Below are 72,089 nucleotides of genomic sequence, written 5' to 3' on the forward strand. Positions count from 1 at the left end.
CCATCTATATGATCCCATAGTTCTTTGCCGGTGACAAACAATTGAAACTAAAACTCCCAAGAAGAATATTGTTTCCCGTGAAACAAACACTAAAGGATTCAAAGTGATGTGAATTAATGCTTTTGAATAGCTACGAAAACTACAAAGACTCAAGAAAGCAACTAGAATGACCAGGAAAAAAATTCCCAGGTGCTAGGACTAATTGTCGATGAACAGTCAACCAAAAATCATGATTTTTGAAAAACATTTTCATAAGGAAGCACAAATGACTCTATGAAACAAGATAGTGAAGAGAAGTCTCTAATACCCTGTCAAGTTTTTGTCGAATGCCTATCAAAGTGAGAGAGTCTTTCCATTATATAGAGAAAATAAAGATTACACATCCCTAAAGTTCCATCATTCCTATCCATAAATATGAAGTATTTTATCTCTACAAATTTGTTATTGAATCCCTCTTGCTATTCCTCCAAATCAACTATACTATCACAATATTTATTCCTTCGATTCTACAACAAATAGATATGATCATGTTAATTTATATCACTATATAATTATATTAATATATAAAATCATTTTGTTGTCCATCATGCTAACATCAAAAACATACTGATAATACTTGGTTTATTGATATGGATGCTCGAATCATATGAGTGGCATAAGGTCTTTATTTAGAGACCTTGATGAGTCCCAAAAGAGTGAGGTTTGATGTGGTGATGACAAAAAGTATGATTTGAAGGCAAAGGAACCATATCCATCAAGACAATGCAGGGTAAAGTAAAACTCCTTTGTGATGTGCAACTAGTTCCTGGTTGGCACATAATTTGTTGAGTGTTGGACAATTGGTACCTAGTGGTTACTCTATTTTCTTTAAAAATAACTCATGAGTAGTGGGTGATTTTTAGTCTGGTCAGACTATAGAAGTTGTGCCTATGACCCAAAATAACATGTTTCCACTTAATGTTTCAAGTGTGGAAAATAACGCCTTAATTGCTAAAGGTGTTAATGAAACTTAACTATTGCATCTTCGCTATGGCCATTTGAACATTAATGGGATGAAATCATTGACTAGGAAGAATATGGTTGTTGGGTTACCCGAAATTGGTTATCTTGATTTATGTGAAGATTGTATATTCGGGAAACAATGTGGAAAATCGTTTCCTGTAGGAAAATCATGGAGAGTTTCCCCTTGTGAGCTTATACATACCAACCTCTGTGGACCAATGAAGAATGATTAACTTGGTGGGAGTCAGTATTTTCTTATATTTATTGATGATTATAGCCATATGAGTTGGGCTTATTTTCTGAATAAAATTTAGAGGCATTTGAGAATTTCAAGATATTCAAGGCACTCATGGAGAAGCAAACAGACTGCAACATTAAGGCTTTTCACACAGACCGTGGTGGTGAATTTTATATCTAATAATTCTACTTTATTTTGTGAAGAGAATGAATTCTTAGGGATCTGACAATACCGTACACGCCACAACAAAATGGAGTCGCCGAACGGAAGAATCGTACGGTGGTTGATATGGGTAGAAGCTTACTTAATGCAAGAGGACCTCTTGTTTATTTTTGGGGAGAAGAAGTGGCAGGAGTTGTGTACCTCTTAAATATCTCCCCCAAAAAATTCGTTTTGAATCTAATTACATCTGAAGCATGGACGGGATAGAACCACGAGTGAACCACTTGAAAGTCTTTAATTAATTTACATTCTAAGCTACATGAAAAATCAGAGAAGTGCATTTTCATTGGTTATAGTTCTCAATCCAAAGCATATATACTAGATAATACTTCTAGTGGCAAAGTAATTATCAACAGGAATGTTGTATTTAATGAAGAAGCATCCTGAGAGTTGAACGGTAAGGAAAAAGATTCAGTCATCCACAATCCAGTTCACGCAGAAGTAGAGCATACAAAGATACTTGAAACAACAAGTTTTGATCTTTTCTCAACTGGTAGAATCAGTACTGCTCATGGAAGTAGCAACAATTCTACTCCATCAAACTCATACTCCACCTTCGGCGTCATCCAGTAAGACACCACCAACAAATTTTCGGTCACTGCAAGATTTTTATGCATCTTGTAGCTTTGCCTTGTTAGCTTCTGAACCATATGTTATGAAGAAGCTGGAAAGCAACCATAGTGGCAGGATGCGATGATTGAAGAGATTCAAGCAATAGAAAAAAATCAATCTTGTGAGCCAATTGATTTGCCAGAAGGGGTGAATTTTATCGGGCTAAAATGGATTTCTAAAACAAAGTACAATTTGATGGAAGTGTCAAAAGTCATAAAGCTCCACTTATTGCAAAGGGATACTTTCAACAACAAGGGATCGAGTTTGATGAGAAGTTCTCACCAGTATCTCGCTTTGAAACGGTTAGAACTACATAGCCTTGGCTGCTTAACTTGGTTGGCCTATGTACCAATTTGATGTTAAGTCTGCTTTCCTAAATTGCAACTTACAAGAAGAAGTTTATGTTTGCCAACCTGAAGGGTTCATTTCTAGTGAAGGGAAGAGAAAATTATAGAGATTGAAGAAGGCGTTGTACAGTTAAAGCAAGCACCATGGGCATGGTATAGCAAAATTGACTCCTTTTTTTCCGAGAGCAACAGTTCAGAAAAGTGGCAATGAACCTACACTTTATTTGAAGAAGCGAGGTAATAGTGATTTTCTGGTTGTTTGTCTATATATCGATGATATTATATATATTGGCTCTTGTGAATCTATTGTTTCTGAATTAAAGAGTTGCATGATGAGTAAATTTGAGATGTCCGACTTGGGTATGTTGCATTCTTTTCTTGGACTTGAGGTGAGACAATGTTCAGATGGAATATTTATTTCACAAAGGAAATATGCTACAAATCTTTTAAATAGGCTCAACATGATGAATTGTAATCCATCTCCCACGCCCATGAATATGAATTAGAAGTTGGTACTCGATGATGGTACAGGTGTAGTAAATGCTTCTTATTATAGAAGTTAGGTTGGTGGTCCAAACTACTTATTGCCCACAAGGGCTGATATAACATTCTTTTTCAGTTTGATTTTGAGGTTTATGAGTAGTCCTTCAAAGCAATAGCTAGGTGAAGCCAAGATGATCTTGCGATATGTTGCTGGCACAACAAGTCAGAGAATTTGCTACTCAAAAGTATTAGGTTTCAGATTAATTGGCTTTATTGATAATGATTGGGAAGGTACCTTGGATGATCGCAGGAGCACATCTGGGAATGTTTTCAGTCTTGACTCTTGAGCAGCCTCATGGAGTTCATAGAAACAAGATACAATAGCTTTGTCATCTTCAGAAGAAAAATACATGGCCGCAACTTTAGCATGTTGTCAAGCTGTTTGGGTAAGGGAATTTTTAGCAGATCTTCAACAAGAGAAGATTGGTCCAACGGAAATATTGTGTGACAACAAGGTGAATATTTCTATGACAAAAAAAGCTATTTTTCACAGTAGAACAAAGCACATTAACACTCCCTATCAGTTTATTTGCGATTTCGTGGATGGTGGAATAATCTCACTGGAAATTTGTGGTACAAATAAACAGACTGTTGATGTTCTTAGTAAGTTGCTACCCCGCAACAAGCATGACTTCTTCAAACGGCAAACGGGAGTTTGTGATTTTGAAGAAAGGGGGAGTGTTGACTAATTCTTCAAAATAGTTAGTTTGCAGAAATCAGTTTGTGGGTCTATTTTCTAGGATTAATGGGTTTATGTTTCACTTAGTAAATGAAATTATCTTCTTATTATAGTGGACCATGTTTACCACTTTTTTAATGGTTTCCATTATTTGTGTGTTGCGTTCTTTTAACTTTAATAGTTAATTGTAGGCCTATAAAAGGTCAATAGGAGTTTTGGTTTTTAAGTAAAAAAGTTCCGCAGTAAAAGAAACCTTCTGTCTCTCAAACTCTTTCATTTATTTTTGCCTTTTCATCCAATGGTATTATCATAGATTGACTTGCCTATTTAGTGTAAATTATATCACATATAATATGGATCATAGATTTAGTGCCTTTGAGATAAGACTTAATTGATTTTTAACATACATTTATATATTGGTATTCAGTAAACGTAAATACACAACTTCAACCATTCATTTTCTCCTCTAGAATTCCATATTCAAAAGATGCATAATGAATATAAAGAATATAGTCATAATCAATGGTCCTCGTCAATGTTAGACAATATTAGTTTTCTTAAACCATTCATTTTCTCCTCTAGAATCTGCACTCTCTATTTCTTAAGTCAACCTAGCCTAAACTTGAGACAAAAACAATACTAAGATCAACTTCTTGACATTGATTTTTTGGTAACAAATGTAAAAATTTGTCACAATCCGAGTCTACACCCTAGACATGATTAGCATTCAAGAACCATTGTTGTTCACCAAGCGAACCCTCATCCTGGCTGACTACAAGCAGAAGACTAACTTAAGCATGCAAAAGATTAAAAATAAATAAAAATCGATCTTTCAAATATAAAGTCTTAACTTTAAAGAAAACTCCAAATAATTATATATTCAACTCGCATAAAATAGGCAACTTAAGTCTTTAAAACAGTTAATAAAATAAATAAATAATACAGACTTCTCAACTATATTGACTTTCTATCAAGCCTTTAACTGACAAAGATGGAAGTCGAGACAAGACCCGTCACATCCTAAAACTGACAAAATTTGAAAGGTAAATAAAATCCTCTAGAAGCAAGGAGGCTCACCATAGCCAACTCGAACTCTCGTATGTATCAACTAAGCTCCTGATGAAGATCCTGGACACCTGTGTCTGCATCATGATAAGGTACTGGCCAAATGGCTTAGTACGTGGAATGTACGAGCATGTAAGGGGATTCTAAAATATAAGATAAGCCTGAACTTGATAAAAATGGACATACTTATCTCTTTTCAAAATTACTCAACTCAAGGAGTACTCGAAATTACTCAACTTACTCTACTCAGAAGTACTCAAGGATAAGATATTCAACTTAAAAATTACATACTCAACTCAAAAATACGATACTCAACTTCAAAGAAATGATACTCAGCTCAATGAAAGATTATTCAACTCAATATACCAACTTAAGATACTCAACTTGAAATACTCAACTCCTGATACTTAACTGAACTCATTTCGATGTAAAGCAGCTTAAAACAAGTGCAATATAAAGAAAAGTTGTTTAAAAGCTTGATATCAAATCTGAGTATATAACAAGGATACAACATAACTCTGAAATGTATATGAAAATACAATTAACTGATGCATATAAAAATACAATAACTTCTGTGGGAGTTTATCTAACTGACAACAATCACATAAGAGCTATAGCGATGATACAACGATTTACCTCACACTGCCAGCGCATCCTATACCCGGAAAAAGTATAGCACCTCAACTACTAATGGATCCACTAGTCTATGTAAAGAATGGTTCATTTAAAAAGTACGAGTCTTCTCTACTCATGATGGCCACATGGTTTATGGGGTTTTTGAGTTGTATGGAACTTTTCCCATATCAGTACTCAATACTGCTCCCAAAATATAGTAGCTCTTATATTTTAAAAACATACTTCTTTTGTGACATGTAATTTCAAATTAGTGCTCAAAAACATTGCTCAAATGCTATCTTGGAAATCTTAGTTCCCCTGCTTGTTTCATTTAGAAAGCAATTACTCTTCTAAAAACTAGCTCGAAGGCTGTTTGAAAATCTCAGCATCCATCTTTATTTAAATTTATAAAACATTTGAGTACTTCCTTGGGAATACTTAGTTTCCATATACTTATTTGAAGAGAAGACTTCACTTTACTCGACAATAAACTCAAACTCAAGTCTTAAAGATTTATGAAATTTGAAATGAATTTCTTCTTCTCATCTTTACCTTTACTCAATTGAGTGCTCAAGTCTTTAAAACAAGTTATAAACAATATGTAAAAAGACTTCTTAAAAGAGTGTTCATGCGAAATTATTGACATGAATGAGTCAATTCATGTTTTTCAATAACCATGCATAGAACTCAATACTTGGAACTCATAAACTGCAGAACTGAAGGAGTCAATGTTACTACTCATCTCAAGAATGCTCGACTCAGAGGGTTCATGCGGAATTGTAGCATGAACAACTCAACTCAAATACTCAAAGTTACTTTTTCATTTAAATATTGTTGGACTTAGGTTCGTGCGTAATTATAAGCACGAACTAATAACCTAAGACTTCATGGGTAGAATGTAATAGTCCCATGACTATGAAGATAAACTCAAAAGGGATTAGGAACTATATACTCAAGACTTAAAACTTGGAGATACTACTCCTCTAAATGATACTCAATTTATGGAGTTCATGCGCTAGTTATGGGCATGAACAACTCGAATCAAGGTCTACAAAACTACATGGAACTCATGTATACAACTCTTCTCATTGGCTTACTTCCTCAAATCTTAGCTTAAATCAATAATTGATCTCAGAGGATTCACAATTGAACTCAAATGTTTTCTTGAACTCTACTCTTTAATTCTTTCTTGATTCTGCATTATAAATTCAAGAGTTTGTTTCATGACATGGACAATATCATGATGAACAGGTAGACTCATGGATACATTATATTCACTCTCATATTTATTTTCTCTAGTCTTGAAACAGACTATTAAAAATTGTAGAAGACTCCTCAAAAAGACTCAAAGAAATTTTCTCAAAATAATCGGAAGGACTATCAAAGTAATATGATTATAATAAATACGAACTATAATGAGTAATATTATCACAAATGTACATCACCTCTAATGATGAACCTCCTAGTTCAAGTTCTCCGGGAAGGCATGAAATGGAAGAACTTTGTAAGAATAGAACATAAAGTTAACATATCCATCAAAATCCTATTTAGACATACAACAAAGTTTCTAAGCACAGGGACATTCTTGAAGCTAATAGACTTCAACGTTCCAAGAAAGTCGAAGCATTTAAGATTATGGGCATCGATTTCAAGAACATCAAATGTGGTGCACCTAGTCAACATAAAACTTTCAAGGAATGGGAATTTGGTTACGAGATTCCTAATATTGTTGGATCAAAAATGAAATGTCGAATATTAATACTAATAAGCTATGCAAACCATTTGAAATTAGGTGGAGGGTGGAAGTAGCATATCTGAAGTTCCAGATGTCGTAGTTGGTAAAATGTTAAAAGATAAGAAAGTAAATGATATTTGTTCCCTGTGAATATTTGAAGGGTGCATTCCTGGACATTTTTCTTTGACAAGAAGAGCATCAAATTATCAATATCACGTTCACATGTAAAATTAGGACGTTGGAGAGCAAACTTATGTTTTGGTCCTTGATGTAGTCGTAGGACTTCGTAAAATGAATTTCTTGGCTTCTTGGTTGTCATTGAAATATGTGAAAAAATCACAACAAAAATCAAGTATTGCACGCGTTACCTATTTGTACCTCCATTCTTTTGACAACATACTAGTTTTTGCTGTATCTTTCGAAAGGCAAGCTCCCAAGAATTTTATCCAGGACATTACAGGGAAAATTGCTAATTGTAGAACTCTTCATGTTTAAATACACATGATTGTACACAAGTCGAAAAAATCAGATATGAATTAATGAGAATATCAAAATTCTCATAAATACACATTTCAACAATGTATGCATAGTCTTATGTAACTACTAGTTTTAAATTTGCACTCACATAGAATTTTATTTTTTCAATATCGGAGGGAACAAATAAAGATGAATGAGAGAGTACCAGAAAAATGTTTATTGGAGACAACAGTGGTGAAAACCTGAATTTAAAAGGATACTTTACCTAAATACCGTACATTTTTTTGGCAAGGTTGAACAAGCAAGCTACTTTCATTTACAGAAACAATTTTCGTAAAAAGCTATTCTTGCAATCGGCAAAACCTATACTAGAGCAATTAGCTCATGCTCTATCTTTGTAATGTCAGACATCTATTTCCATTTCAAAAAAATGATTTTATTGAAACTAGCTTTTGAACACGTGTTTTGCACGTGTGTTCCATTTGAATTTTTATAGATACGTTAGAATGACTAAAATGCTATGAAAACATATATGTACACAATAGGTAGTGAAAAATATAATACAAAAATAATAAATAAATCTTTAATACTCTAACCAAAAAACACCAAATGAAGGGCATATTTTGATGTTTCAAATTAATTCTTTTTAAGCAACCTACTATAACTTTTGAACTTTGGTTAATAGTTAGAAAACTTTCAATAAAGTCACAAATGGTTAATTTGATCTCAAATAAGTATTTAGACTTACGACAATAAAGTATTCATAGAAAGCTCAATGAAGAAGTCTAATAGAGAGAGGAAAAAAAACACAAAATGTAGAGAAGGAGAAAAATACAAGGTATACATGCTTCATAAGACTTTGACCAATAATAATATAAATGGAAAAATAAATACAATAATTAGTACATAATATTCTGAGTTCTTATCTACTCTTTCTCCAATATCCTATCTAAATTCAAGAGTCTTCTTCATCTACTTAAACTATAGAATAAAATTGATAAAGTTATTAGAGGGTTTTGGAATGAAAAGGTTGAATTTATATAGTAAGAAATGAAGGAATACCAAAAGATATCTTAAAGTGTTAGAATAAATATTTAGAGGTTATAAATATGAAAAGATGAGAGTTATGAATATCAAGAATATAAAAATCGAATAGGTAATTAGATATGAGTTACGAATAGGAATATTTAAAGCAAATAATGCGTGTCTCTCCAATTTGCAGGTTTTCACCCTTTTAAATTATAAAATTTCTTTATTTATCATAAAAATAATACTTTATCAACATAAATTATATTATTTATAAGATGAGTTACGGAAAAAGTTATGAGCGGAAGAAAAGTTGACTAATCATGTAGTGATTTGTTTTTTTTTAAAAAAATAATTATTATCATTATTATTATTATTAGCTACTAAACATGTCCACGCTTCGCGCGGTTTGAAAAAAAAATAATTAGATTCATGATCTTTAAAAATAATATTTTGATTTCAATCTTCAAATAAATTAGAGACTAATTTTAACACTTTTTAATAGTCTTATAGTATACACTTTATGAAATACAAATAAAATAAATGTTTATGACATGTAATTTTTTATGCAAATGCAATTAGTGATATTGCTGAAGAAAAATATAAAAAAACATTTTTTTAAAAAATACACAATATTAGTCTAAGAACCTCTTTAGTGAAACTATTAGAGAAACTACTACTACTACTACTACTAATTTTAGGTACTTTGGGGACTGAATCCATCCTACAAATCAAAATAAAATAAACACATAATTTCCAAACTCACTATGTCAAACATAGGCTTGGATCCGTCTATCATTATCACGTTGCACAAAACATTCTCGTAGATCGTTTGGTCGTGAAACCCGTCGACACAAGGGTAGACTTCTTAAATGTGGTATCAATACCCAAGATCGATCCACCTAAGGTATATGCATGCATGACTTAAATTGAGGGGTGATGTAGCTCTACATTATGTTTTCTCTGATTTGACTTAATAGACACAAGGTTCCGAGTGGACAACTCAAGTGAGGAGGCTGTGTTTCTGCGCATATGCAAGGTCTCATAACTTTTGGATTTTTGAATGAAATTTGCGGGCTCGCAAAACATACCTCACGTGTACGTGTGATTGTGTGAATTTTCCAGAATTGGAGAAAGTATGAACGGAATGACACTTCGTATAGCAGTAACAAATACATAACTTATAAAAAGCAGTAAAAAATAAACATTTTAGATAAACAATAAAAAAATAAGCACTTTATATCACATAAGCATGAAAATAAAGCATTAGGCATGTAAAATAAAGCAATCAAGTAAGCATATGCTAAAAATCTTAATAATTAACTTAAGTCTGTTATGGTTAGAACCTATTATTTCCCCAGCAGAGTCTTCATTTTTGATATGCTTTAATTTTATTATCGTTAGAAAACAACTTTTTGGAATGCTCCAAGTATAAAACAATTTAAGAAACATACTTAGAAAAGAGTTCAACTTAATTTTTTGACGAAATTATTATAACTTAATTTAAAAAGACTCTAACAGATTAAGTCTTTAAAAATTAGAGAAAATGAGTAAGAGGTTCTTATTACTACTTTAAAATGTATGAGCACTTAATTACCCGTTAACACGCGGTTATCTTGCGACTTAGGTTAAATATTTGACTAACTTTTAGAAAAAATAATTAGGTGTACACAAGAAGGTTTTTTTTTTGGGTTTTTTTAGGAAAATGAAACTAATTTATTTATTTGAAAGTGATCAAAACTTCTTTAAAAAAAGAGGTTAATATTAGCACAAGAAAATGACCTTAAGATTAAAATTTAAAGACGAGATAAAAATTAAAACATTTTTTAAAAAAATATATTATGTAAGAATTTATTTGAATCATTTTACAGATGAAAGTTTAAATTAATTTTGTTAAGTAAATCATGATAAATTATTTTAAATTAATTGATGAATAAATAAGAGTTTTGACTAAAGATTATCAAATAAAGTATAAGAAATAAAAAAAATATGTTCAAATGAACTAACATAAAGAATCTAGCTCATCTTTTTGGGAGTTTAATTTAATTAAACCAAATCAAATAAAGGGTTAAGTTAAACCAATAAATCACATAACCAATAAGTATAAGTGAAATAACTAAGGAAATAATTGACTTAGACCTAAGTCTACTTGCTGTAAATGACTTGGGTTTCAGCCCAAATTAAACCTCAAGAACTGCTGCAATTGGGCCTTCTTGCTCAATTCCCGTTTTTGTATACATCTGATATATACTAGTGTATGTTGGATGTATTTATGTCTTCTAAACCTTTTTAGGGCAGGAACTGGGACAACAATCTTAACCACGAAGAACTACCACCACTATGAGCCAATTTCGATAAGCTCCAAAAAAATAAAACAACTTCGAAATCAAATTGAAAAACTCTCTATTTCTATTTCTATTTTTATTTTTCAACCTTAAGACCATTCAAATTCTCCAAACTTATCTTAATACTATCTTTTTTCATATATGTTTCTATACCTATTTTTTTCTTTTCTCTGTCTCTATTTTTTTTGTATGTAATGGTAGAAATTTCTCCTCTTGTCCCTCTTCCAGTATATTTCTAAATGCCATCAATACCATGCATTTATATCAAAACAAAGGCTTGAATTCAAAAATCATTTTAGCGGGAGATGAAAGATTGATTGAAAAATAATGGAGGAGAAAATGAGTGAGAGAAAAACATACCCCTAATATCTTCCGATTCAGATTAGATTATGATGAGATTTATCTAACCTTAAGTCAACAATTTGGGCTAGTGATTTGTAATCTTTGACTATGGAGGGGGGATTGTCAATGGTGGTGGGTAGTGTAGTTGAATGAATAAATTATGGTTATTTGTTGTTGAATTTGGGTTTTGGAGGAAGAAAAGTGAGAGAAGAAGCACACGTGAAGGCTGGAAATTTAGCCACTTTTATTATTGTTCTAATCAAATTAAAGATTATTATTTCAAATTGTTTGAAATTGAAGAAGCTCAATAGTTAACTCAAATTGCATAGGGTCAAAATTGGGTGTTAACAATTGCCCCCTTCTCTGGTTAGGGTTGATGAAAGAGAACCTGCACAAAGAAGATTGTCAAATCCATTTTTGACCAACTCATTTCATCTCTTTTAGAAAAGAAGCTATATGAGAATTTAGGCCACTTGTAGTTTGATCCGCTCGATTTGACGCATAATTGTGAAAGAATTTAAAATCTATTTTGATATCAAATTATGAAGATATTGGAATGACTGAGAAAAAGATTTTAGAGAGGATGTGGAACTACAACCGAGCTTTCAACATTGTGTCTGCCTACATATCTTTAAGCCTTAGGAATAAGGTTGTTTATTGTTCCACTCGATCGATTGAAAAGGAAATCTAGTATTTATGATAACCTTCGGGTTGGAAAGAGTGACAAATGAATCGAGTATGAAAAGAAACTTGCAACCTCTTATCTATGAATGTGGTGCATTTCACACCCATAATCAATAACTTACACAGACATAATTTCTAATGATCTTGGCGCACTGTCACTCAAATTGAAAAGTTGCTTCCGATAAGAGAGAGAAATTTTTGGATGCAAAATTGAACCTGATAAAATAACAAAAAAACCACATGTCTTTGATAGGAGTGTGGTTTGATTGAGGTGGAAGTTGTGCCTCAGCTCGCGTCTTAAGAGTTTAATACTCCCCTTTGGACTATGTCCCAGTTTGCTTCTACGAAAAAGTTCCACGTTGTACTACATCCTTTTTTATGTCTCGTCTGCATCTGTGGTTTGATTTGAGAATTCATTCTCTTGGATGATCTCGACAAAGATTGAGATAAAACTCATTAGTGTAAAAATGTAATTCAAATGGAGAGATAGCGTACTTTACCCTGTTAGCACTTAATTTCTCTCCTTGAGCGTTTGACGTCAACTTTTTTAGTTTGACGTAAGGCAAATAAAGTTTATGACTCATTTTTATGACATGATTCTTTACAGTACTCTTTTTTTAATATCTAAGCAGTAGAATAAACTAATGCAATATGTTGATGGTTCTCTTGATACTTTTAAAATAGTCTCTCTCAGCATTTTGAAGATGTAATGCCTCTCTTGGCAGTTTGAATATGCAATGGCTCTCTCTCTGGTTTGGATATGATGGCCTTCTCGACGGTTTGAATATGCAATGGCCTTCTCGGTAGTTTGAAGATGATGGCCCCTTTGCGTTTGTAGATAAGCCTTCTCGGCAATTTGAAGATGATGGCCCCCTTTGCGTTTGTAGATAATGGCCTTCTCGACAATGGAATAAGTAATGGCCCTCTTGGAATTTAAGGATGCAACGGCCCTCTTGACATTTGTAGATGATGGCCTTCTTGGCGATGGAATATGTAATTACTCTCTTGGCATTTGTAGATGATATTCTTCTTGGTGATGGAATATGTAATGCCCTCTTGGCATTTGAATATGCATTGACCTTCTTGGAATTTTGAATATATAATGTACCTCTTGGCATTTGAAGATGCAATGGCCCTCTTGACATTTTGAATATATAATGGACCTCTCGGCATTTGTAGATGATGGCCCTCTCGGTAATGACATTACCATCTTTGATATGATATTACCACATTTGTTAATATAATGTTGGTGACCCTCTCGACAATGATATTACCACCTTTGATAATATAATTTTGATGGACCTCTCGACAATGATATTATCACCTCTGATAATATAATATGGATGGCCTTCTCGGCAATGATATTATCACCTTTGATAATATAATATGGATGACCTTTCGGCAATGCACATCACCACATCTGGTATCGATGTAACTTACGAATATCCTTCAACGTTGGCCTCTTCCGACAATAACGTAATAATGTATATTTTGGCAAGTTGCACTTCAAATTCTCTTTGATATTTGATGTGTCTTCTTTATGCCCTTCAGACGTTTTTGATGCAGGAAAATGCAATATGACGTTATTATAGTCATTTCTACATCTTAAAGTGTCATCCTCTTGATGCTTTCACCTACTTTTCTTGACCACTTGTATATTCTTTGTGGCTACCTTTTTTTTTTTTGAGAAATATGAACAAGAAAGTATTAATCAAAATGCTAAGTTAACTACTTTCTATTGCAGGGATATCAATGTCTTTTCCTGCATAAAGAAAACTTCAGTCTCGATTACTTTTTCTCTTCGAACCTTTCCATATATGTTGAATATGATGATCTCTTGATATCCTTGCAAACCTGTATCCACAGAAAATTTGTTAGTTTTAAATGAACTACTATGCGTTGACCTCTTTGATTGTTCGCTCTTCTTTTTGCTATGCTTGGTTGATTTCTTCTAGCTCCCCGCTTCTTGGTAGACATAATATAGATCATTATTTTATACAAAATATTTGATATATGTCTAAATTTTTAAGAAAAATAAATTTTTAAAAAGTAATTTGAAGAGGGTCACTGCCAAGTGTCATGTCACATTAAAGCTTAAGTGAACACTTAAGTTCAACTTTCGACATATCCATAAAGTCCGTTTAAATTGGGAAACATGAAGTTCGACTTTGAATTTCTGAGATATCGGGGTTCATTCACTCTGATTTTCTGACAGTTTTTAATAGAATTTTTGAGATTTTCTAAAAAAAATTCCCTAGTGAAATGTCTTGGCATTTCTCAAGTTTTTGGTAGGAAGACTTGCGGAATTTTTGAGACCTTCTCAAAAATTCTGCCAGTGAAATGTCTTGTCATTTCTCAATCCTTTGGCAAGAAAACTTGAGGAATTTTATAGATCATCCCAAAAATTCTGCCCCGTGCCTTTTCCCAATGCATGTCCAATCTTGTCTTGCTGACAAAGGATCTTTAGAATTTTTGAGCTCCTCTAAAAAACTCTGCCCTAATTTCCATTATAAAGGTAAATTGAAATTTAATGGGGTGTATGATCGATCCATTGTGGTGCCTACGTATCCCATTGAGGCAGGAATTAAGTAAAAGGTAGTTCCCCTTTTAGGAATAAAAGAATAGGAAATTTAAATAAGAAATAACCGATACCGACATAGGCAGCCTACGTATCTCATTTTTGTAAATTCATGTTAGACTTAGTTCAATACGATATAAAATATTTACATAATAAATTACAAGCAAATAATACGATTAAAAGGAAAGTGATGAGAAAAACGGATCTTCAGACGTAATATCTCTTGACACTATCTGAGTTGATTGGTTTTGCCCACTACTGGCCATCCATCTCTGATAGAATCAAGGCATCTCAAGATAACACTTTACGAACCATGTACAGTCCTTGCCAATTTGGTGAAAATTTCCTCTTATACTCTTCTTGATGGGGGGAAGATGCGTTCGGGACCAATTGTCCTTTTTTAAATGTTCGAGATCTCACCTTTTTGTTGAAAGCACGAATCATTCTCTGTTGATGTAATTGTCCATGACAAATAGTAGTCATCCTCTTTTCATCAATTAAGGCTAAATTTTCAATTCGATTCAAACCCAATCAACATTGCTCAGTTCGGCTTCTTGAATGATCCTCAGTGAAGGTATTTCAACTTCAACATGTACCACTGCTTCTGTCCTATACACTAGCAAGTACGGATTTGCTCCGATTGATGTTCTAACGGTTATTCTGTATCCCAACAAAGCATATGGTAACATATCATGCAAACCTTTGTGATTATCAATAATCTTTCTTAAATATTTTTTATGTTCTTATTGGAAACTTCTACGGCTCCATTCATTTGAGGATGATAAGAAGTCGAGTTTCGATGAGTAATCTTGAATTGATCACATATCTCCCTCATCAACTAAATATTGAGGTTTTCACCATTGTTGGCAATAATGGAATAAGATAGTCCAAATCGACATATCTAGTTGTTAAGAACGAAATCGACCACTACCTTCTTCGTCACAGATTTATAAGAATTTACTTTCACCCACTAGGTGAAGTAATCAATGACAACCAAAATAAATCTATGTCAATTAGATGCGGCTGGCTCAATTGGGCCAATGACATCCATTCCCCATTGCCACGAATGACCAAGGTGATCCCACAAGATTAAGTTTGTGAGGAGGTACTCAAATTAAATCACCATGTATTTGACATTTATGCCACTTTTGCACAAATCTACAACAATTGTGCTCCATAGTCATCAAAAAATAATTAGCTTGAAGAATTATTTTGCCAAGGTAAGCCCATTCATATGAGGTCCAAAACTCCAGCATGTACTTCCTCAAGAAGTCTTGTAGATTCCATGGAATCTACGTGTTAAATCTGGACTCCTACAAAGGATTTCCCCACTCGGAAATAAATTGTTGGATAATCAATGTATTGCCTTCTTTTGATTGGATGTTGTGTCTTCTAGATAAATTCCAGTCTCTAGGTACTTCTTTATATCATAATATCAAGTCTTTCCATCATGTTTCGCTTCGACATGAGAGCAATGAGCAGGTTGTTCCTTTAAATCTATGTCTAAAGGATTAATGTAATTTGATGTAGATGATTGATCATAGAAGAAATTGTGGCAAGAGAGTTGGCAAATTCATTTTGCAACCTTTGAGTGTGCATTATATTTATCTTTTGAAATTTTTTGCTCAATATTTGCACCAGTTGTACATATGGTACAATCTTTGGATTCTTCACGGCCCATTCCCCTTGAACTTGGTGAATTAATAAGTCTGAATCTACGATTATCATCAACTCTTAGACATTCATGTCAATAGCTAATATTAGGCCAAGAATGCAAGCCTAATACTCTGCCATATTATTGGTGCAATAAAATCGAAGTTTAGCCGCCACGAGGTAATATTGACCGGATTCCGATATCAGAACCACTCCAATTCCAGCTTCATTATAATTCATTGCTCTATCAAAGAGTACTCTCCAGCCAGGGTATGACTTAGAAATTCTTTCTCCTATGAGAAACACATCTTCATTGGGGAAGTATGTTTTGAGCGGTTCGTATTCTTCATCGATTGGATTTTATGCAAGACGATCCACCAATGCTTGCTCTTTTACCGCTTTTTGAGTAACATACACAATGTAAAACTCGCTCAGAAGCATTTACCATTTTGCCATTTTTCTAGTAGGCATAGGTTTATGGAAAATATACTTAAATGGATCCATCTTGGACATAAGATATGTAGTTTACCAAGACAAATAATGCCTCAACTTTTGGGCGGTCCAAGTCGAAGCACAACATGTTCTTTCCAATAGAGTGTATCGAGTCTCATATGGAGTAAACTTCTTGCTAAAATAGTAGATGTGTTTTCCTTCTTCCCAGATTCATTATGTTGTCTTAATAAACACATGAATGCATTCGATGAGACGCATAAGTATAGTAACAATGAACTTCATTCTCATGGATGTACCGATACTGGTGGATTTGTTAAATAATCTTTGATACTATCAAAAGATTTTTGACATTCTTCGTTCTACACCATCAGTGCATCTTTTTTTCTACAACTTAAAGATAGGCTCGCAAATCGCCATGGATTGAGCTGTGGATCGACTGATGTTGTTCAATCTTCAAAGGAAAGTCATAAGTTCTTTCTTAGTGTTCGGAGGAGGTAAATCCTGAATCACCTTAACTTTGGTAGGATCAACATCAATTCCTCTTCTATTGAATATAAAGCCCAATAATTTACCAACTGCTACTCCAAAAGCAAATTTACCGGGATTCAACTTCAAATTGTGTTGGCGCAATCGTTCAAAGAACTTTTTCAAATGGGTAAAATGATCTAAAATCTCGCGAGACTTGATAATTACGTCATCCACATACACTTCAATCTCCTTATAAATCATGTCGTGAAAGATAGTTGTCATGGCTCTCATGTATGTACGCTCAACATTTTAAATACCAAATGGCATTACTCGGTAATGATAAACACCCCAAGGTGTAATGAAAGCTGTCTTTTCAGCATCTTTTCCATCCATCAAAATCTAATGATAACCCGCAAAGCAATCTACAAATGATTGCATTTCATGCTTAGCACAGTTGTCGACGAGAATGTGGATATTTGACAATGGAAAGTTGTCTTTTGGACTTGCTTTATTGAGATCTCTATAATCAACACATATGCTAATTTTACCATCTTTCTTAGGCACTGGAACAATATTGGCTAACTAAGTTGGATCTTAGTAACCTCCACAACTTTGGCTTGAATCTGTTTGGTGACTTCTTTTTTAATTCTCAAACTCAATTCTGGCTTGAACTTTTGAGTTTTAGTATTTTATCGGATTGAAATCTGGATTGATCGGCAACTTGTGAGAAACAATATATGTGCTCAATACAGGAATATCATCATAGGACCAAGAAAATACGTCGATGTACTGCTTAAGCAAACTAACGAGACCTTCTTTTTTAAGTTTCCTTGAGGTGGAAACTAATCCTAGTTTCTTTAATAATTTTTTTGTCTCCCAGGTTCACGGTCTTAGTCTCCTCTATGTTTGGCTTCTCTTGATTCTCAAACTATTTCAATTCTCCGCGAGGTGTTTCGAAACCATGGTCTCTTCATCATATTCCTGCAACTCATTCTCTTCTACTCAGCTTATGACAGGACATGATATTGGCAGATTTTAAATTATTTTTAGTGAAATCATAAATAAGCCATGTCAGATAAAAATAATTTTGAAAAATAGAAAAGAAAAATTAGTAAGTTGTGAATAAACAAAGTTTAGCAATATAGGACGCGTTCATTTATATTAAAAGAAAGTACAAACTTTGGTCATGACCATATGTCAAGCTGCCTTTTGAAACATCACGAAGGAAATTAAAACTTAAAGAGGTAAAACAACATAAGGGTGGGTATCAAGCCTCAATCAAACTACCACCAATTTCAGAAATAAGCAAAATAGATATGTCTTTACCTATCTAGACGAGTGAGGAACCAGGAGCTTTGTGGATGTCCAATTGTGCACTCGTTCCTCTGGTTTGGCATCTAGAATGCCAGATGTCTCGATCATCACCTCAAGTAAAGCATTAGATTCTTCATAAAGATTCCCGATTCCCTGCCGGAGACCGACATCATTGTCATATTCTTGTACAGGAAAAGATTGGTACAAGAGAGGTGCGAGTTTTGCTAATTCTCAATCAACCATCTTTTTTCCCAAAGCTTCTATCTTATCATCTGCTATTGGGATGTATCCCAAGCCAAACCTTGAACCTTTTTGTGAAAATTTGAATAGGATCAGTGATACCTTACATCCTAAAACAAGGTTCAAATCCACTTCTTAACATCAATGTGGCTATCATATTGTAACCGGATGGTATAGAAGGATGCAAAGTTAATTCATCACCGGTAGCATTCACTATCTCTACTGTATAAAAGTCCGAACCTCCAGTCAAATTGCCGGCTATCGGGGCATAGTCATTCAAATGTCTTCTTTCACCATGAATCACCATGATCGTCCCACAAAAACTTCATCAATTGGTGGAGGGTAGAGGGCACGACCCTAGCCATATGTTTCCAAGGTCTTCTAAGTAAAAGATTGTAGATAGTGGTAATGTGCATGACCTGGAAATTGATTGTGAAATCTGCAAGTCCTCCTTTATTAACCAAACTAACAACGCCTAGTGTTTCTCTTTGACCCCCGTCTAAAGGTCTCACATTGACTTGGTTCTGACGAATCTTCCCAAGATTAAAATTCAGTTTCTTGAGAGTTGACAAGGGGCAAATATTAAGTCTAGATCCTTCATCTATTAGAACATGATTCAAAATCTTGTACCGGCATTTGATTGTGATGTTCAAGGCTTTGTTATGCATCACTCCTTCATAAGGCAACTGTTCATAGTTAAAACTAACACGATGGCTTCGGATGACTTTGCTTACCATGGCTGCGAGATTATCACTATTTATCCCTACCTCTACATGAGTCTCATTCAAAGACTTTAACAAAGCATGCCTATGTTGCTATGAACTCATCACTAATGCCCACACAGAAATTTGAGCAGGCGTCTTCTCCAAATGTTTCCCAATAGGATACTCATTAGATTGTATTCTTTGCCAAAATTCCTCCGCTTTAGCTTCACTAATTGGCCTTTTCTGGTAATCTTTCTAGTTGCCTCCTTGAGGCGATTCCTCTGGTGTGTAACATCTACGAGGCCTAGTAACACCATGGGCGGTAGCAATCTCGATCACAAACTCTTTCTTGGTAAGGCCTTCCTTTGTCATTAAGCTTGATGAGGTGCCATTATCACAAATTCTTGTTTAGTAAGGCCCTTCTTTTGTCCCAAAACAAAATCTTGATGGGTGTTATTATCACTCACTCGGGCTTCTTGCTTATGCTTAGCGAGTCTACAACCTTCTTAAGATTGTCAAGATTTGATGGGACAATCATCTTAGATGCACCCCAATCATCTTTTATTTCAATCATATTAATAGTATCTCCCCCATGATCTGGTAGAGGATTACTTTGCATATTAGGAGTAAGCAGCCTTAAGGGTGACCACCTAGTGATCAATTAAGCCTTGAATCTTATGATTCAGGTTGATGCAATCTCAATGGTATGTCCAACTCTATTGGAGTGGTAAGTACATATCTGATGAGCTCTAAAGAATTTAGAGTTTGTGTTTATGGGTTTAGGTTCAATGAGATAAATCATGCTAGCAGGTTTCAATCTTTCGGACAACTTGATTCGACTTTCAATGAGAGGAGTGAATATTCTAGGAGGTTTCCTTTCAAAGTATGGACGAGGAAGGTCATAGTTATTTTGTTGAGGTGGAGGTACTTGGCGGTAATTGAAAAGATTTTGGCGGGGAGGTTTGGGTGTTTGGAATTTTGGTTGTGGTTGAGTATTAAAATTTGATTGTGGAGTTTGGTAGATTGGATGGGTATTTTGGTAATGTGGAGCTTAAAGATTAGAAGGATGAGTTTGATAATCTGGTTGGACATAGAATATTAGGTAGGGATTCTGTAGAGCTAGGGTATAGACTTTGGAGGGTGAAGATTTTCTAAAGCTAAATCCGAACGATATTTTTGTCCTTTTATCATACGGATGAGAAATAAAGGACACATCCTCTTTTTCCTTCCTCAATAGTCCCAAAAATCCAACTTGGGATGCCACACAGGCAATATTTCCGGTCCTAAGACCATCTTCGATAGTCTCATCTACTTTCACTATCTTAGCAAATTTTGCTCCAATGAGCAACATCATTCTATAATATTATTTTCGCTCTTGGATACGCAAAAAATACTTTAGTGATCTCCTTTTCAGGCATGGGAGGTTGAACTGTGGCAGCCTCTTTTCTCCACTTGTATGCATATTCACGGTATCTTTTCCAAAGATTATCAATCTGGAACAATCTCCACATTATAAGAAAATGTTTCGATAAAATCTTTAGCTAAAGGATTCCAACTAGACCATTGTTTTGCGTCTTGGGAGGCGAACCATTCCAAGGCCTCCACATTCAAACTTCTGATAAAAACCGCACAATAATGATTCATTTTTCCCAACTCCAATGAGCTGGTAACAATAATCCCTTAAGTTATCTAAGGGGTTCACAATTCCTCCAAAAGTGTCAAACTTTGGTACCTTAAACCCCTTGGGAAGGTCCATGTTTGGGTGGATACACAAGTCTTCTTACTTCCATAACATCTGGGGTATAATGAAGTTCTTTCATAGCTTTCATAATTTCTTCCTTCATACTCTTCTTAGTCATCTCCTCTTTGACCCTCCACTTATTTTCCTTCTCCTCATAATGATCGGTTTTGTGATATGTCGTGTATGGAAGTTTAGGTATTGTAAGGATTGAAATATGGAAAGTGGCTTTTGGAGATAGGGGTTGAATAGTTGGTGGGTTTGAAGTTTTTTGAGGAGGATTTTTGTACATGGAAGGAAATGCTTGAGATTTGTTAGAATTTAGGCTTTGAGAAGGATGAGAAATTCGGTAGGAAGAGCTAGCATGATATTGGTTAGTTGTGTTTAATTCGATGGTTTGAAGCTATTGGTTTGGAACAATAGGTGGATTGTGTGGGAAATGCTCGGGTGTTGGATTAGGAGTATGGAAATGGAGTGGAGGTATTTTGTTGTTTGGAGGAGGAGTGTTTACAGTGATAGCCAAATTTGCTAATTCCCGAGTTTTATGTATCTCGACCCTCATTTAAGAAATTTGTTGAGCTAGTTGAGCAATCAACTCATTCTTCTCAGCAATGATAGAGTTTGTTATTGTGATCTCATTCAAACCAATATCCTCACAATTTGTAGTCATCTTTTATTTTCCTTTCAATAGATTTTGGCCCAGGAAGGAATTTTTAGAGACTTTAGATCTGTGAAGTACGAATGCTCAGCCAGTTTCTCAACACAAATTAGTTCTCGTTACCTGATAAATAAAAAACAACTCAAAGGTAGCTATCTTAGTTATTTTTTATAATGAGAAATACAAATAATTTGATACAAGAATAAACATTTAAGTGTCATTTTACTTTAAGCAGAATAATCCACGAATGTATTTTTGGTGGAAGGAAGGACTGAAACGGAAATTTGTTTTAGTTAGTTCATTTAAATGAATCAGGAAAGTCAACTTGTATAGAGTTTTGTTAATTTCTTCCACTTGTATCTTTTGTAAGTGAGATCTTCAAAATCCTTCATTAATAAGGGAGAATAAAAATATAAAAACTAGGGACCGAGCCTTAAATAGATTGCGATGTATCCTTTCAGGGAATTAAAACCCAATGAAGTTTGACTTCTAGCAAATCAATCTTTATGAGACGGACAAATAAAAATTTAGAGTAGAGGATTTATTTATTTCTGAGAAACTTAGGAAACACATAGACAGTTTATATCGTACCCTAGATTCATGACCTTTTTATACAAGAGGTAGTCCTGAACGTCAAACATTATGATAGATTGATCTAACCCAATAATTTGTGACAACTCGAGTTTAGAAAATATAGACCCCAAGTTTTATTAAATACTAACAAAAGAGTACAACAAAGAGAGAATAACAAAACTAAGGCTTTGCCAAAATGTTTGTTGTTATCAATCATGCTGGTGGAAGAAGTGAAGAAGAAGCTCATACGTGCTAGGCCATGTTCCCGTATTTTCCAAATATTGCATTATTTTTTCTATTTGAGTCCAAATTTTAGGAGTGACCACTTTGGTTCCAAGATGAGAATGTCTTAACCATATCATCGTCCCAATATCATCAAAACCATGTTCACCTCCTAGACTCATGTTGTATTGCGGTCTTTTCGAAGCCATACTTGATATTCTAGAATCTCTCTTTTTGGTCCATTTCCTATATCTATCGTGAGAATCTTTTTCCATTCATGAAGAATCTCTCCAGATTTAAGGACTTCAAAGTTTAGTCTGAAGGAAATTTCAGAAATCCTTATGTTTGCTCGAAGAGGAATTTACTTGTGCTTGACCAAACTGTTGAATCACACGCACCAGAGCATATGACTTGAGACTTTTCAACCCAATAATCTCAATATAGTAAAACCTCCTGCATCTTATATAGGTGGGGGAATGCGAGAGTAATGAATATTTCCATTGAATTTGGTTACTGATGAGGGAGGCTAGATATTCATACCTGTCATCAGTACCAACTGCAGACACAAACCTTCTCATCCTGTCGTAAAAATTATCAATATGATTTGCATTACAAAAACATATGTCATCCATATTTTTACGCTAGTGGAATTGTTCCATTGCCCACGTTTGTAACAGAAAACTGCAATCTTGAAAAAAGTTTTATTGCCCTCTCTTACATTTCCCAAGAGCTCAAAATATTTCTGCTAAAATCATGGGAACCAGAGTGAGTTCTTTGCTATTAACACCTTTAAAAACTACTCGAGCCACAGAACATATGCAGGTGCTAATATGATCATGTTCTCGTGGGTAAACTAAAGTCCCTAGTAAAGCCATAGAAAATACGATAGGGTATCTAGCTTGCCGATGAGCATAAGTGCAAGAGAATTATTTCCTGAACACTTTGTAACTATTCAAGCATCCATACTTTTCATATAAGTAATCCAAAGAAACCCAATTATGTTTGAAGCATCGAAGTTTCTTTTAATTTTTCAATCCTAAGTAGCGAAGAAATTTCTTCCCTGATTGACTGTGGGAATAATTTATCTTTCTCGATACTTCAAAATGGTGAAACAGATTTCCTCCAATGTAGGCGTCATTTCAAAGTGTTTGATTGCGAACACAACATGATCTGGATCCCAATACTGAATTAATGCTCTAATTACATGTTTGTCCAGGTTAACCTTGAATAGCGTAGGGAGGCATCTCAACATTCTTGCAATACCTAGTTTTTCACTTGGATTAAAATTTTCCCACCATGCCCTCATTTTGTGTGGAAAACCCTCGATCGTCCTAATTTTAGTCACTTTGGGGACTCAATCCATCCTACAAATCAAAATAAAATAAACACATAATTTCTAAGCTTACTATGTCAAAATTAGGCTTGGATCCGTCTATCATTATCATGTTGCACAAAACATGCTCGTTGGTCGTTAGGTTGTGAAACCCGTCGACACAGGAGTGGACTTCTAAAATGTGGTATCGATACCAAGGATCGATCCACCTAAGGTATATGCATGCATGACTTAAATTGAGGGGTGGTTTAGCTCTATCTTATGTTTTCTATGATTTGACTTACTAGACACAAGGTTCCCGAGTGGAAAACTCGAGTGAGGAGGCTACGCGGTCACAAAAAAAATGATCCGGACACCCCGCGCATATGTCAACTCTCCTAACTTTTGAAATTTTGAAAGAAATTTGCAGGTGCGCAAAACACACATCACGTGTACATGTGATTGTGTGAATTTTCCAGAATTGGAGGAAGTATGAACGGAATGACAGTTTATAAAGCAGTAACAAATACATAATTTACAAAAAGCTGTAACAAATAAAAAAATTTAGATAAAAAATAACAAATAAACATTTTGTATCATATAAGCATAAAAAATAGAGCAGTGTGCATGTAAAATAAAGCAAGCAAAGTAAGCATATGCTAAAAATCTTAAATATTAATCTAAGTTTGTTATGGTTAAAATCTATTATTTTTCCAGCAGAGTCTCCTTTTTTGTTATGCCGCAATTTTACTATCTTTTGAAAATCACTTTTTGGAATGCTCCAAGTATAAAACAATTTTAGAAAAATACTTAGAAACAGTCATCACTTAATTTTTTTAAAGAAATTATTAAAACTTAATTTAGAAAAGTCTCTAGCACATTTAATCTTTACAAAATTAGATAAAATGGGTAAGAGGTTATTATCACTAGCACTTAAAGTAGTCGTTAACACGCGGTTATCCTAGGACTTAGGTTAAATATTTGACTAACTTTGAGATGGAAATAAATAAATGTACACAAGAAGATTTTTTTTGAGTTTTTTAGGAAAAGGAAACTAAGTTAATTATTTGAAAGTGATCAAAACTTCTAAAAAACGATTTAGATTAGCACTAAAAAAATACCTTAAGATTAACATTTAAAGACGTGATAAAAATTAAAACATTTTTAATATATATATATATATATATATTATGAAAGAATTTATTTGAATCATTTTACAGATGAAAGTTTAAATTAATTTGGTTAGTTAAATCAGGATAAATTATTTTAAATAAATTGATGAATAAATAAAAGTTTGGGTAAATCACATAAATGTACCATTATAAAAAAATATTTACGATTTATGTCAATATAATTTTACAAAATAAATATACCAATTTAAAGAATTAAAAAATTATACAGTTGATCTTCCTTCGCTGAGTCACTCTTTCTCTGTCCTTTTTCTCTTCCTCCTCTTTTTTTTTCTTTCTGTGTCAATCTCTTCCTTCTCTCTTTTTTATTCTTTTTTTTTTGAAACTTTCATCTAAATGAATATTTTTAAATAATTTTTTTTTTCATATTTCACTAGTTTTATTAAAAAAAACAGGACAACGAAGGGAATAGAAAAAATAGAAAATTGTACAATATCATGCTCTCAAATAGAAATTTCAAAATTTTAAAATTATAGAAACAAGACTTCATCATCGATGGTAATTATAAAGATTCAATTTTATAAATTTGTGATTAATTTGGATAGGTTGTACCTACAAATAAGTGAAATTTCGTTTGTAGTTTATATCCCTAATTTAAGAGGGTTTGGTTAAGTTTATAACTAATTTTAGGAAAAAAATTAAGATTCAAAAACTCGAAAAAGGTGAAGTTTATGGAACGATATCGCAATCGTATTAAAGTTGTATTAGATATGTTTCATAATTTTATTAATATTATATTCAAATCACGAACAATACATTTATAATACATACTACAAATTTCACTCCTTTTTTAGTGATCTTAACCAAAATAAATTAAGTAACACACTTGTAATAACTTTGTAATGTATATAGAAAACATCACGCATGTTCTTAGTGATACAAACTAAATAATTTGTAAGACACATATACATGTTTTATTCATAAATAATACAAGTTTAGTTCAATCTATAGATTATTATATTATTTTCTTTAGTTACGTTTTCCATTTAATATTATTTTCCTCTTGTAATTCAATTTTAATATTATGTAATATACTTTTAATGCATATTTAATTCATTTTGTAGTATATTATTTGTTATTGTTAGATTATTTATTTAATTCATTATTGGTATAAGTTTAATTCACTCTAAAAATCATTGTCTGGTGTTTCATTAGTTACATATTTTTATATATACTTAACTCAACTTTAATATTTGTGTATGGACTTTAATTACAAGTTAATTCATTTTGCAGTTTATCGATTGATTTGTTATGATTGAACTACGTCTTTAATTCATTATTGATACAAGTTTTATTCAATTTAGAAATCACATAATGCTCTTTCTTTTGCTACATTTTGCATTCATATCCAATTCACTTCCAATTCAATTTTGATATTTGTGTAACACATTTTTTTATTCAAATTTAAATCATTTGACAGTTTATTGTGTTTCTTCATTTGTTACAATTAGATTACTTATTTAATTAATTGATTATCTTAGTGATAAAAGCAAAGATAATCTATAAGATACATATGATATAAATTTTATTCATGGATACTATGAGTTTAATTCAGTTTATAGATCGTTGTCTTGTCTTTTGTTAGTTACATTTTCATCCATTCTAAATTCTCTTCTAATTCAACTTTAATATTGTGTAATACAATTTAAATAAATTAAATTTATTTTGCAATCTTTTTATTTATTTATTACTATTGGATTACTTGTCTAATTCATTATTAAGACAAGTTTAATTTAATCTATAGATCATTGCGTGTAATACATTTTAATTCAACTTTAATATGTGTGTAATATATTTTTATTTCAAGATTAATTCATTTTGTAATTTAAGATGTCTCTTCATTTGTTACGATTAATTTATTTATGTAATTAGTTAATTATTGATAAAAAAATTTATTCATTCTACGAATCATTGAAACTCTATGAAAGAAAGTAAAGAGAGAAATAAAAGAGAAAAAAAAATAACAGAAAGAGAGAGAGAGAGAGTGCAGCAAAAAGAAAGCAAAATAGAAAAAAAAAGTAAGAGGAAGATCCACAAAAAGAAAAGAGCGAAAAAGAGAGAAGAATTAAAAAGCTGACAAAGAAAAAAGAGAAAGAAGCCAGAGAGAAAAACTAATAATAAAATATTATTTTATATTGTTAGAAATGGTAATAATTAAAGAGTATATCTAAAATAAGTAATTATTTTTAAAAAAGGATTCACTTAATTAATTAATCCTAAAAGTTTTGACTAAAGATTATCAGATAAAGTATAAGAAATAAAAAAAATAAAATTGTATTAATGAACTAACATGAAAAATCAAACACATCTTTAGGGAAATTTAATTTAATTAAATCAAACCAAATAAAGGGTAAGAGCTAAACAAACAAATCACAAATAAGCAATAAGTATAAGTCAAATAACTAAGGAAATAATTGACTTACACCCAAGTCTAGTTTTTGTAAATGACTTGGAATTCAGCCCAAATTAAACCTCAAGAACTGGAGTACTTGGGCCTCTCTGCTCAATTCCCGTTTTTGTATACATCTGATGTATACCAATGTATATTGGATGTATACAGGATCGTATTTGTTTTTTCCAAACCTTTTTTAAGGAAGGAACTGGGAGAGCTATCTTAACCACGAAGAACTGCGACCACTATGAGCCTATTTCGATGAGCTCCGAAAAAATAAAATAACTTCGAATTCAAATCGAAAAACACTCTGTTTTTATTTTAATTTTAATTTTTCACCTTTAAGACCTTTCGAATTCTTCAAACTTATCTTTATCCTATCTTTTTTGTCCGTCTTTTTTTTTATTTTATGTTTCTATACCTATTTTTTCTTTTCTTTGTCTCTATTTTGTTGTATCTAATGGTAGAAATCTCTCCTTGTGTCCCTCTTGCAGTATATTTATTAATGGCATCAATAACATGTATTTATAGAAAAAACAAAGGCTTGAATTTAAAAATCATTTCAGCGGGAGATGAAAGATTGATTGAAATATAATGGAGGAGAAACTGAGTGAGAGGAAAATATACTCCTAATAATCAGGATTCGATGTAATATCTTCCGATTCGGATTAGATTATGATGAGATTTATCTAACCTTAAGTCAACAATTTGTGCTAGTGATTTGTAATCTTTGACTATGGAGGGAGGGATTTTCAATGGTGGTGGGTAGTGTAGTTGGATGAAGAACTTATGGTTCTTTGTGTTGTTTTTGGGTTTCGGAGGAAGAAAAGTGAGAGATGAAGCACACGTTTAGGCTGGAAATTTGGCCACTTTTATTATTGTTGTAATCAAATTAAACTTAAATATAGCAAAATTGAGTCCAATAATTAAATTGGCTAAAAAATATAAAAAAAATAAGATGAATACTTATCCATTAATTGTTTGAGCTTCTTAATTTAAACAATACAAAATAATTATGAAGACATAAATTCATTAATTAAAATACAAAATTATAAAATTCAGTTATTTAAAGGAAATCAATACGTCTTAATACTAAATATTTATGTTTTAGCTATTTATTAAAAAATTATATAAAAGATGAAAATTATACAAGACAACATATATATATATATATATATATATATATATATATATATATTATTTTTAGGGTTTTCATAGATTATTATTTCAAACTGTTCGAAATTGAAGAAACTCGATAGTTAACTCGAATTGCATAGGGTCAAAATTGGGTGTCAACAATTACAATTGCCATAAATATTTTAATACTCTATCTTTATATGAAATATATATTTTGAAAAAACTATTACTCAACTAATATTTGAGTAAGTCTATCATAGAGAGATACTTTTACAAAAAAAAAAATGTACTTCTATAGTGAATGTCAACACAGTTATAAATAGAATTTTGTAGAGACAAAAAATATAACCTCGAAAATTAGTTCTAAAGAAAATTAGGAGATTGTAGAAAAATGTTGTTATAACAAATTATATTCAAATAGAGGTTTGAATGTATGTCAAATATTTAGTTTGACAAATTCTTTGTTTTAGTAGCATAATTTAATTTTGATATATGAACAACATAACCTATTGTGAAAATATTACATATCTTTACGTTTCTACCTTATCTTTGCAAAATTGTAGTCTTCTTATTTTTTGTATCACATGCATATCATATAGGTTTTGTCTAATGAAGTATGAAGTATCTTAATTATTAATATTGTACGGTTATAAAAAAATAATAAAAAATTTTCAATAAAAAACATATTAATAAACTTTTAAGTATTATTTATAGAATTTCTAATTTGATTTAAGATAATTTTATGACCAACCACATTTTTCTAATTTATTTTTATATGGCTAGCAAGGAGTGTATTGTAGGACATTCCATTTTCTCAAATTTTAAATGAACAAAAAATATAACAGGAAATGCATGCATAAAAAAATTCATACTTAATATAAATACAAAAAAGAACAAATATATTAAATAATTCATAGCCCAAGAAAAAGGAAGACGAAAATATATGTTCATCCTATGTTCACTCTAGTGATTCATTTTTGAAATCTCAATAATTTGCTTTCTCTGTTCATTTATACTTACATTTCTATCAAGAAAATAATTATTATCATGGCTATATTATCATATTACAATTAAAAGTTAAACTCTATTTTAGAAATAGTGGACTAAACAATAAAATTATAATTCAATGGACTACGTTGATGCACGTTACGTTGTTTTAGCTAAATTAGGAAGAAATTCCTTCATATGAGGGTGGAATCATAAAAAAAATACATATGAAATGTCTTACCACAATCATGTGCCCTTTTTGAATTTTTTACTACTATTTTCTCTCCGCAAATTGATCAATTACTTTTTTAGGAAAAATAATCCACGGTGTATGTATTCGTCAATTTTCACTGATTATGTGAACACAAATTATAAAGTTCTCTCTCGAATGAAAACAAAAAAGAAATTAAATAAAGAACCAAAAGAATAAAATTAAACGTAAATCCCCTTGCACTATTAAGAAAAATTTTCTATGTAAAGCACATTTCATAGTTAATTGCACATTTCTGAGTTCTCTTCTTCTCTTCTCAAATGGAAAGCCAATACCCAAATTCCCATGAAAAGAGCATCAACGAATGTTGCCAATTTCTGTTAGAAAAAACCAGAATTACTGATTCTAATAAATTTTGCAGAAACACGAAGTAACCAAAATTTACTGAATCAGTAAGAAAGAGAACAAAAATTTAATTCACAAAAACCTAAAATCTGTAAAACAAGTACCTGAATCTGAAGAAAATTTAACAGGAAAAAGATCATGTCACTGAACTCATAGTGTCCCCTTAAGAAAATTATTTCCCTTTAGTATCCGAGGTTTGATTTGTAATATGACCTCCCAGGGTAAAATGATCTCAATCACCAGAGTTATAGATACCAAAAACTCTGGTGTTAGTGAACCACTCAACAACAGTAAAATACACGAAGTAATTGTTGTGCAGAAGAAGAAGAAGAGATCAGAAAAATTCGTAAGGAAAAATTCTGAAGAGTGAATGACATTTATAGGCAAGAGGAACAGGTTTCAAAATGTTGCAACCCTTACAGAATCCACACGACCATTAATGAAAGTTTGCAACCTTTCAAATGGTAATGACTTTTCTTGAAAGTTGCAACCTTTCAGAACAGTAATTTACAAAACGGCAGGAAATTTAAATAAAATGGGAATTTTTTTAAAATCAGATGGATCGCGCGCGTATTCAAGTTGAGTCTGGTTAATCAACTAAAAGTTAAAACATTTCGGTTAATTTGAACTAAATAACTGGAAACGTTACTGTTATAAACTAATTAATTGAAAATGTTTAATTTAATTAATTAAATAATTAAAATAAACTCTGTCCAAAAAATAATCTCTCAATCGATCCGAAGCCAAAGTCGAAGATGAAGCTGAGGTCGAGACGAGCGAGTGATGATGATGACGGCGCAATGGGGGTCCCTCTTTCCAACCCTTTTAACAATTAATAGGAGTGTTTCTACATTTAAACTCTCTTATTTTTGTTTCAACCACCGATGAGGGACAGATGACTTTTTCATTAAAAAATAAAAGGAATTTTCAAGTTTCAAACTTTTCAAGTTCCTCTAATTACCTCAATTTCCCATCAATTTTTGCTATATACTCAACAATTCCCCACATTGATGGGGAATGATTATAACATAGGAATTCACAGACAAGTGTGTACTTGACAGGCAAGGATTGCTTGCATCTGGATAAGTAGGTTTCTCCTTGGACTTTCCGTAGTGAACATATGTCAGATATACTCGGTTAATGGGTAGATGTGATATCTTTGCACCGTCGAGCTTTCATGTATACCTAGACAACCATATGTCACACAATCAACCGTTTACTATTTATGGTTCTTCAGTTGTATTTGTTTCAGCCATGAAAACCTCCTCGTTTCATGAGTGTATAGAGAATAGGCATTCAACATAAAACTCTCTTTGAAGTGGCTTCTACTTCACACTCACACGTAGATACATTATTTGGTCAAATCTGTCAAACATAAAAAAATCATTAAAAACTTTAAGCTTTATTACCTCATTATCAAGCCTTAAAGCCTTAACCTTATTCCTGAACATTGTATTCATCATGAGAATGGATTGATTTAATTGAGAATGTCAAACCGTCAGCCACAACCTTGTTTTTTTCCTTGAATCTAGCTCTTGGGATCTCTTATCTTCTAGATAGAGTTACTGTCATGCTGACTTGTCCTAAGCCGTAAACTTATTCTCTTATATGATCTTCAACTACCTCTCTCACTAGGCCTTTCTTTAGTAGATCTGACACATTATCGCTTGACTTTACATAGTCAACTGTGCTAATTCCATTAGAGAGAAGTTGTCGTACGGTGTTATGTATCCGTCGTATATAACGAGACTTCCCTTTGTACATGACGCTCCCTGCCCTACCTATTGTTGCTTGACTATCGAAATGTATGCAAATAGGTCCAACAGGTTTGGGCCAGAACGGAATATCCTCTAAGAAATTTTGGAGCCATTCAGCTTATTCACCATCCTTATCCAAAGCAATAAATTCAGATTCCATTGTGGAGTAAGAAATACATGTCTATTTGGACGATTTCCAAGAGACTGCTCCTCCACAAACTATGAACACATAAACACTTGCAGATTTTACATCATTTGTCCCGGTGATCCGATTTGTTTAACTATATCTTTCAAGCGCAACATGATATTTATTATAATGCAAAGTGTGTTGTGTCTATTTCGTATATCCCAACACACATTTCATTGCCATCCAGTGAGATTGATTAAGATTACTAGTGAACCGACTCAGTTTGTTAATAGCACATATTATATCTGGTCGCATACAATTCATAATATACATCAAACTTCCTAATACACTAACATATTCCAATTGAGAGTCACTTTGACCTTCATTATTTTGAAATGTACATATTAGATCAATTGGAGTTTTGAAAATATTGAAATTCTAGTACTTGAACTTATCGAATACTCTGTCAATATAATGAGATTGAGATAATGCTAGTCCCCGAGGAGTATAGATGATCCTGAACCCAAAGATCAAATCTATAACTCCTAAGTCCTTCATATCAAACATGATGGACAACATGCACTTACTAGCATTTATATCGTCAATGTCTTTACGAATTATTAACATGTCATAAACATACAAACAAACAATGACTTCATGATTCCTAATGTTTTTTATGTGAAAACATTTATCATATTCGTTAATCTTGAATCCATTTGCCAACATTGTTTGGTCAAATTTAGCATGCCATTGTTTGGCTGCTTGCTTGAGTCCATAAAGTTACTTCACAAGTCTGCACACTTTATTTCTTTACCAAGAACTATAAACCCTTTAGGTTGTTCCATGTAAATTACTTCCTCCAACTCTCCATTTAAGAAGGCCGTCTTTATATCCATTTGGTGGATTTTCAGATCATGTACTGCTGCTAGTGTTATTAACATCCTAATTGATGTTATCTTTGTTACTGGAGAGTATGTGTCAAAGTGGTCCAGACCTTCCTTTTGTCTGTATTCTTTGACTACAAGTCTAGCCTTATATTTGTCAATAGTCTCATCGGGTTTCACTCTCCTTTTAAAGATCCATTTTTATCCTAAAGGTTTATTTCCTGGAGGAAGATCAACCAATTTCTAAGTATGATTACTTAAAATTGATTCGATCTAACTATTGACTGCTTCTTTCCAATAAGTTGAGTCAGACGAAGATTGCTGCTTTGAATGTTTGAGGCTCATTTTCAAGCAATAGTACCACAAATTTGTCCAAAAGAAGCAGTACTACGCCCAAGATCCTCACTAGTTAGTGTATTTTCCGTTCATTCTTCTTGTGGTCGTTTAGGTCTTTCACTTGTCGAATCACATTATGTTTTATACGGATAAATATTTTCAAAAACTTTGTTTTATCTGACTCAATTATCGTATTAACATGAATCTCAGGATTATAAGATTTGTGAATTAAAAATCGGCAGGCCTTACGGCCTTACTGTTCACAACATATTCAATAAATACACAGTCTACTGTTTGGGGTCAAATTTTAACCCTCTTCGGTAAAGGAACATCTACCTTGGCAAAACACACCCACATTTTGAATTATTTCAAGTTGGGTTTCCTTCCTTACCACAACTCATATGGAATGATTGTGTTTTTCGATGGGGTACCCTATTGAGTATCTTATTAGCCATAAGGGTTGCTTCCCTCCCAAAGGTTTCGTGGTGAACCATAATTGATCATCAAGGCATTCATCATTTCCTTTTAATGTTCTGTTCTTCCGTTCCGCCAAACCATTTAACAATGGTGTATAATGTGCAGTAGTTTGATGAATAATACCATATTCCAAACATATCTCTGCAAAAAGAGATTCATATTCTCCACCCCTATCACTATGAATCATTTTTATCTTTAGATTCAATTGGTTTTCCACTTCATTTTTTTATTGCTTAAATGCATCAATTGCTTCATCCTTACTTTTAAACAAATATACATAAAAAATCGAGTGCAGTCGTCAATAAATGTTATAAAATACTTTTTTCCACCACAAGATGGTGTCGACTTGATATCGCATATATCTGTGTGAATTAAGTCTAAACTTTTGGAATTTATTTCAACAGAATTCTAAGGGTGTTTAATTACGTTCCACACAAATTTCGCGTTGTGATTTATCGCATTTAAAATCAGACAATATTTCTAGAGTAACCAATTTTCACAAGACTTTTTAATTTACATGTCCCAAACGGGCATGCCATAAATTATTTGACTCAATTAAGTAGATAGAAACAAAATTCTTATTAATACTGTCAACAACCATTATATTTAGTTTGAAGAGACCCTCATTGAGGTAGCCCTTTCCTATGAACATTTTGTTCTTACTTATTACAACTTTATAACTAACTAGGGCACACTTAAAACCCGTTCTTAATAAGTAGTGCAGCAGAATCTAAATTTTTCTTAATAGTAGGGACATGCAAAACACTGTTCAAAGTCAACACCTTGCCGGTTTCATTTTCAACATTAGTTTCCAGTTCCTGCAATCCTTGTTGTTGCTGTGTTTCCCATGAACAAATCTTCATCGTACTCAGCAGGAGTGTATGTTGCAAAGGCTTCTTTCACAGAGAAAATTTGTCAAGTGGAACCTGAGTCGTGAAACAACTCCTTGAAATTTCCAACTAAGTTGTACTTTGAGATCATTGCACACAAGTCATCTGCATCTTCCATCATTTCCACGATGTTTGTTTGAATTTTGCTATTGCCTTTCTCTTTGTCCTTTCTTGGAACATGACAATAAGAAGACCTATGAGCAGGCTTGCCAGAGTTGTAACAATTTCCTTTGAATTTCTTCTTGGCCTGTTCTAACTTCTGCCCGTTGGACTTCTTTCTCTTTTTGCCTTTGGTAGGAGCTTATTAAACAATATTAACTCCAATGATTGTTGAGCTCTTACGAGACTTATTTTCGGCGTTTTTGTTATATCCCTCAATCTTGAGCCGAATAAGAAGATCTTCAAGCTTCATTTCTTTATGCTTGTGCTTTAGATAATTTTTGAAATCTTTTCACGAAGGAGACAACTTCTCGATCATTACAGCCACTTGAAAAGATTCAATTACTACCATATCTTTAACAATCAGATCATGGAGAATAAGTTGAAGTTCGTGCTCTTGAGATCCAACTGTTTTACTATCTACCATTTTATAGTCTAAAAACTTTGCGACCACAAACTTTTTCAAGCATGCATCTTCTATCTTATATTTTTTCTCAAGTGCATCCCGCAACTCTTTTGAAGTTGTTATTGCACTATAGAAATTATATAAGTCATCCTCTAAAGAACTCAAAATGTAGCCTTTATACAGAAAGTCTGCTTGTTTCCATGCTTCAATAATCATGATTTTTTCTCTGCCTAGCATATCATCAGTAGACACTGGAGTTCCTTTACTGGTAAATTTATGCAGACCATGAGTGGTAAGCCAGAAAAATATCCGTTGCTGCCAACCTTTGAAATTCAAACCAGTGAATTTACCCGATTTCTCTGCTTGTAGTACAACAGTTCAGTTTGGTGCAGCAACAACCACTGTAACACCATTGTTTGCTATTTTTGATAAACAAAAGTAGATAAAGTCTTAGTAAGTAATAAATTATAATTGCAGACTTCAAGGAGTATAAAATCACGAAGATTTTTGTCTCTACCAGAAATACAGTTAATAATAATAAAATAATTTCCTTCAGATTGTTGCCAATCTGTGTTAGAAAAAACTAGAATTACTGATTCTAATAAATTTTGCAGAAACACGAATTAATAAAAATTTACTGAATCACTAAGAACGAAGAAGAGAAATTTAATTCACAAAAAACAAAAATCTGTAAAACATGTACCAGAATTTTTAAAAAGTTTAACAGGAAAAAGATCAAGTCAACTGAACTCACAGTTTCTCCTTAAAGAAATTGTTCTCCTCTAGTATCCGAGGTTTGATTTTGAATATGACCTCTCAAGGTAAAATGATATCAATCACCAGAGTATAGATACCAAAAACTCCGGTGTCAGTGAACAACTCACCTACAGTAAATTACACAAAGTAATTGTTGTACAGAAGAAGAAGAAGAGATTAGAAAAATTCGTAAGGAAAAATTTGGAAGAATAATGAATGGTATTTATAGGCAAAAGGAACAGGTTCCGAAAGGTTGTAACCCTTTCATCATCCACACGACCATTAATGTTTGCAACCTTTCAAATGGTACTGACTGTTTCTGAAAGTTGCAACCTTTTAGAACAGTCATTTCTGAAATGGCGGGAAATTTAAATAAAATGGGAAAGTTTTTAAATCAGACGTGTCGTGTGCGGAATCGAATCGGGTTAATCAACTAAAAAGTTGAAACGTTTCGGTTAATTTCAACTAAATAACTAAAATATTTCTGTTATAAAGTAATTAATTGAAAAAATTTAATTTAATTAATTAATTAAATAAGCAAATAAACAAATAAATAATTAAACAAATTTAGTCCAAAAAATAATCTGTTGATCGACCATTTCCCAAAGCCAAAGCGGGAGTCGTAGCCGAGACGAGCGAGCGACGATGATGGCACCAGGGGGGGTCCCTCTTTCCAACCCTTTTAACAATTAATAGAAGTGTCTCTATTTAATCTCTCCTATTTTTCTTTCAATCACCGATGAGGGACAAATGTCTTTTTCATTAAAGAATATGAGGACTTTTCAAGTTCTCAACTCTTCAAGTTCTCAACATTTCAAGTTCCCTCTTTTCCTCTATTTCCCATCAATTCCTGCTACATACCCAACAATGAAAACATATTACTGGATTAGGGATGAATCATTTATGAAATTGTTAAGTGATTTCAGATACTCACAAAAAAGACATCCCCAAGAATTTATAAGGAGTGGATGATTGCGATTTATGATCGAAGAAAGATGATGGTTAAAATTGTTGTGACTATTCGTAGGAAATATGTTTTCTTTAACAAATAAAATAGGGAAAATGCACAACTACCCCCTCAACCTATGCCCGAAATTCCAGAGACACACTTATACTATACTAAGGTCCTATTACCCCCCTAAACTTATTTTATAAGTAACTTTCTATCCCTTTTGAGCTTACGTGACACTAGTTTGAAAAAAAGAGAGTCAACCATCGTTGGGCCCACAAGATAGTGCCACGTAGGCTAAAAAGGGGTAAAAAATTATTAATAAAATAAGTTCAGGGGGGGGGGGGTAATAAGATCTTAGTATAGTATAAGTGTGTCTCTGAGATTTCGGACATAGGTTGAGGGGGTACTTGGGCATTATCCCAATAAAATATGTAGGTTAATTAAAGTGAATTTAATTTCTAAAATGATACAAATAATATTGAAGTATGTGCATGATGATAATCGTAAGAACAAAATACAAGTATGAATTGATGAATAAGTTGCTACAATTTATTCACTTATTCTTTCTTATATAGTACCTCGAGTTTGGTTGAATTTCGAACTTTATCAATTGTTGCAAACAACACTTGGGATATTTTAAGAAGAAGAAATGTAGAAAACTTGAAAACTATAGTATAAAAATGGGAAGAAACACTTCTACTTATAGCTAATAAACAGTGTTATGAATATGTGCTAATTGTGTCTTATCATAAAAGTTATAACCTTTCGAAAAAGGCATTGCTCATCAGAAAAGTCACAACACTTTGAAAAAGTTACAACTTATCAAAAAAGACACAATGCTTTGGAAAAGTCACAACCCTTTGAAAAAATCACAACCCTTCTGAAAAGTCACTACTCATCGAAAATGTCACAACCCGTCAAAAAAGTTTCAACTCTTCAAAAAATTCACAATATATAACAAAATTCACAATCGTTTAATGCAAAAAGAATCTATATCTAACATAATATAAGTAATTAAACTAAAAATAAATTAATTCTGTATTTTTAATTGGGGGTATTATAGTAATTCAACATTCATTTTTGGGATACATTATATGTGATACAACAGGCACAAGTTAAGTTATCTTTTAAAAAAGAAAGGAATATAAAATTGAATGTGAGTTCCTCAAATCATGATAATCTAGTTGATTCAAATCTCTCCATTATCATAACAGCTTAAATAAAATCAAAATCAATTTTTCTTCTCTCAATTCACTTCCAAAACCGCGCAGCTTCAATTTAAAATTTAAATTTTCTTCTCTCGATTATATTTTAAATCCATCCAACTTCAAACAATTCAAATTTTCTTCTCTCTTGCATCACTCAAATCGTAATAGATTGAAAAAATAGAAAACAATAGCTGATACATGATGAATACATTCAAAAATATATGAAAGCGAGGTGAGTTATAAACGATACATAAGTAATGATTTCAAATTTCTTCTCCCTGTTCGTCAAAGATCCTTTCAATATAGATTCAAAATTATCAAAAATATTTGAAACTATACATCATGAATATTTTGATTTTGATGAGAGATTGAAGAATCTGAAGAAAAAAAATTAAATGTGTCATTTAGGAATCCTGATAAAACATAAGCCTAGATATGATATGTATAAAATAGAACAGAGCTTTAATTTCATAGTAAAATAGTTCCGACAGTAAAAGGTGTGTAGTTACATATATTATGTTGTTAATTTTTTTTATTTTTGTTTTCGAGCTGACTATATTAATCATGATACATTAGTATATATGTATATTGTAAAAATTGATAAGTATATATTTTTATGAATTAGATACATTAAATAAGTAAATTTTGCACGTAAAGTGATTTCTTAGATATCGAAAATCACGACCCAACCCTCCGGACCGTGCGTGCACCTAGTTTAACACCTACATAGGAGAACCTTCATAAGCCAACAACTAGAAAACATGCGTAGCGGAGGTAAGCCTATCTTTCAACTCCTGGAAGCCTCTTTCACAGGCCTCCGACAACTCAAACCTCACGTTCTTTTGAGTCAATGTTTTCAAAAGGAGATGCAATAGTCGCAAAACCATCGGAAAAAAATCTATAGTACCCGGCTAGACACAAGAAACTTCTTATATCGATTGGAGCCAAAGGTCAAGGCCAGTTCTTAATTGCTTCTTCTTTCTCGTATCGACCTCTAGACCCTCACAAGTGATGATATGACCAAGAAACGCAATGAATCTCAACCAAATTCGCACTTGTTATGCTTAGCAAAGAGTTGGTGTTCCTTAAGGACTTGCAATACCACCCTCAAATGGACCATATGCTCATCCTAACTCTTAGAATATACCAAGATGTCATCAATAAAGACAATCACAAAGGCATCAAGGTATTTCAGAACACTCTATTCATTAAGTCCATGAAAGTCCCCGAGGCATTGGTTAACCCAAATGACATGACTAGGAACTCCTAGTAAACATACCTAGTTTGGAAAGACGTTTTGGGAATATCTTCACATCTCACCCTAAGTTGGTGATATTCCAACCTCAAATCAATTTTAGAAAAGTAGCTTTCCCCTTGGAGTTGATAAAATAGGTCATCGATCCTAGGGAGAGGATACATGTTCTTTATGGTGGCCTTATTGAGTTTATGGTAATCAATGCACATCCTAAGGGACCCATCTTTCTTCTTCAAAAACAAACCAGAGCACCACAAGGAGAAATACTAGGTTGAATGAAGCCTTTATCTGGTAAATATTTGAGTTGAGCCTTCAACTCTTTCAATTCAGCCGGAGACATCCGTTAAGGAGGAAAGGAAATAGGATTTGTATCCGGTAAATACCAAAATCAATTTCCAGTTCAAGAGGAATTCTGGGCAAGTCATCGAGAAAGACTTCCGAAAAGTCCTTCACTACGAGGACCGACTCTAGAGGAGGAGTTTCGGAGTCTAGATCCTTAACTCTTACAATATGGTATAGATACCATTTAGAGATTATGTACAAGCTTTTAAAAAGAAATGATATGACCTCTAGGAATAGAATTTCCTCCCTTCCAATCTAGGACAGGTTCATTAGGAAAATGGTACTTGACTATCCTTGTTCTACAATCTATGGACGCAAAACAAATATGCAACCAATCCATTCCCAAAATGACATCAAAATTTACCATATCAAGTTCTACCAGGTCCACCTTAGTAACTCTATTGCGCAACATTCTAGGACAACTCATATAGGCTCTTTTGCAATAATGGAGTCACCCACCGGGGTAGTAACCAAAAATGGTTCAATTAAGATATTGGGCGATATTTACAACTTTATAGATACCAAAGGAGTAACAAACGACAAGGTAGAACCAGGATCAAGTAAAGCATAAACATTAATAGAGAAGACTTATAACATAATGGGCACCATATCGGGAGAAAACTTTTGTTCACCCTTAGAACGGAGAGCATAAAAGTGATTCTTCCTTGGAACGTCGGAGTTAGTTACACTTGCTTGAGCTTGAGAACTCCCTTTCTCTTGAACCCTTATATTTGGACAATCCCTAATTTTGTGGCCATTCTTACCACAACCAAAGCAATTACCCGTTTCAACTAAGCATTCACCTACATGTTTCTTAATGCACTTGCTACAAGTAGGTTTTTTCACGTGGTGAGCTTCCACTTCTTCTCTTTTGAGACTTAGGGTTAGACACCCTATCATCACGAGCCTTGGGAAACTTAGAAGGAACTTGATTAGAAAATTTCTTCTTAAATCTAGGCCTGTCTTGGATATCCAACTTATCATTAGAAGAACTAGCTTCAAAGACTTGGCCCTCTTAGCATCCTTAACCTTCCTCTTAATCCTAGTCGCTTGCACTTGTTGAGAATTCACCATCAATCGACAAATATCCATGTTGTCATGGAGCATCGCCAAATGAATTCTTCAACCAAATCATTGTACACTCTCGTAAGAAAGCGACTCATTTTATCCCTTGGGTTAGACACCAAGGAAGGGGCATACTTAGGCAATTTAATGAACTTTAAAGAGTATTGTAGAACACTCTTACCTCCTTGACGAAGGTTGATGATTTCTTTAATTTTAGTTTCCGTCTTCGCCCTTGGGAAGAACCTATCAAAAAAATCCCTCTTAAAGATCCCCTAAGTTACGGGACCACCTCCCAAAGGCCTATTGTCTCTCCATTGGGTATACCAAGTTTGAGCCACATCCTTGACTTAATAAAAGGATAGATCAACCTTTTCAATTGAAGTCAACCCTGTAGCATACAAGATCTTGTAGATCTCATCAATCAAGTCATGGGGATCTTAATCTACCTTTGACCCAAAGAATATTAGGGTTCATCCTAGTGAAGACCCTCAAGCGAGAAGCCATGATACTAGCATTTTGTTGAATGGGGTCCAACTTCCCGGTTTGCTTGAGATGTCATGGCTTGAACTTGAGTAGTCATAGCTTGAGCCAAGGTCATAAAATACGACCTTGTATCTCCATCCGTCATAGGCGGAGGAGTGACTGGATCTTGGCCTCCCTAAGGAACTTTATTGTCTTCTGGAAGAGCTTGGTTATCTTGGGGAGGAGCTCCCGCATTAGCAATCTCTTCTTCGACTCTTCTTGCGACTGCCCTTCTAGTAGTCATAGGCTATAACCACAAAACATTGTTAGAAGATAAGGACACATAGAGTTATCACTCTTTGGATATGACTTTTAAAATTACAAAAAAGGTGAGAATTGCTAAGCTTCACATAGCCTATCTTTCACAAGTTCGGCGCACTTCACACCCATGATAAAGACTCTACGTAAACGTGGTTTAGTGAGACATCAATCCAAAGATTACTTTAACCTAATCCTATGATACCAAGTTTTTCACGACCGGGACACAACTGGTGTTGTTGTCCTCGAAGAGGACTTAGCTAGCCTTGAGCATTCGTCATTATATGTCATAGGCCAAAAACACGGAAAATTTAAAACTTTTACGTAGTGAGGTATACATAGACCTCTCACATATCATATATGGATTTTACTTAGACTCCTCGCATATGAAAATTACTTAGGATTATCTCTAAGACAACATAATCAATACATAGAAATTTTGTCTAATACTTTGTCTCGCATAAACCATAAAAACGAATTAAACATCTGGGCATAGCCCTTACAAATTCATAATTGTATTATAGGCTTACAATAATATCTTTCAACAATAGGAAAAAATGAATTTCTTTAGACAATAGCAATACTACTAAGATAGAATACGTGGAACCATCCTCGAACTAGAGGACCAACCAAAACTTGGAGGAACTAGTCCGAGCCTTCTTGCTTTTAGCCTCAAAGTACTTCAATGAGCCAAACCTACATTGTTTAGGAAAAGGGAAAGAATATGGGTTAGTATAACCACTTGTACTAAGTATGGATATATGCACATAAAATCACTTTAAGACATGCATAAAAAGGAGCATTTCTTTAGAAACATGCAAAGTCATTTAAAATGTCTTTATGCACACATAAGATGGCATATACAAGACAATAAACATAAGACATGTTCATAAACAAGGACAACATCATCATAAAGTCATATTAGAATTTCATGTTCATTAGTTAATGTTATCAACATACAAAACCCTTATCAACAATAAAATTCCAAGCCTACAAGTGCATTGCTCATGTGAATCCCCTTAACCCCATGCAATCAAGTAAACAAGAAAAGGGATCATACATAATGCCTTTCTTCATATACATTCCATCATGTGTCGTCGTCATCATATATAGTAATTTAGACCAATTTCATGTTCATCAATGTAACCAACCTCATGTAAGAACATCATATAGGAACAACATATATACATTTCATAATATCATAAGAGCATAATAACATAAGAACAGCCTCCTAGGACTTCGCTCAAGGTCAACTTGTGCAATGTATAGGTAAAGTCACATACCCCTACCCACACTAAGAAGAACCTCTTAAGTTACCCTAGTTAGTATTCTACTTCATTCATTCATTTTACTTTCGGGAACAATTGCCTTAACCGACATAGACCATGTGAGCTAAACATGGAATCACGTGTGATGAACCCTACACGAAAAGAAAGTGCTCTACTTGCAAAGGTAGAACTAAACATGAACATAACTTTCTAGGTGGATCCACTATCTAGTATTCCTATGGAGGCAACATAGATAAGGAACTAGGAGATGTGTCTTGGACCCTCTATATGCCCATTAGCATTGTAGTCCTCATCTCATGAGACCATTCGTGAATCTCCCTTCTATTATGGAGTCAACACTCTCATTGTCAACTTCACTCGGTGCTAAGCTAAAGTCCCTTCTTTGAAATACATTTAAGCCTTTCTTAATCATTATATCATAGTCTAGGCCATAGGATACTAGCCCTTTGTATGCTCGTAGTCATTAGCTCATTAGGTATTGCATGAGAATATCCTTTCATAACAACCCTTCATTTGTGAGATAAACATATCATAGTCATATCATGGTAAGGCACAGAAGTGATTCATATTCAACATTGTATTTTCATTCCCTTAACATGACCTCACAATTCACATAGTTAAGACATTTTATCATATTGAACACATCATCATCATCATCTTTATCTAATCACACATAATAATTCAATTGAACATCATCTTCAAGCATAAGCCATCATCATTGAAGTAAAGGACTCAAGATCATAAAGTCTTACCATATAGCCTTCATAAGCCTTCTTCAAGATTTTACCATCAATCCAACCATATTCATACATAATTTTATTAACAACATTATACAATAGCAATCTATACAAGAACTTAGTCAATTGTATCATCACTAATCATGTCAACCTCAAGTCATAACCTAAGGTTAATTGAAAAGGGTTTATCATGAATTATTCAAGAACTACATCCAATCCTAATAATACATAACCCTAAGAAGTCCATGAATGAATTATATAGTGGAAACAAGGCTAACGAACAAGACATTCATCAATTCCCATCAATTTATAAGGAAGATCCAAGATTTGGGGAAATTAGGTAAAGGACACGAATCACATGAAATTACAATTAATAAACATAAATTACTCAACAATATACACTTAGTTAGCCTTAGATAGCCATAATACTTCATAATCAATCATCAATTTTAACTTTAGAAGAAAACTCATTTGTAGAGACAAACCCTTGATTTTTGGTTATTTTGAAATCAACTTTGAATGGACCTCTTGGGAAAAGGAATACCAAGTGTGAAAGAATCCATAACTTTGGGATCTTTATCCAAAAAATTTGATTAATAACCTTTGATACTTTGTCTTCTTCCTCAAGCTTCTTAGATTCTTCAATGGAGGATGAGATACAGAGAGAATGTAGAGAGAAGTGGGAGAAAAATGGGTTTTATATTTGGCTTTGAGTTTAGAAGTGGGAAATGGGTGTTAATTGACCTAAAATCAATATATATTCCACCCCAAAATACCCAAACTACCCCTAATTACGTTGGACTTCCAAAAGTGAAGTCCAACTTAACTTTAACTTCGAGGCCCCTTCCACCTTCACACCCTCGTTTCTTAATGTTTTGTCTCTAACACTTCCTAGTTTGTTTTGATACATTGATTTAGGCCTCGAAACATTTTTTTAAGGCTTGTTTCATAATGTGAGGCTCTAGACTAAGTCATGAACTTTCGAAGTGTTACGCACATATCCTTCTCAGTTTCCCAAGTAGCTTCCTCAACTGGATGATGCTTCTATTAGACCTTCACGGACATAATCTCTTTGGTTCTCAACTTATGCACATCACAATCAATAATTGCAATCGGATCCTCATCATATTAGAGGTCCTTATCTAAAATAGTTGAGTCTAACTTAATGATATAATCCTCCTTGCCATGATACCTCTTCAACATGGATACATGGAATACCGGATGACACTCGATATATTAGAAGGCAAAGGTATTTATACACTACTGGTCTTAAACATTCAAGGATCTCTAATGGACCAATATATATAGGATTTAGCTTACCTTTCTTATGAAATCTCATCACCCATTTCACAGGGGATACATTAAGAAGAACATTTTCACCGGATAAGTTCTCACCTTATCTTGAGAATCTTTCACTAAATCAACCCCCAACGGTTCACATCGCCAGCCTCAAAGCATCCTATGGGTGATCTACATCCCCTCCCATGGAGTGCCCGGATGGTGCTATATCTATGCTGGAGTGATAATTATTATTATAAGAAAATTCACACAAAGGTGAGAACATATCCCAATGCCTTCCAAATCAATCACATATGTCCTCAACTTGTCTTTTAATAATTGAATGGTCCTTTCTGATTGCCCATACGTCTGTGGATGAAATGTTATACTCAAATGGAGTTGTATGCCCAATTAATTATGTAATTTCCTCCAAAACTTGGGTCCAAATTGCGTACCACGATCTGAGAGGATAGAAAGGGGCACCCCATGCAACCTCACTATCTCTTTTACATAAAAATTTAAAAATTGTTCAAAATTATAATTTTTTCTTACAGGCATAAAATGGGATGACTTAGTCAATCTATCTACCACTACCCAAATTGAATCAAAACTTCTACAACGTCTTGGGAAGGCCAACCACAAAATCCATGGCTATAATTTCCCACTTCCATTTTGGAATTCGCTTTCTTTAAGGCAAACTTGAAGACCTTTGGTGTTCATATTTTACTTGTTGGCAATTTTGACACTTAGCCACAAACTTAGCCATCTTCATGCCTAGCCACCGATAAGTTCTCTTCAAATCTCCATACATCTTTATCACACACAGATAATATAATATCGCAAACCATGAGTCTCCTACACCTTCCGCATCAAGAGTGGTCTATTATGTTTTACCAAGAATGGTCTTCTTTCTAAGATGCTCCAAATTTTTATCTTCAAATTGTTTGTACTTGATCTCATCAATGAATGTGGCCCTCACTTTATTGCTAGATAACACCCCACCTCATTTTGTGATACCCAAATGCATGAACTTAAATTCTAAGGTCTAAATTTCCTTAGCAAAGGGTTATTTAAGCGAGCTAAACTACCCATACTCATTGCCTTTCGATTGAAAGCGTCTTCGACTACATTATCCTTGCACAGATGGTATTAAATGGTCACATCATAATCTTTAAGTACCTACATCCACCTTCGCTGTCTTAAATTCAGATTATTTTGAGTATATATATGATTCAAACTACGGTGATCAATGAAGACCTCACACTTAACACTATAGAGGTAATAATGCAAAATCATAAAAGCAAACACTACCGCTGCCATCTTTAAATCATATGTTGGATAATTCCTCTCATGCATACCTTCATTTGACGCGAAACATAATCTGTAACATTCTTATCCTACATCAACAGAGCACTCATGCCAGAATGTGAAACATCACAATAAATAACGAAATCTTTACCTTCCACCGGTGATGTTATAATGGGTGCGGTGATCAAAAGCTTTTCTCACATTTTTTAGTCCATTCAAATGGTATCTCTTTTTTGATAAAATTGGTTAAATGAGTGGCAATATAAGCAAAATTCTCAACAAATAGACAATAGTATCTAGCGAGCCCCATAAAACTACTAACTCCAATCACAAAGCTAGGCCGAAACAAATTCTTAACCGCCTCAATCTTGTGAGGATCTACCATTACACCTTCTTTTGAAACCACATGTCCTTAAAACGTTACCAAAGTCAACAAAAATTCACATTAGAAAATTTAGCGTACAATCTTTGCTTCCCAAGAACACCCAAACACCACATACATCAAACTCATGGAAGCTGCAGGCGCATTGTTTAAACCAAATGACATAACGAAAAACTCATAGTGCCCATAGCGAGCTCTAAACATCGTCTTGGCCACCTCATCAATCCTAATTTTCAATTGGTGGTAACTAGATCTTAGATCAATCTTAGAGAAAATTGTTGGACCTTGAAATTGGTCAAAAGGATCATCCGTTCGAGGTTAAGGGTACTTGTTTCGAATGGTGACCTTATTCAAATGTCGCAGATCTATATACATTCTCATGTGACCATTTTTCTTAACAATCAACAATGGACAATCCCATGAGGAAGCACTAGGATAAATAAATCTCTTATCGAGGAGCTCTTGGGTTTGACCTTAAGCTCTCTTAATTCTATCGGGACCATGATATATGGAGGGATCGAAATAGGATGAGTACCAGGATCTAGATCAATGAAAATATATATATATCTATCCAGAGGCATAGTAGGTAAATCATTAGGAAACATTTCTATAATTTTCGACACCATGGGAAAAGACTTAATAGATAAAGTATCAACCTCAAAATCCCTAACATTAGCCAAATAAGACAACAACCCTTCCCTACCAGTTTTCTAGACGATTGGAGGATATGATTATATCTTGCTTAGTCTTGCACACTCCTCTCCATTCTAACTTTTCCCTTCCCAAAATCTCAAGATTTGACTTCGTATTACATTTTAAGACATTGTAATAGGAGGGACAACTAAGTCATGCCTAAAATAATATCAAAGTCTGTCATATTAAAAATCTGAAAAGCCATAGACAAAATAAAACAAACACGATACACATGGGTAACTATGTTCGACTCTCTTACTGTGGTAGAAATAGGGATAAGGGCATAAAAATATCACAATTTATATCAAATTCTAATGAAAATCTCATGGATACATATGAATAAGTAGAACCTGGATAAAAAACACATTAGCCATTTGGTCACAAATAAGAATGGTACTTCTTAAAGAGATACTTCCCTACCTAGTTGCGCTTTACCCCTACCTCTGTTACCCTTTCATCTACCTCCATGACCTTGTTGATTGACTCCTCTCCTAACTCATGGACGTCTTCTACTATTATTGTCATTCTCCATGAAAACTATTGCGCTTGAAGACTATTGTGCAGCATGTAATACGTGTTGGTGGGTAACATATCTCCTCATATGCCTAGGTTCTCCATAATTGTAACAAGTACGATCAAAACACATGTGCCGCCCGTCGAAGCTGCGACTCCCTAGCTATCCTAAAAATTATAAGATGGAGTTCCCGAGTAGTTACCTGTAGATGCACAGATAGCATACTAAGTTGGCTTGGCTGTGAGCTTTGGCCTTCCTGAACCTCTAGAGTAAGAACCTTGAAAGTTTTCTTAATTCTTGTCCCTTTTCACAAGCATCTTTGGTTGACCTTCTTGACATACCCTCCCCTTTCTTAACAAAATATGTCACCTCGTAAAAGCTCCTCCCTGCAGAGGTCATATAAATAGATAATACTTGCAACTCCGAATTCATTCCCCTAATAAAAAATTGATCCTCTCCTCCTCAGTAGTAACCAATTGAGTAGCATATCAATAAAAGACGTTGAAATTGGCCTCATAAGCAGCCACAGACATACAACCTTGTTCTAAAGCTATAAATTCAGCTTTTTTGATCCCTCAATGTTCTAGGCACATATTTTTTTAGAACAAAAATTTGGTCTAAGTAAGTCAAGGTAAGGTAAAAGATTTGCATTTCCCATAACATGCCCACCCTTCTTAGCCTCACCTCGAAGTTGAAAAGAGAAAAACTCAACCCCATGCTGATGGAAGCAGCCACAAACATACCGCCTTGTTCCAAAGCCTTAATAACAACTTTTTTGATCCCTCAAAATTCTAGGCAAATATTTTTTTGAAAACAGAAATTGGGTCTAAACCCTTCTAAGCCTCATCTGGAAGTTGAAAAGACACAAACTCAACCACATGTTGATGGACAATACCCAATTTATGAAGCCTCTCATAGCAATCTAGAATGAACTCATACACATCCTCACCCTCAGATCCATGAAATACCAGAGGCTTTAGCGTAAAACATTTAGTCAACATTTCATTCTCATTCCTAGTCATAACAAAACCCGACAAAGGACGAAAAAAAGTATCAATGCTATGTTGCCACCCAATTTTGAAGTAGTTATAGAAATAGGGGTATTAGCAGGAGCTTGAGTTGCTCGAAGAGTTGGAAGAACTCCAAGAGCAGCCAATCCTTTCAAGAACGGTAAGATCTTTAGAACTAACACCAAATCGATGGGAAGAATACATGTAGTATCATCCTCACCTCTTCCTTTTGTCCAAGCTTCTCAACATTCTCAACATCAACATCCTCTTTTATCTCTTCATGATACGCAAGAAGGTTCTCATTCACATGAGCATTCTCAACTGGTATCTAATATCTAGCAGGCGCTACTGTTCCATGGCCATTAAAAATAGATCTTCCTCTACCCTTGCCTCAGTCGCGACCTCTCGTTGTAGATTCCTTACCTGGAGCATTGAAGGGAGCTACGGGCCTAATGTCGTTATACCTAGTATTAAATATCTGTGGACAGAATAGTGAAGGAGGTTAGATACTAAATCGACTCGATTGTAGTGGTGGAGAACAAGTAGAAGTCACATGGGGTTCATTCTTTATCTCTAAAAGTCAAAAAGTGAATAATAAGGTTTTTAAGGATTGTTTATGACTTTACATTGCGTCAGGTTTGCCACGGCAGCCATAACCCCATTGTAGTGGCCTAGCCAGATCAGCAAAAGCAGCGCTAAAGTGTCTTGCACGAACCAGTGAACTACTTCAAAAATTCAAAGACCCCCATTTCACAAAACACATCTAACTCACAAAACTGAGAAAATACCTCCATGCTAAGGTCGATTCTTGGAGTTTTATCCGCCCGAATTCAATTTTGTAAAGTTATATGGGTTCTTTAACGAGTTATGTAACTACTCAAACAATCAAAATCATAATTAACTTCCCCGATTGTTATTATATTTTCCTACACCTCAAAGACTTCGATTTCATCCAAATCTGGACTAGGTTTGGAAATTTCGAATGCTACGAAAAAATTTCCGACCAAGACTTTTTCCCTATTGGCTTTTTAAAAACGACGAAATCCTTTCATTACAATAATCGAATGAAAAGATTGGTTGTCTAAAATTCACAAAAATAAGAGTAAGCACTTTTAATAGATGAATTTTAGGCATGTGAAAAATATTTGTTTCATTTAAGAATGTGGTTATACATCTTTTATTAGACATTAAAAAGTAAACTCAGTGGTATGGTGACATACCTTGTCCAATAATATTAAGTTGAGACTTATACATAAAAATATTAGGTGCGGCATAAGAAGACAATTATATGTCACTAAATGTCAAGACCCTAAATGTGGTTACAAATCTAGGTTAAAACCAAATAAAAAGTCCGACAATAAAAAAATGTAAACAAATAATGGCTTGTAATGATGTATTCAGAAAATAAATTTAAGATAAGTATATATCAATAAAAGAAACTATGCTAAATCACGACTTGAGGGATGCTTAATACATTCACTCGTCAATAAAATTCCTAACTTAAATTTCTAATTCTCTGAGCAAAACAATGATTCATTTCATTTTTATTACTGATAAAAAATGGTGATTTCGAACATCATAACTCAATTTCAAGTGAGGACTCTAAAAAAATAAAAATTAAAATAATCTCTATTCAATATCAACACTTAGATTGGAAAAACCCTTACCACCGTATAAAAATAGGGTGTGACATTGTGAAAAAAGGGTGTATGTAAGATAAAATAAAGTGTATATATAAATGTATCACAATAAATAAGAATTAAGTTATCAATTAGATACATGAACAAACACAATCCATGAAGAAATCTGGTTATGAAAATTACCTCAAAAAAATATATTAGACCATATGAAACTTTACTGAAATTGAAACTAACATTAGATAATGAGAAGATTAAATAATAATAAAATAAGAATCCTATTTAGTCTCAGTGAAGGATTAGTTTTTAGAGTCCATAACTAACTCAAATTATGAAAAATTTACAAATATTATAGTAATTATTACCAAATAATAACTACTATTGTTCCTCTTTTTTTTCCCCTAATTTACATTGTTGTGTTCAATTTTGGAAATTCACTTATTTTATTTAATTATAAATTTTGGAGTATTTTTAAAAATAGGTAGAAGACTCATAAATATCCTTTTCAAAACTTTATCGTCTAAAATATCCTTAACCTACACGAGAGAGACTGATTTTTAATTTCCAAAGTGAAGGCGAAAATAACTACTAAGATTGTGTGACTAAAAATAGTAAGACAGTTTTGAAGTGAAATAAGAAAGAGATAAACGTTGACTTTGAAAGTTGGGATTTACATATCCAACGATTGGATGTTTGAGGGTAAAATATGGAATTTTGGAAAATTTTAGAACTTGGGAGGTTTGAGAGTAAAATATGGATTTTTGGAAAATTTTAGAACTTGTAGGAAATAATTAGAATCACGGAAAAAGAGGTGAATGTATAGGTAATTCATCCATTTTCTAACTTTGAAGTGTGGGTTAGGAAATAGTTAGTTGGGTCAGATTTTATGTTAATGGATTTGGGCATTAATTTTGATTTTAATTACGGGAAAATTGCATATAATTGCAAACCATTAATTCAAATTAAATGTTATAACTGTTGTTTGATTTAATTGTACCCCATAGCAAACTGTTTTTATTTTGCCTCTCTCCTGGTGAACCTCACTCTCCACTCTTGTCCTCTCCCTCGCCGCTCTCGGTTTTATACAAATGCAAATGCATAAAATGTGTTTGTGTTCTATAAAGCGAGAGAAAATTTTACATATGCATATATTTTTCTTTCCCTCTCTCTCCTATCCCAGATCTCACTCACCACTCTCGCAGATCTCGCTCGCTCACTCGTCTTTCTCACTTTATACAAGAAGGAAAATGTATAAAATGTGTTTGTGTTTGTATAAAGCGAGAGAAAATTGTATATATACACATATTTTCATTTCCCTCTCTCCCATTTCCCAGATCTCGCTCGTCACTCTCGCATATCTCGCTCTCTCACTCGCCTCTCTCACTTTATACAAACACAAATGTAGACATTGTGTTTGTTTTTGTATAAAACGAGGAAAAATTGTATATACAAATACAAATGCATATATTTTTTTCCTATGCACTTATGATTATACAAATACGTTCTTCCCCTGCCAGTTTTCTTTTATTTTTATCTCTTTCACTCATTATATAAACACATATTATATGATTGTTATTTTGTATATTTATACCAAAGAATATTATACAACAGATTTCTTTTGTATATATAGCGAAATATAGATATTTTATGTTTGCTATATGTGAGAGTTACTCTTTTATTAAACAAGGTTGTTTAATTTGTTGATGTGTACGTTGACCTCTAATAAATGGTTTTACAAATCCAAATATGATTTTTGTTCATAAAAAAGGGTAGAAATTAACCCCTTTTTTTTTTATCATAAAGGAAGTGACACATATAAGTCCAACTTTTAGCTGACCATATCATATATCCTATCCTATCATATATCGTCATATATATTATTAAAAGTAGAAAGCTTCTAATCTCAAAATTGAATTATCATTATACCCTTATACTATATGAAAATATCTAGTTAATTAAATTTCAATAATAATCTATATATAAATTTTATGAAATTCAATTAAAATGAAATGTCACTGTAGTTGGTTGAACTCCCAGCCTATGAGCAGCATTTTATATACTCTATTAAAATTTTTGGACATTAATATATTCATTGTTTTCTAGATTCTTTCATCTTCCAACTAAAAATTAGCTAAAAAGTTGTAAATTAAAGTAATGAAGAGTTGTAACATATAGGTGAAGGGTGACGAAGAGTCGTACACTATGTTTAAGAGCAAGTTAATTCTATAAATGTGTCTCTGTTTTTTTTACCCAACTTTTCAATTCTTTGGTTTCTTTCCATCTTTAATATAACTAATATTCTTTAATTTCTTTCTGAATCCATTCAATTTCCTTTAAATTCTTATATGAAGTTTTAGATAAAAATTTTCAGTTTATTTAATTTTCTTTTTTCCTATTTAAGGTCGATCATTACCAAAAATTGACATTTAATTCTTCCGTTATAAAAGAGAGATTTTGGTGATTTCTTTGGAAAGAGAAGTCGAGGCGATGACGATATTAGTTTTGATAGTATTCATTTCATCTCGCCTAATATCTCTCATATTTGTGCAAGTTTCTTGAATCTTTCACATTATGTCGGATGAGGTGCCACATCCTTGGGATTATATACCATAACCGATTTTAAAGAAGAGGAAGAATAATAAAGAATGGACGATTAGAAGGTAACTCCACATGGAACAAAAAGTCAAAAAGCTTAAATTTGTTGTGTTATCATTATAAGCAGTTTTGGTAAGAAAAAACCCCAAAAACAATACTAATCCTAGGTGATATTCCTTTTGCTCCACCGGTTCATGTATCTCATAAGCTTAATAATTAATTTATATTTATTTATGCTCAGAAAAATTATTGTAATTTATAATTACATCTTTATTGATCTTTTTTACCTTGTCAGTTGACATGTATATAAAAATATACATGACAAATATTTACCACTAGGTAATTTTTCATTCATAGTATATGTAATAACTCGCAACTAGAAAGAACTAGAAAGAAGTTCAAAATCTGGAAATCGTACATTTGGAAAATATAGGAAAATCTGGAAATTTCTAAGTAAGTTAAAAGAGAGTTTTTGTTAAACTTCAAACGACCGTAACTCCTAGAAAGTATGGGCTAGGTGTAGTTACATATATGGTTGGAAAACCCTTGGAAGGATCTTTTCAACGCCGCTAAGTTTGTGCGATTTCGAGTTCATATGAGTGAGTTATGCCTTTCAAAAGTTGGGCTATTGTATTAAGGAAAGTACATGTGGATTTGGGAAGGGAAAATTTGTCTTTTCCTTACCTATATTTTTTTATTCATCTTGAGGAATTACTTGGGGTAAACAATAGTTTTTTCAGTTTAGAAATATTTAGAATTAACGTTAGGGCTTTGAGAAGAGAGAAAAGAAGAGGAATCAAGAAAATTCCAAGAAAATTCAAGCTTTGCATGTGGAATTCGTCGATGGGACCCCTAAAAATATATGTGAGATCCCATAGAGTTGGGTTAGTTCACCCACGCTCCAACCATGTTTCAATTCAGCGAAGTTGAGTTTTGAATGTTAAGAAATTGAGTTCTCGAAGAACATTGTTGAAAGTTACGTTGAGTACTTGATTGTTGTGTTGTTGATGTTTCTTGATGGCTTGGTTCATATTTTTGGGTGTGATTTTGGATTGAATCTATCATATATTGATAGTAATAATGATCCTATGTGTTTGGGGAAAGAACCATTGAATTTTAGAGAGTTTAGATATGAAAAAGGAGCAACAAAAATCGAGTTTTACCTTGGGAAAGGGGTGGGGCATAGAGCCAGCCAGCGCCCCCCAAAGCAACCTCTCTCCATAAGGCTCTGGGGCGATGGACTAGACAGGGCTCCCTAACCATCCCTCCGAAGTTTGAGGGTTGGTAACCCACACCTCTCAGAGCTCCAGGGATGGCAGTTCTTCCCATTCTTCCCCCATATTTCTGTACTAATTCCTTAGTGATGTACCTTTGTTTCCTACTTGATTCCAACTCTCTAAAGTACATCTGAGCATCATTAAATCATCCATAAACATGATACTGTTAACCTTGATTCCATAATCCAATTCAAGAAAAGTTAAGATCAAAGTCAAAGAAGTTAAGTCAAGTCTAAAAGTTAAGAAGCAAGTCAAAGCAAGGTTCTTAAAAGTTTTCTTCTGTAGCAATGTTTTAACTTTGGTTTTATGAGTCAAGTTTCAAGTTAAGTAAAGATTAAAAAATGAGTTGAGTTCATTTCTCAAAAATTTATAAGGGAACTATGTATTCGTAAGAGTACATAAATGTTTTTACATTTAAGATAAGAGGAAATTGAGATGTCCTAAAGAGTTTTAAGCAAGAAAAGGGAACATCGATTCCAAGAGAGATTTTAAGTTAAATGTTGAGTAATTATATCAACTCAAAGAAAGAAGTTGTTTTGAAAACATATGAGCTAAGTATATATTTTGGGAGTAGTATTGAACACTGATTTGGGGATGCGAGTTCATATTAACTCAAACCTCCATAAACCATGTAGTGATCATGGGTATAAAAGGATCATACTTTTAGATGATCACTTAAGTTAAGCTAGTAGATCCACTACGTCAAGTAGCCCTATATGACGGCAAAGTATAAGAAAGTTCTGGAAGCGTGGGCAAGACAGTATATCATCATGTACGCTCATAGTGGTGGTTGTCGGTTAGAGAATCTCCCATAGAAACTAAGTTACTGCATTATATAAGTAAAGTTGATTATGTTATTGCATTTTCTTTAATGAACTAAGTTTTTCCACTGTTTTACAAGCTTTATATATATTGCATGTGTCTTATTGATATATAGTGAGTAAGTTATTCGTTGAGTTGAGAAGCTCATTTCAAGCTTATGTTGTGTTTAACATTCCAACTCGCATACTCATACATTGAATGTACTGATGTCAGTTGTCTGCATCGTTTTATGATGCAGACATAGGTACTTGTTATTTTTTTATCAATCTACTTGTCACTTTTTATGTACTTACATAATATGTGTTGGTTGTTGAATCATGAATGTTGAACAGTTGGTTAATACTTATGAGTTGTTTATGGTGAAACTGTTAGGTTGGGATGATTTTTATGCAGTTTGTAGTTTGAGAAGGTGCGATTGTGATGAAAGGAGTATTCGTTTTCTACCTAATTTTCCTTGTTTATTAGGTTTCTTGTTTAGTACCATGTTGGTTGGTGCTCACTCTTTGCTTTACTTAATATGTGTTGGTTGTTGAATCGTGACTATTGAAGTGTGTGGTTATTCCTTTTCAGTTGTGTATGGTGAAATTGTTAGGTTGGGTTGAGTTTTTATGCAAGTTGTAGTTTGAGAAGGGGTGATTATGATGAAAGAAATATTCGTTTTGTAGCTAATTTTCCTTGTTTATTTGGTTGCTTGTTGAGTACCATGTTGGTTTATACTCACTCCTTGCTTCTACACTTGTGTACCTTTTCAGCCCAGTACCATGTGATTGATTTTCTTCTCCTCTATGCGATTGATCTTCTTCACCTCTTTTTACGGCTTGTCAATTGATATTGAGAGGTAGTTGCTTATCATCCGTCCGACCCTCTTGTTCCTTATTTTATGCTTTGTTTTATTTGAGAAACAAAGACATTGAGATTGGTATATCTTTAAATTCCACACTTTATGTATTAGTGGCTTGTACATGAGCCGACCAAGTTCTATTTTATGATAGAAAGAATATGTTTTCCACTTTTATCTTGTTCTTAATTTATATTTCTGAATTTTTTTCATGTTGTTGAGTTGAGGCTTACATGTATTGGTTAGAATAAACAAGTTCTATCATGTCCGTTTTAGGGTCGTGACATAACACCACTTGCTTAGTATGGATACTTTTGGGGGCTTTGTTTATCGAAAAACTTGCCCAATTAAGCACACATATACTACTTAATTATTTACTATACTATAGCTAACCTTTCATCCGATTTATGTTGGACCAATTTCGGATTTGTATATCCAAACATATACTACCATATTTTTACTTTTTCCCATTTAGACAAAGTAAACTTTATCTCCTCATAATCTCTTTTACTGATTTTTCTCCTTAATTCATGTGAACCAGATTGGAGAATGTGTTAGTGTACCTTAGTACTCAAGACTAACTAAAAAATCGAAGTAGCTATGGGTAGTTGAAGATTAAGCAAATTATCGTGTTAAGTCAGTAATCACAATTAGTTAGAATTAGTTTGTTAGTAAGTTAGTTCGGAAATGTCAGTTGTAATGTACTATCAGCAATGTATATATGCAACACATTGTATTTAGTTACTAATCAATGAAAAATATCTTCTAATTTTCTTTAGATTTCTCTACATTATTTGCATCACAACCAAAGTAGGTACATATCCATGGAATCATTAACATGTTGTGATGAATTCGTGGGATTGTTTACATGTTCTTGCTTAGTTTTAGCTTTTTTTTTCTACCATTTTAGCTTATCATGCCAGATTCAGGATCCATTGGAGACAATACTTCCGCGTATGATGCAACAACTAGTGATTATCATAATCCTCTCTTTTTGTATCCATCAAACGCTAACTCCTGGCTCATTTACGATTCCCATTATGGTGATTGAATAAGAAAATTACACACTATGGAGCAGAGACATCAAGCTTACATTGCTGGGAAGGAACAATATGAGTTTCATTGATGGTTCAGTGAAGCAAAATCATTTCACATGTGGTTTGGCCAAGCTTTGGAATTATAGTTTCATGGATTATGTGGAATGTAAATTACGATCTCCTCCGTTGTGTTTTGTTTTTTCAAATAGAAATATTATTTGGGAGGATTTTCTAGAAAGATTTTACAAGATCAATAGCTCCTTGACCTTTTTTTTAATAGTAATAATGCCACAAGTACCTTTTGTTAATCAAGTATATGCAAGGGTAAATCAAGTATAAATACCAAAGTATAGTTTCAGGTTCCAGTAGAATGGTGATGTACACTTATAGATTTTGTGATGATAACTACAGGAAGGAGAGGAGTTCAACAGGAAATTCATTCTGTGATTTATGTCACAGGAAAGGACATATAAATGTTGATACCAACAAGCTGAAGAAATGTGATCATTTCCATCTCAATAGTCATGTGAAGGGCAACTGTTCAGGCTAATTGGATATCCAGCTAATTGCAAAGGATAAATTACAGGTAGTACTCCAATGTTCGATACTAACATTGCAGGTCCACAGGACCAACACCAGCAAATGGTGCTTTCTCAGCAAGAAGGTTTTCTCAGTGTCAAATCATACTAGTCTTGATTATATGAAGCCCCCATACATGAAGCAACAACAATTATAGGACATGATGTCACCACATAAGTATGCACCAACTGCTTCTCGCAGCAGAGAAGCACATGTCGGTGGAAATGGTAACGTAAGTGGCAATTCTCACATGGAAGGTAGCTACTTCCCTCATCAAAAAGTGTTTTTGAAGTGGATAGAAGACACATTTGTTTCTAATTACATGATAGAAGATCAAGCACACTATTAGGCAAGTGCAATTGCCAATAGGAAACTATCATCTAGGAGGAGGTGATATTTTAACAAATGTTTTGTGTGCGCTAGATTTGAAGTTTAATATGTTATATTAACCTGTATTTGTAAGGTTAACCAATAAACAGAAACAGAATTAAAATGAAGAAGAAAAAATACAAAATAATCCAAGTCCACAGAAACTATTGTGTCTCCTTATGAAATTTAATCCCCTCACTATACTCGAGGTTATGGATTAATTTCTCCCAAGATAAAACGGATTAAACTTGTTAAACAATAAGCGGTACCTCAAACTTCTTTAACTTCAGCGAACTTCAGAACAGGAATAAGTCACACAGACTCAGTCAATCAACACTTTGATTTATTTGAGAGAAAAAATATATATGCAGAGAAGAAGGAAGATTTCAGTGTTTGAAAAACCAAAATTGACTTCCTTTTATAGCAATTTTGAGCAAGAAACGTGTCTGTTCAGAGAAATATGTTCAAACCCGTTTTATCCAGAAAGTTGTGTCTTTTGGAAAAAAATAATAACTTTTCAGAAAAATGTGTCTGTTAGGAAAATAACGACTTTTTGGAAAGTAATGACTTTTCAGAAAGTAACGACTTTTCAGAAAGAGTAACAAATTTTCGGAATGTTACCGTTACCCGCAAATTTATAAGAGATAATATTAACAGGATGTATTTAATTTAACAAAAAATCACATCATTTGCCTAATCCGAATCCAAATCTGAAGCCGAGGACGAGCGAGCGATGACGGCGACGGCGTGAGGGGGCATCTTCTTCTTAGCTCTTTAAGAATTAATGGAAATGTTTCCTTATATAAGGAAAACAATTTCCCTTTCTTTTGCCGATATGGGAGAAATGACTTTTCATTTTTTTCTCCAAAATAGTTCCCTCACTTTTCATATTCTCTCTTTTCTTTTCCCATTCACATTTGCTAAACCCCAACAATCCCCCACATGAATGGGGAAGGCTATTGTTAAAACATATGCATGAAAAAACTTGTGTGTCTTGTAGGTAAAGGTTAATCGCATCTGGATAAGTAGGTTTCCCTTTAAACTTTCCGTAGTGAACATATATAGGATATACTCGGTCAATCAGTAGATTTGATATCTTTGAACCGTCGATCTTTTGTGTATACCTAGACAACAGATGTCACACAATCAACCCTTGAACTGTTCTTAGTTCTCATTGTTTTGTTCGTTTCTTCCATAAACACATCTTGGATAGTAAATGCTTAAAGAACTAGCCTTACCGGATTCTCTTTGAAGCGGGTTACACTTCACACTTACATAGGTTATTTCTAAATGTGTTATGCCATGGATAAACCATTTGATATTCCCTATATAAAACTTAAAAACCATTAAAAAGTCTTTATGTCTTTATCCTGGTTACTAAATATTGTCTCATCATGAGAATGGACCATAAAATAATAATTTTTCTTGACAATGCTGAACCGTCATCAATGACTTTGTTTTATCTCCTTGAACCTAGATCTTGGGATCTCTAGTCTTCTAGGTAGAGATAACGCCATGATGACTTGTTCTCGACCATAGTCTCATTCCCGTCGATGATTTCTCAACTCCCTCTCTATTTAGGCCTTTTGTAAGTGGATCCGACACATTATCTTTTGACTTCACATAGTCAATTATGATAATTCCATTAGAGAGTAGTTGTCTCACAGAGTTATGTCTTCGTCTTGTGTGACGAGACTTGCTGTAACGATTCAAATTTTTTTTATATAAATAAGAATAAATAGGTATTTAAGGGCATAATGGTCCTTTCACGTTTTAAATGACTAAATAATAAATAAATGAAAACAGATTTATATTTATTTATTTTAAATTTTATTTGACTAATTCTTGAATTAGTCTCCTAATCTTAATAGTTCTCTCTCTCTCACGCTTCTTAACTTTCTCTCTCACGCTCTCCAGTTTCCTCACATTATTTCTGCTAAATATCAACAGTTCTTCATGCTTGAAGAACTCATATAAAATTTTTAAGTAAAAGAAAAAAAAGTAATCAAAACGTCAAGGCTAAGAGAGGTTAGTCAAGTGAGGTGTACGTTGAAGTGAATTGGGAGTGGTTTGGAGGAGTTTTCCAGGCAGCAACATTAAAGTTTGAACATCGATTAAGGTATGGGTTTCTCTCATGGAATTCTTTCTCCAAGAGTACTTTCTTTCGAACGTTTCTTAAAACTCTTGAAACTAAGGTTGTTCCCCTTCGTATGTCCTTGTCCTTAGCTCCCTAACGAATTTGTAGGACGGGTATGTTGTGCTGCTAGATTTTTGCATGAATGATGTGTTTAAAATAAATATGAATGTGTTTATGTGCGGGAAATCACGATAATGATCATCAAAATATGACCGGAAAAGTTGATGTATGGGTGTGTATAGGGGAGTGTTTTAGGCATTGTTTTGGGGTGTATAAGTTGTGTATTTATCATGTATTTTATGTGTGAAATGGGTGTACAGTGTGATGTTCATTTTGACGAAGCATAGTGAATTGAATGAACCATGAAATCTCCCTAAGAACTAATGTAAAATTTGATGAAAAAGTGCAGAAAAATCATCGAATAAATTTCCAAAAACTTAGGCATAGGCTTAAAAAGAATCTGGAAATTTTTGGATGTCAAAGAAATTAAAAAAAACGCTTTGAGGCCTGCAGGGATCGAACCCAGGACCTCCCTGCAGCTGCCTTAACAAAAAAAAGATTTAAAAGGGAATGCTGGGGCGGGGATCGAACCCACAACCCCATTCGCGAAAAGAAAAAAAAGATTAAAAAGGGAATGCTGGGGGCGGGGATCGAACCCACGACCCCCCGTTCGCGAAAAAAAGGATTAAAAGGGAATGTTAAGGCGGGGATCGAACCCACGTTCCCAGTTTGCAAAAACAAAAAAACAGAATAAAAAGGGGATACGAGGCGTGGGGATCGAACCCATGACCTCAGAGCTGAATGAAGGGGTACAAATATTAAGGGAATAAAGGTGAGGTTGTGGGGGTTCGAACCCACCACCTCACAGCCTCCATCCCTGGCGAAAAAAGTGAAAAATAAGGGAGGCTATATGGGTTCGAACCCAAAACCTCCATATTCAAGCGAATTTAAATTTTTTTAAAAAATTAAATTAAAATTTTGATTAAAGTGGAAAATTAATTCTCTTAGGTAAATATTGATATTTAATTTAGAATTCTAATTAAAATAGAAAATTTATTCTTTTATGTAAATATTGAGATTTAAATTAGAATTCTAATTAAAATAGAAAAATTAATTCTTTCATATAAATGATTGAAATTTAATTTAAAATTCTTATTAAAATAGAAAATTTATTATGTCATGAAAATGTTGAAATTTAATTAAGAGTTCTAAAGTTATGAATATTAGAAATAAAATCAATGAAAAATATAAATGATATCCAAATAATTCAACATTTGGGTTCCCGTGCCCAAACCTCCGTATTGATAGATAAGTAATACGTGAGTAAAATATTCAAGAACAATGTCATCTAATCAGATCAAAAATCAAGATCTTTGTATATATACAAGATACATAAGTCTTGTAATACATAATCTTAGGAAAATAAGAATCACTTAACGAACTATAAATGAAGCCCCATGGCTTTTATGTATAGACACATAGTTTAACATACGTTCAAAAATAAGTGAACCTAAGATATACATAATGAAATGAAGAATGTGGTGACAACCATGATGTGAGGCTAATGTATATGATGAGAGTAACCTCAAATGAGCATAAGTAAAGTTTACTAATACGTACTCACCAATGAGAGTTTAAGATAATGAAGAGATCAGTCTCTATGAACACTCTAATGAAAATATTGAGTTTAAAACACTTAATACAAATGATGAGATAAGAAATCATCTATTGAGCTATGATGTTCTCATACTAGAAGCCAACTTCCATGAGGTATGAGTTGAATGTAATGGAACTTTATACCGAGCACCGATAGGCTAGCTATGAGCGGTGATGCCTTCTTTCGAGAAGGGCGGAGGTTCACGTTTCTCTCATGAGATGAGACTGTCCGGCTTGCCGGGTATGGGTATACATACATCTCCTAGTCTTTGAACCTATATCGCCACTATAGGGATCTGGCGGGGTTAAACTCCCATAAACGCTAGTATGTTATTGAATCGCTTTGGCCGGTCATTCCACCTCTTTTCGGTGTGGGGGAGACACTGGATTTCATGATGCTCACATGATCTATGTCGGTTAAAGTTAAAGTTCCCAATGAATGAATGAGGCCAGCCTCAAATGAATCATATAAATAAATGAATGATACTGAAGGTGTCAGGATAGGATAATTAAGAGGTGAGCTAGATTAAGGTAATGACAATAGGTTATTCCTGAGCATTGCACAGCAAACCCGATGAAAGTCTTAAACTACATCCTAGGTATAGCTAGTGTTCGCACTGGCCTATGAATGAATTGAAGTGAAATACGTATGAAGGAATGAAGCAGACTCTGTGTTTGCTAAAGAAGGCAACCTAGTTGAGGTCCCATATGTTGAGCCCTCATTTTTGGAAAGTCTTAAGGTTAAGTCTATGATAATAAGGTCTCATGGTATATGGATGAATAATATGAAAGAAACTATCTGTTATATGTTATGTGGTATATGAAGATGTTATGTGTTGTGTGTCTTACGATAATTATAATTATACATGTCACTCTTATGGCATAATTTTCCCAATCTCAATTTAGCAAGTCCACTGACTTGACTTCCAAACATCATGTTGTTAGGAAAGAGATCTTCTTCCTCATGCATGTCCCTGGTGTGCTTGCATATACCCATACTTAGTACAAGTGTGTACTAATTCCATACAAACATCTACTTTTAGGTACAGGCACAGGTGGACGGTAGAGCTACAGGTTCGTTGTTACAGCTATCCGGACTTCAGCATTTATCCGCAGTTTGGTAGGTCCTCATGCTTTCGAGGATGCTACTATTTTACATTCTAGCGTAGTTTAGAGTTGAGCTAGTGGAGCATGTTCTACTAGCTTTTCTTTCCCGTTTTGGTTCAGACTTTGTATTGGGGTTATTTTGACCGATATGCAATTAATACTTAATGAATTATTTCTTGCAGTTGCATATATATTAATTTTTTGATGGTTGATGATGAACGATTACGAAATATAAAGAATGTTTGGCAAGTATGATTAAAGAATCAAAAATTTCAAATTTTCCGCTAAAATTAATCTATGTAAAGTAAAAATGACGTAAGTAGTCTTGTTTGCGACCTCTGAGAGGTCAATGACACCGGTCTCGTCTGGGTCTAGATTCCGGTTGTGACACTTGTCGTTATACATAATGCTTCCATCCCTACCTATTGCAGCTTGATTATCAAAGTGTATGCATATCGGGGCCATTGGTTTGGGCCAAAATGGAATATCTTCTAAGAAGTTCCGGAGCCATACAGCTTCTTCACCTGCCTTGTCTAAAGCAATGAATTCATACTCCTTTGTAGAGCGAGCTATACATGTTGGTTTGGATGATATCCAAGATATTGCTCCTCCACCAATAGTAAAAACGTATCCACTTGTGGATTTTGTTTCAGTTGACCCAGTAATCCAATTTGCATTACTATATCCTTCAAGAACGGCTGGATATTTATTGTAATGTAAAGCATAGTTTTGAGTGTCATCTAAGTATCCCAAAACACCTTTATTCTTTGCAAGATGAAGGTTTACATCAATTGGAGTCTTTGCCCTTTTAAAATTCAAAAAATTCAATTTTTCAAGTATCTTTTGAATATAATGAGTTTTAGACAATGCTAGACCGTTAGGAGTTTTAAGAATTTTAATTCCTAATATCACATCAGGAACTCCTAAATATTTCATATCAAACTTACTAGCAAGCATACGCTTTGTGGTTTTTATATTAGAAATGTATTTGCTCATTATAAGCATTTCATCTACATATAGGAACAAAATAACTTCCTGATTTGGAGTATCTTTAATGTAAACACATTTATCACATTCATTGATCTTAAATCCATTTGACAACATGGTTTGATCAAACTTTGCATGCCATTGTTTTGGTGCTTGTTTTAGTCCATAAAGTGACTTAATAAGTTTGCACACTTTCTTTTGTTTACCAGGAACTACAAAACCCTCAGGTTGTTCTATGTAAATTTCTTCTTCAAGCTCTCTATTTAAGAAGGTTGTTTTCAATTCCATTTGATGAATTTCAAGACCGTATACTGCAGCTAGTGCAATTAACATCCAAATTGATGTAATCCTAGTCATTGGCGAGTATGTGTCAAAATAATCAAGACCTTCTTTTTGTCTAAAACATTTGACAACAAGTCTTGCTTTATATTTGTCAATAGTTTCGTCATCTTTAATATTCCTTTTAAAGATCCATTTTGAACCCAAGGGTTGGTTCCCTGGAGGAAGATCAATCAACTCCCAAGTATGATTGCTTAAGATTGATTCAATTTCACTATTAATAGCCTCCTTCCATTAGGTTGAGTCGCTAGACAATATTGCTTCCTTGAATGTTTGAGGCTCACTTTCAAGAAGAAATGTTACAAAATCATATTCAAATGAAGTAGATGTACTTTGACGTTTACTGCGTCTTGGACTTTCTTTATTAGGTTCATTCTCTTTTGGTTCTTCTCTGGGTTGTTTAGACCCCCCACTAGATAACTCAAGTATAGTTTTATACAGATAGATATGTTCAAAAATTTCAGCACTATTTGATTCCATTACTGTATTATCATGAATATCCAGATGTTTGGACTTATGAACAGAAAATCGACATGCCTTACATTTTGTGGAATATCCAATGAATACACAATCCACAGTCTTAAGCCCTATTTTTACCCTCTGAGGTATAAGAACTTGGACTTTGGGTAGACACCCCCACACTTTGAAATATTTCAAGTTTGGTTTTCTACATTTCCATTTCTCATATGGAATTCATTTGTCTTTGAGTGAGGCACTCTGTTAAGTATTTGATTTTCTGGAAGGAGAGCTTCCCCCCATAAGTTTTGTGGTAAACCTGAACTTATAAGTAATGCATTCATCATTTCTTTTCAAGTTCGGTTTTTCCTTTCTTCAATTTCATTAGACTGAGGAGTGTAGGGAGCAGTAGTTTGATGGATTACTCCATTCTCTAAACATATTTCTGCAAATGGAGATTAATATTATCCACCTCTATCACTTTTGATCTTTTTATCTAACTGATTTTCAACTTCAGTTTATATATTCCCTAAATGCATCTATTGCTTCATCCTTACCATTTAGCAAATAGACATAACAATATCTAGTGCAATCGTTAATAAAAGTTGTGAAATACTTTTTCCCACCACGTGATGGTGTTAACTTCATGTCACAAATATCAGTGTGAATCAATTCTAAAGGATTTGAATTCCTTTCAACAGATTTATAAGGATGCTTAGCATACTTAGGTTCAAAACAAATTTTACATTTTGATTTATTGCACTCAAATTTTGGCAAAATATTTAAGTTAATCAGTTTTCGCAAGTTTTTGTTATTAACGTGTCCCAAACGTTCATGCCATAAACATTTAGACTCAAGCAAGTAAGAAGAAGAAAAATCTGTATTCATATCAACTGCAATTACATTGAGTTTGAAAAGGTCATCACTAAGGTAGCCTTTTCCTACATACATATAAGTTTTGCTTACTACTACTTTATCAGAAACAAATACACATTTAAATCCATTCTTGGTCAGAACTGGAATTGAAACTAAATTCTTTCTCAATTCGGGAACATATGAGACCCTTTTCAAAGTCACCACCTTGCGTGATGTCATCTTTAATAGGACTTTGTCAATTCCTTCCACCTTTACAACAACGTAGTTTGCCATAAACAACTTCTCATCTGTAAGTGTTGGAGTATATGAAGAAAATAATTCTTTGTTGGCACAAACATGACATCAGGCACCATAATATATCCACCATTCTCTTGGATTTCCAACCAAGTTATATTCTGAAAGCATTGCACAGAGATCATCCATTTCTCGTTTGGATTCAGCCATGTTTGTTTGATCCTTCTTTTTCTTGTCCTTCTTAGGACCCCGACATTCAGTAGCCCTATGACCAGGTTTACCACAGTTGAATCAGTTTCCACTAAATTTCTTCTTAGGAGGATTGCTTTTTGGACCAGATGCTTTCGTTCTTTTCTTTAATTTTGTGGGATCTTCTTCAACAAAATTTACTCCAGATATTGTTGAATTACCACGTGACCTCTTTTCTGCAGCCTTATTATCCTCTTTGATTCTCAACCTTACTATGAGATCTTCAAAAGTCATCTACCTTTGTGTTTCAAGTAGTTTTTCAAGTCCTTCCACAATAGAGGTAACTTTTCAATAATTGCAGCCACTTGAAAGGCATCATTCACAATCAATCCTATATTAAAGATTATGTGAGTATTAAGGGAAAACTTAATATTTCTAACATAGGCATTAAATAAATTTATACCTTTAGCAAGGAGATCATGGATTATGACCTGTAATTCTTGAACTTGGGTGACGACGGTCTTACTGTCTAACATCTTATAGTCCAGAAAATTTTCCACAATGAATTTCTTCATTCCGGCATCTTCTGTTTTGTACTTCTTTTCTAAAGCATCTCAGAGTTCTTTTGAGGTTTTGACATTTTTGTACACATTGTACAGATCATCTCGCAGGCCACTCAGAATATAATTTTTACACAAAAAATCTGAGTATGTCCATGCTTCTGTTACCAAGAATCGTTCATCGGGCGGAGTTTCATCTGACATAACAGGAACATTCTCATTAATGAACTTCTGTAGACTCAACGTAGTGAGATAAAAGAACATCTTTTGCTGCTATCTCTTAAAGTCGACCCCAGAAAACTTTGCAGGTTTCTCAGTCGGCGCTAAGGCAGCATTTGAACGATTATGTGCAACCGATGTTGTTGCAGCACTTACTGTTTCATCATTTGTTTGACTTGAATTAGTCATTTTTTCTTTTTTCTTTCACAAATGGAAGATAAGTTAAGTATTTTAAATACTATCAGTAAAGAAAAAATCTTTACACAAACTGTTTCTGATTTAACGATAAAGTTTTTATGTTCTTTTAATCGTTAATCGAATGAATTTTAAAAATTCAAGCAGAGTAGAAAACCATAAAGGTTTTAATCTACATAAACATCAAATATAGAAACTTTGTTAAATTTCTTAAGATTGTTATATTAACGTGTATTTGTAAGGTTAACCAATAAACTGAAACTGAATTAAGATGAAGCAGAAAAAATACAAAATAATTCGAGTCCACAGAAACTATTGTGTCTCCTTAAGAAATTTAATCCTCTCACTGTACCCGAGGTTATGGATTAATTTCTCTCAAGATAAAACGGATAAAACCTGTTAAAGAAACAACGGTACCTCAAACTTCTTTAACTTCAGCGAACTTCAGAACAGGAACAAGTCACAAAGACTCAGTCGATCGACACTTTGATTTATTTGAGAGAAAAATATATATGCAGAGAAGAAGGAAGATTTGATTGTTTGAAAAAATGAAAATTGACTTCCTTTTATAGCCATTTGCAACAAGAAACGTGTCTGTTCAGAGAAAGTTGTTCAGACCAATTTTATCAAGAAAGTTGTGTCTTTTGGAAAAAAATAACAACTTTTTGGAAAAAATGTGTTTGTTAGGAAAATAACAACTTTTATGAAAGTAATGACTTTTTTGAAAGTAACGATTTTTCAAAAAGAGTAATAAATTTTCAGAATGTTACCGTTACCCGCAAATTTATAAGAGATAATACTAACAAGATTTTTTTGATTTAACAAAAAATCACATCCAAATCCAAATCTAACTTCGAAGCCGAGGCCGAGGCCGAGGGCGAGCGAGCGACGATGACGATAGCGCGAGGGGGCATCTTCTTCTTATCTCTTTAAGAAGTAGTGGAAGTGTTTCCTTATATAAGGACAACAATTTCCCTTTCTTTTTCCGATATGGGAGAAATGACTTCCATTTGCACTTTGCAAATGACTTTTCATTTTCCCTCCAAAATAGTTCCCTCACATTTCATATTCTCTCTTTTCTTTTCCAATTCACACTTGCTAAACCCCAACATAATCTTATGTCACTCTCACAAATGACAAAAGACTTGAATTGTTGTGTTATTTTTCCCCAATAGTTGTGTTTTTTAGGATCTCTCATCTTGGAAGGTGAGAGGGATTAGTGAGGAGGAGGAAGGACTCTACAATCTATATTCGCTCACAGGAAACAAGAAGGATGTTTTTGACAAGTGCACTGGAGGGTATTAGTAAGAATAATTCCTTAAAAAGATACTTATGTTTTTGGGTATTAGTAAGAATAATCCCTTTACTTTGAACAATTGTGCGATATATCCACTTGCTACGCAAACCTGGTTGCCTTCCCACGTAGTTTAAGTAGGATTACTTATAGTTTTCAATTGTTCCATGTAGATGTATGGGGAGCATATAAATGTGAAACACTTGATGGTATGAGATATTTTCTAACAATTGATGCATCCGATTGCATACGCAAGTGTATGTGGTCACACGAGTAATATAGTGGCCCTAAAAGAGTCGTACTATCAAATTTAAAAGACTTGTAAATTAACAATTTATTAAGTTATACTAATCCTGATTATTTATTCAAGCTTACAAGAAGAATTTACCTTATTAGAATTCAAGAATAAAAGACGTATACTAATTATTGAGAAAATTCCAGGTTCCAACCTACTTAAAATTCATACATAATAAAATCGAGCTCTTAAAAGGTTCCTTTTGATATAGTTCTACATTAAAGGTTTTGGAGGTTTAAAATGTTCTTTGGGTATTGAGTTTTACAAATCACATAAAAGTATTTCATGTCTCAAAGGAAATATGCGTTAGACATCTTACAAGACACATGACTTCTATGGAACGCCTAGACAAATTTCCAATGAACAAAATTTGAAACTATCCTACGCATGGTGAATTATTTAATGATACAACTAAGTACAGAAGATTGGAAGGCTGGTTTATCTTATGGTTACTAGACCTGACATAGTTTATTTTGTACATATACTAAGTCAAACATGCATCCTCGAAAACCTCAATGGGATGTTGTTATACGGGTCCTCAAATATATTAAGGGTACTAAAAGTCAAGGCATATTAGTATATTCCACCCAATGGGATCTACATTTGAAGGCCTTTTCTGATATATATTGGGGAAGCTGGAGTGCCACAAAGAAATCAATTACAATATATTGTATTTTTCTAGGAAATTCTCTTGTTTCATGGAAGTCCGGAAAACAATAAAATGTTTCAAGATCGTTAGCAAAAGCAAAATTTCGGGCTAAGACTAAAACATGCTTTGAACTCACATGGTTACGATATATTCTACAAGATCTAAAAGTCCCACAACTAACTCCAACAAAATTATTTTCTGACAATCAAGCTATTTTGCATATTGCAGGGATCCTCTCTTCCATGAATGTACAAAACATATTGAAATAGATTGTTACATAGTTCAATAAAAGTAGAAAGTTGAAATTATAAGTCCATCATATGAACCTACACGCATCTAGTTGACATGATAATTTACAAAAAATATTGTATTATCATATATTCACTTTTGTGTTTAGCATAAATTAGATCACATATAATATGAATCTTAGATTTAGTGCCTTAGAGTTAAGTCTTAATTAATATTTAACATACATTTATATATTGGTATTTAGTAAATGTAAATACACAACTTCAACCATTAATATTCTCCTCTAGAATCTGCAGTTTCTAATTCTAAAGTAAACCACATTAAAAATGAGAAAAAGTCCGACATCGGTGGTTAATAAGATGGGTAGACTCCTTTTAAGGCTTGGAAATCCTCCTCCATTTGAGCTATCTTGTGGGGTGTGAGTTAGACCCAAGACCTAATTTAATATGGTATTAGAGTCGTCTCACCCGATGTAGGGCTCCCAAAATAAAAAATGTCCACACATCAGATGCTAAGCACTAGGTGTTAGGTGGGGTATTAAAAATTACAAACAATCCCACATTGGTAGTTAATGAGATGGCTGGACTGCTTATAAGGCATGGGAAATCCTCCTCCCTTTGAGATCGCTTTTGGGGTGCGAGTTAGTCCTAAGACCTAATTTTGCTTGGTATCAGAGTAGAGTCTGTCTCACCCGATGTTAGGGCCCCAAAATCAATGTTTTTCATGCACCAGATGTTAAGCACTAGGCGTGAGGTGAGGTGTTAAAGAATGACGAAATTCCTACATAATTGGTTAATGAGATAGCTGGACTCCTTATAAGGCTTGGACAATCCTCCTCCCTTTAAGTTAGCTTTTTGGGTGTGAGTTACGACTAAGACCTAATTTAGCAAACCTAACCTAGACTTATGACACAAAGACTACTAACATAAACTTTTTGACATTGTTTTTTTTGGTAAAAAATGTATGTTAAGCCTCGAACATTGATCTAATTACATCATAAATTGTTGATTCAATTAGCAAAATATTTAATATTTCCTTGCCTTTCTAACTATGTATTGTAACGTCTCAAAATTTCAAATATCTAGGAGTAAGCTAAGAAACTAAAAATATTATTTTGGAATGAAAAGGGAAAAAATCTGGAAAATTAATGAAGTTAAGAAAGTGTGTGGTCATTTTCAAACAGCCATAACTTCTAGCTCAGGATAAGTTAGAGGTAGGTCTTCATATGTCTATCGAAAGTTTGGTTGTTGAATTAAGGAAAGTCTCAATCCGGAATAAAGGAAGGGCAAACTAGTCATTTCACCAATTAATATTCTATTTCGTTTGAGGGGTTTATTGGGGTAAAACTAAGTTTAGTTCAGTTTTAGAAAATATAAATCATGCTTAGGGATTGGACAAGAGAGAAGAGAAGAAGAAAAGGGAGAAAAGTCAAGTATTCACTAAGAACAACAAGGTTTGCGAGTGGATTTCATCGGGGGTAATCCCTATCAAGGTATGTGAGATCTTTTCGTGTTTTGTTAGTTCACCCACACACCAACTTGTTTCGCTTCAGCGAATTTTAGTTGGTTACATATTAAAAAGTGAAGTTCTTGAAGAACAAAATTTTGAATTCTTAGTTGTTGAGTTATTGATGCTTGGGTTTGCTTTGTTTCGTGTTTCAGGGTTTTTTCGAGTAAAATCTATTGGGTATTGAGGGTTAAAATTATGCTTAGAATTGGGGATAGAACTATGGAACTTAGAAACGTTTAGAGATGAAAAATAAAGGAGAAAACTCGGAAGTTTTCTGGGCGAGGTTTTGGGCGTCGCGCCTGCTAGGCTTAGAGCGCCACAAAAGTTCTTCTAAACTTTGTCCTCTGGCACGTCATGCCAGCCAACATGCCAAAAAAATTTCTCTGCTGTTTGTGGGTTGGCGCCTCGCGCCATGGACGTCAGTTCTCCCAATTCTATCCCCACATTTAAATACTAAATCCAAAGTGCTGAACCTATGATTCCTAATTGATTTTAACACTCTAAGGTACAGCTAAACATCATGATCATCCATAAACATGAGATCATAAACCTTGAATCCATAATCCGGTTCAAGGAAAAAGTTAAGATCAAAGTCAAAGAAGTTATGAGTCAAGTCTAGAAGTTAAGAATCAAGTAAAACAAAAGTTTAAGGATTCTCAATGGTCTTTAACAAAGTTTTCACTTTGTTATAAGACTCAAGTTTCAAGTAAAGTAAAGAATAAACAGTAAAGAGCAAAGTTGAAGTTTATTTCTTCAAAAGTATATAGGGACTAAGTATTCCCAAAGAGATTTAAAATGTTTTCAAATTTAAACAAGAACAGAAACTCAGATTCCTAAGAAACCTTCGAGTTAGTTTCAGAAGGAGTAATAGATTTATAAAATGAAGCAAGCAGGGAAACAAATATTTCCAACATAGCCTTTGAGAAAAGTTTTGAGCACTAATCTCAAATCACATAAGAAGTATGTTTTAAAAACCAGAGCTTTTTTTATTTTTGAAATAGTATTGAGCCCCGAATTGGAGACGAGAATGAGTTCAGATAACCCATATCTCCATAAAAACCATGTAGCCACCATGGGTAAAAAGGGCTCATAATTTATAGATGAACCCTTTTTATAGTATACTAGTGGATCCATTAGGCAGTTCAGGTCTTATACCTTTGGCAGGGTATAGGATGTGCTGGCACCGTGAGGAAGATCTATGTATCATCATTA

The 72,089-nt window shown here is 33.5% G+C and overlaps 1 protein-coding gene across 1 annotated transcript; it reads right to left on the reverse strand.

Moving 5' to 3' along the window:
* Positions 1 to 35,089: 35,089 nt before the first annotated feature.
* Positions 35,090 to 54,333, reverse strand: LOC138337889 (uncharacterized). The gene is made up of 2 exons (XM_069288326.1): positions 54,168 to 54,333; positions 35,090 to 35,562 (listed from the first exon to the last, which is right to left on the reverse strand). The coding sequence occupies exons 1-2, from the start codon at positions 54,331 to 54,333 to the stop codon at positions 35,090 to 35,092; spliced, it is 639 nt and encodes a 212-aa protein (XP_069144427.1).
* Positions 54,334 to 72,089: the final 17,756 nt, after the last annotated feature.

Source organism: Solanum lycopersicum, chromosome 8, assembly GCF_036512215.1.
Source record: "Solanum lycopersicum chromosome 8, SLM_r2.1".
Lineage (NCBI taxonomy): Eukaryota > Viridiplantae > Streptophyta > Magnoliopsida > Solanales > Solanaceae > Solanum > Solanum lycopersicum.

Bases quoted from the DNA above. Each gene is read 5' to 3' on its own strand.
- LOC138337889 (XM_069288326.1), bottom strand. From the start codon at position 54,333: ATGGGAAGAACTGCCATCCCTGGAGCTCTGAGAGGTGTGGGTTACCAA. The intron at 35,563-54,167 runs GTAAAACTCGAT...TACTACAAGCAG, and splicing joins TGCCCCACCCCTTTCCCAAG to AGAAATCGGGTAAATTCACT.